This window comes from Hemitrygon akajei, chromosome 1 (assembly GCF_048418815.1).
Source record: "Hemitrygon akajei chromosome 1, sHemAka1.3, whole genome shotgun sequence".
NCBI lineage: Eukaryota > Metazoa > Chordata > Chondrichthyes > Myliobatiformes > Dasyatidae > Hemitrygon > Hemitrygon akajei.
The window spans coordinates 162,783,913-162,856,001 of record NC_133124.1 but is presented as its reverse complement, the minus strand read 5'-3'; the positions used below and the strand labels follow the sequence as shown (position 1 = coordinate 162,856,001).

At 47.3% G+C, this 72,089-nt stretch overlaps 1 protein-coding gene across 1 annotated transcript; it reads left to right on the top strand.

The window, feature by feature from the left end:
• The first annotated feature begins 16,357 nt into the window (after positions 1-16,357).
• On the top strand, positions 16,358-57,692 carry LOC140725307 (von Willebrand factor A domain-containing protein 7-like). The gene is made up of 17 exons (XM_073040653.1): positions 16,358-16,546; positions 22,785-22,878; positions 24,651-24,782; positions 25,348-25,528; positions 26,123-26,292; positions 26,976-27,088; positions 27,632-27,748; positions 28,232-28,408; positions 33,183-33,318; positions 33,760-33,912; positions 34,636-34,728; positions 39,998-40,266; positions 44,481-44,614; positions 47,341-47,507; positions 49,766-49,965; positions 52,010-52,291; positions 57,657-57,692. The coding sequence occupies exons 1-17, from the start codon at positions 16,358-16,360 to the stop codon at positions 57,690-57,692; spliced, it is 2,643 nt and encodes an 880-aa protein (XP_072896754.1).
• Positions 57,693-72,089: the final 14,397 nt, after the last annotated feature.

Below are 72,089 nucleotides of genomic sequence, written 5' to 3'. Positions count from 1 at the left end.
CAGTTGTGGTCACCCCATTACTGAAAGAGAAATGAACCACTTCACACTTATCTGGCTTGAACTCCTTCTGCCACTTGTACCAAGATACAGTGAAAAGTTTATTTTGCATATAGGACAAGAGGGGAGGCTTCCGGTGGCTGTAATGGAGTAGGTTGCAGTAGCTACGTGCTCAGAAATAATTCGCTTACTTTGCTGTTTAAACCTATCTCGGTGAGAGCACCATGAGTAGAAAACACTCTAGAAAAGAGGTTACTTTAGAGACTTTGGCTGAAATGTCTCAACAAATGTCAGAGAGACTCGAAAAATTGGATAAACTGGATGACCTGGAATCCAAGTTTGACTTGTTACAGAATTCCTTCGACCTGGTTAAATCTGAACTGAAAACGCTTAATCGGAAACTTGGAAGTATACAGCAGACTGTGAATGACCACGAAATTCGTATTAAGCTACACGAAGAATCTCTGCCGGTGTTGCAGAAGGATATCGAAGGATTCAAGAAAATTTCTAAGGAACAACTTAAAAATTACGACGCGTTACTGAAGAAACTAACAGATTTGGAGACCAGGAACCGAAGGTGCAATATCAGAATTCTTGGGCTTCCTGAAAAACCTATCGATTTTTGTGCTCAAATGCTGAAAGATTTATTCCCTGATATATTATTGGAACTACCAAAATTTGAGCGCATTCACCGAGTTACCCCGCCTAATTGGGATCCTGCCAAACCTCACTCTATTATCATTCGCTTTTACGACTATCAGATTAAAGAACAGATCCTTCGTGAATCAAGGAAAAAACGCATATTACAATTTCGTGATTAACAGTTTCGGATCGTTCAAGATTATCCACCGGAAGTTCTAAGAGCTAGGACAGGCTTTTAAAGAGCTCATAGATACATAGATAGATAGATAGATACTTTATTCATCCCCATGGGGAAATTCAACTTTTTTCCAATGTCCCATACACTTGTTGTAGCAAAACTAATTACATACAATACTTAACTCAGTAAAAAATATGATATGCATCATGTCTGATCTTTTTAAGCTTGGCTGTCGCCTTTCTCTCAGAGATCCGTGTAAACTCAAGGTTACTACTTCTGATAATAAGGTTTCTTGGTTTACGAAGCCTTAAGAAGCTAAGAAATTTTTACAAAGTCTCCATGCTTAAATTCAACTTTGAGTTGCTTTATGCTAAATGTTTTAATTTCAGGTGTTCAATCAAGTAATTGGCGCCTTGTTGATAACAAGGTCTCTTGGTTTTACGAAGTTTTAATCATTTGTTTGATTAAGTAACTGGCGCCTTGTTATCTTTCAAACTATGCAAAATATGCAGGCAGACCGCATCCAATTTCTCTTTTGCTGTTTTCCGCCTTTATTTGGGTCCTCTCATGTTACTTTCTCGCAGCTCTTTTTAAACAAAACATTATGCTCTCGGCCCGAAACGTCGACAGCGCTTCTCCCTGTAGATGCTGCCTGGCCTGCTATGTTCCACCAGCATTTTGTGTGTGTTGTTGTTTGAATTTCCAGCATCTGCAGATTTCCTCGTGTATGCTCACTCAGTGTTATTTTTATTTTTACCTTCCTTTTAGTAATTTGACTGAAAGTAATTATGTAGGGTGTACATGTAGTAATCACTGAGGAATGAAACTATAGGGTGTTTTGCTTTAAATTCATTCAGATTTTTCCTATCTTTTGATTATTTATACACTTTTCGGTCTTTTACTGTTTTTCAATAGTATACAATATTCTATTGCTGGTTTTTGATTTTTTTCATTATTTTACATTTTGTCATTTTGTTTTTTTTTCTCCCTTGAATGCCTTAAATTAGTCATGTAGGAAGTTATCTAAACCGCTTCCCTTTCTAATTATTTTCTATATGTTTCTTTACTCCTTTTTTTTGCACCCGCGAGTATATGTTGTTTTACTTATTGATTTTCCTTATCTGTCTTTCCTTTTTACCGAGACTAATACTTGTATTTTTCCATGGTTTTTTCTCGTAAATAGCGAACTAATTTACTTTGATATTTTGTTTTTGTATACATATATTTACAATCGTTTATTCAGCACAGCTATACATATATATTTTTTGGAGCCACTGGAGTTTTGGGTTGGGAACGTTAGAATTAGCCTTCAGCCTCCCTTGGCTGATATTTCTCTTTGGGGGGAGGGAGGGGGGAAATGAGTTCTTCCAGAAAGCGGATTGGAGGTTTTTACTGTTTTATTTATTCGCTATCTACATGTCTGTGATTACTTTTTATACATTATTAAGGGATATTTGATGGATTCTTTTATTAATATACTCAACTTTAATGTGAAAGGTCTAAATAACCCTGTTAAACAAAATAAGATTTTCTCTTATATCAGGAAACTTAAAACTCGTATAATCTTTCTCCAAGAAACCTATATTCGTAAAGATGATATTTCACGCTTTTTCAAAGGATGGAAGGGTATACATTTTCACTCACCCTCTCAATCTAGATCGAGAGGCGTCTCTATCCTGTTTGATCAGAATGTATCTTTTATTCAACATAATGTAATTTCTGATACAAATGGGCGCTTTGTTATTGTTTCAGGTAGTCTTGAGAATAAACTAATCGTATTTGCGAATGTATACGCTCCAAATATAGATGACCCCTTGTTCTTTGAACATCTTTTCTCTTTTCTGCCTGATTGGAATCGGTATTCCTTAGTGATGGGTGGAAATTTTAATTTTTGGCTTGACCCTATATTAGACCACTCTTCAAGTAAAATCCCTGTCACTAATAAATCAGTCCTACTTTTTAAATCTTTTCTATTTCAATGTGGTATTCTCGACGTGTGGCATTTTTTACACTCCCAAGAAAAGGAATATTCATATTTCTCTCAGGTTCATCATATGTACTCTCGGACTGATTATTTTTTATAGATAGAAACTTGCTTCCACTGGTACGATCCTGTGATTATAAGGAGACTGCTTTGTCTGATCATGCACCTGTGCTTCTGGCTTTACGATTACCTGTTTACTCTGTACCAAATAGAAGTTGACATTTTAACTTATCATTGTTATTTGATAAAAATTTTCTTAAGTTTTTGGAAAACCATATTACTTCTTTATTTAAAGAAAATTTTAAAGGAGATACTGCTGGTACTTTTAAAGCATATATTCATGGAGAAATTATCTCTTACTCTACCTATATAAAGAAAAAAGCTGACAAAGAAAGGTCTGACCTAGCAGCGATATTAAAAGATCTTGATCAAAAGTATGCCCTATCTCCAGATACAACTATATATAATAAGCATATTGAAATCCAATCCAAGTATAATCTTCTGCTGACTTACCCAATTGAACAACAGCTGTTGAGAGATAAAACTCAATTTTACATTCACGGGGATAGAACAGGTAGTTTATTAGCCAATCGCTTAAAATCTTTTACAGTTAATCATCAAATCACAGAAATTTTTAAAGATAATGGAACTAAGACATCCGACCATTCTGAAATTAACAATGTATTTAAAGACTTTTACCTTAAGTTGTATCAGTCTGACTCTTCTTCAGATGATACCTATATGAATACCTATAAGAGCCCAGGACCTGATGGCTTTCCTGGGGAGTTTTATAAAACTCTCACTACGTTACTTACACCTTATTTATCCTCTGTTTTATCAGGGTCCTTTAAATCAGGTAAACTCCCTCAATCTTTTTATGAAGCTTTTATTTCTCTTATTCTTAAAAAAAAATCCAGCTGAATGTTCTTCATACAGACCAACCTCTTTATTAAATGTTAATGCAAAACTCTTATCCAAAATCTTAGCTCGAAGACTTGAAAATATTCTACCATCTATTATATCACATGACCAGACAGGATTTATTAAAAATCGTTACTCACATTTTAATTTACGTCAGTTATTGAATGTGATATATTCACCATCCAAAAAAAATCAGACTGTATATTATCCTTAGATGCAGAAAAAGCCTTTGATAGGATTGAGTGGAATTATCTTTTAAAGACCTTAGAAAAGTTTAATTTTGGGCCCAATTTTATTCGTTGGGTTAAATTAATTTACTTGTCTCCTACCGCTCAGGTTATTACTAACTCTCAAATTACAGCGGGGAACTAGACAAGGTTGCCCTCTTAGTCCTTTACTTTTTGCTTTAGCTATAGAACCCTTAGCAACAGCATTTCGAGAATCTAAGGACATTTCTGGTATACTAAGGGAAGGTATGACTCATAAAATTTCATTATACGCTGATGATATTTTACTTTTTATCTCTAACACTGAAACTTCTTTACCTTCGGTTCTTTCTTTAATTTCCCAGTTTAGTTCTTTTTCAGGATATAAGCTGAACTTACATAAAATGGAGTTATTTCCTTTAAATGACCTAATGTCATCAAATGCCAAATTTCCGTTCCAAGTTGTTACAAGTCAATTTACATATCTAGGTGTAACAATTACTAAAAACTTCAAGAATTTATTTAAAGAAAACTTAAACCCCTTATTGAATTATGTGAAAAAGACGTTTTCTAAATGGTCTCCTCTTTCTTTATCTCTAATTGGCCGAATTAATTCAATTAAAATGAAGATTCTTCCTAAATTTTTATATCTTTTTCAGGCCTTACCTATTTTTATTCCTAAGACCTACTTTGATTCTTTAGATTCAATTTTAACATCTTATATTTGGAATAACAAGCAAGCTCGTTTAAGTAAAGTTTACCTATAAAGAAATAAAGAGATGGTTGGATTAGCCCTACCCAATTTTAGGTTTTACTATTGGGCTGCCAATATAAGGAATATTACTTTCTGGTCTTATTATATTTATCGTAAAGATTGCCCATCATGGGTGTCCTTAGAAGTTAATTGTGTAAAAAAAAAATCCTCTATTGTCTCTCTTCTTGGATCATATTCTTCTTTTTTAGCAAATAAAATAATAGATAACATAATTGTTAAGCAAACTTTAAGGATTTGGTCTCAATTTAGGAAATTTTTTAGTTTAGCAAACTTTTCATTATTATCTCCCATTCTCCTTAATTTTTTTTTATCCCTTCCGTGACTGACAAAGTCTTTAAGGATTAGGATGAACTAGGTATTAAGTGTTTTTGGGACCTGTTTATCTCAGGATCTCTTGCTTCATTTGACCAATTGTCAACTAAATTTGCACTCCCAAAAACACATTTTTACAGATACCTTCAAATTAGAGATTTCTTACTTTTACAATTAACTACTTTTCCTATAGGTCCTGATAAAAATTTACTGGACGATCTTTTAAATTTAAAACCTTCTGTTAATGGTTCTATTACTGGTATATATAACTTGTTGATTGAATCTAGACAAGACTTTTTAGATAAAATAAAAAAAAGTTGGGAGGTTGACCTAAATTGTCAGATTTCTGATGAAAGATGGAATAAAATTCTTAAACGGGTTAATAAATCATCTTTCTGTGCTCGTCATTCTCTTCTACAATTTAAAGTGGTTCATAGAGCTTACATTTCTAAACAGAAGCTGTCCAGTTTTTATCCGAATGTTTCTCCAATTTGTAATAAATGCAACTCTGCTGATGCCTCTTTAATCCATATGTTTTGGTTTTGCCCTAAAATTGAAAAGTTTTGGTGGGAAGTATTCCATACCTTCTCACAACTTTTTAGGATCCAATTTGACCCAAATCCCCTTACTATCTTGTTTGGTATTATTGCAGATGAAGATGTAACTTTAAATACTTCTAACCTACAGGTTTTAGTTTTTACCTCTCTTTTAGCAAGGAGAGTAATCTTGCTTAAATGGAAGGAGTCTATCCCTCCTACACATCTTCAATGGCTACGTGATATTATGTCTTATTTAAATTTAGAAAAGATCCACTGCTCAGTCTTAAATTCGAAACAATCTTTTTATGATATTTGGGGACCTTTCCTAAATTACTTTTCCAATTTATAAAGTTTAACAGTGCACAGACTTTTATGTATATTTTTATCTTCTCTTCTTAAGCGAATATGTTTTCTTTTCTAATTTATCTATTATCATCCATCAGCTTTTTTCTTTGGTAGTTGGTAGGGGGTTGACTTTTTTATATAAAAAAATTCTTTTATGATGTATGACCTATCTTTAAATTTTTGATTACAGAGTGGTATACCTTTATGTGTAATGCTACAACATTTTGATCAATTTTATCACAGTATATGAATGTACACAAGTTATGTGGAGATGTATCTGTGTGTTTTTTTATGTGTTATCTATCTTGTTTTTTTTCTTCTGAATAAAAATATTGTAAAAAGAAAGGACAAGGTAAAACAATAAGAGAATGCAGAATAAAGCTTATCAGCTCCAGAGGAAGTGCAGTGCAGGCAAACAAAACAGTTGTTCATTCATTCATTATGTGCCGTGTAGTATGATATAGGCAATGATGGTCTTTCCACGGCTCTGGTAGAAATGGTTAAAACTAGTACATATAGGAACCAATGACATAGGTGGGAAAAGGGAAGAGGTCCTGAAAGGAGAATATAGGGAGTTAGAAAGGGAGTTGAGAAGAAGGACCGCAAAGGTAGTAATCTCGGGATTACTGCCCGTGCCATGCAATAGTGAGAATAGGAATGGAATGAGGTGGGGGATAAATGCATGGCTGAGGGATTGGAGCAGGGGACAGGGATTAAAGTTTCTGGATCATTGGGACCTCTTCTGGGGCAGGTGTGACCTGTACAAAAAGGACGAGCTGCACTTGAATCTTAAGGGGACCAATTTTCTTTGAGGGAGATTTTCTAAGGCTACTGGGGAGACTTTAAACGAGAATGGTTGGGGGGTGGGAATCAAATTGAAGAGACTAGGAGAGAGGAGGTTAGTTCACAAATAGAGAAAGCTAGTAAACAGTGTGTGAGGGAGGATAAGCAGGTGATAGAGAAGGGCAGTGCTCAGACCGAAGATGTAGGAGAGAAGGAAGAAAAAGATAGTAAAGTTGTTTGCACCGTTAGGAATAAACAGAGAGTAAGAGGTGGAGAATTTCTTAAATGCATCTATTTTAATGCTAGGAGCATTGTAAGAAAGGTGGATGAGCTTAGAGCATGGATTGATACCTGGAAATATAATGTTGTAGCTATTAGTGAAACATGGTTGCTGGAGGGGTGTGATTGGCAACTAAATATTCCTGGATTTTGTTGCTTCACGTGTGATAGAATCGGAGGGGCAAGAGGGGGAGGTGCTGCATTGCTTGTCAGAGAAAATATTACAGCGGTGCTTTGGCAGGATAGATTAGAGGGCTCGTCTAGGGAGCCTATTTGGGTGGAATTGAGGAATGGGAAAGGTGTAGTAACACTCACAGGGGTGTATTATAGACCATCTAATGGGGAGCAAAAATTGGAGGTGCAAATTTGTAAGGAGATAGCAGATATTTGTAGTAAGCAGAAGGTTGTGATTGTGGGAGATTTTAATTTTCCACCCATAGACTGGGAAGCCCATTCTGTAAAAGGGCTGGATGGTTTGGAGTTTGTAAAATATGTGCAGGATAGTTTTTTTGCAGCAATACATAGAGATACCGACTAGAGAAGGGGCAGTGTTGGATCTCCTGTTAGGGAATGAGATAGGTCAGGTGACGGAGGTATGTGTTCAGGAGCACTTCGGGTCCAGTGATCACAATGCCATTAGTTTCAATATAATTATGGAGAAGGATCAGACTGGACCAAGGATTGAGATTTTTGATTGGAGAAGGGCTAACTTTGAGGAGATGCGAAAGGATTTAGAAGGAGTGGCTTGGGACAATTTGTTTTATGGGAAGGATGTAATAGAGAAATGGAGGTCATTTAAAGGTGAAAATTTGAGGGTACAGAATCTTTATGTTCCTGTTAGGTTGAAAGGAAAGGTTAAAAGTTTGAGAGGGCCATGGTTTTCAAGGGATATTGGAAACTTGGTTTGGAAAAAGAGAGAGATCTACAATAAATATAGGCAGCATGGAGTAAATGAGGTGCTCAAGGAATATAAAGAATGTAAAAAAAATCTTAAGAAAGAAATTAGAAAAGCTAAAAGAAGATATGAGGTTGCTTTGGCAAGTAAGGTGAAAATAAATCCAAAGGGTTTCTATAGCAAAAGGATAGTGAGGGATAAAATTGGTCCCTTAGAGAATCAGAGTGGACAGCTGTGTGTGGAGCCAAAAGAGATGGGGGAGATTTTGAACAATTTCTTTTCTTCAGTATTCACTGTGAAGGATATTGAATTGTGTAAGGTAAGGGAAACAAGTAGGGTAGTTATGGAAACTATGATGATGAAAGAAGCAGAAGTACTGGCACCTTTAAGGAATATAAAAGTGGATAAATCTCCAGATCCTGACAGGATATTCCCTAGGAACTTGAGGGAGGTTAGTGTAGAAATAGCTGGGGCTCTGACAGAAATATTTCAAATGTCATTAGAAATGGGGATGTTATCCTCTTCGATTGAAAGTCAGTTAATTAAATCAAAAACCCAATTCTATATATATGGAGATAAATCTGGTAAATTATTGGCTAACCAATTGAAAATTGTTTCGGATAAACGACAAATGACTAGGATTCGTAAACAAGATGGTACTCTGACGATCGACCACAAAGAGATAAATAAAGCCTTTCAAGATTTTTATAATTCCTTATATCAATCAGAATTTACTAAGGACTCTTCTATAATAAATGAATTTTTAAGGAAATTGAATATCCCAAAAGTAACTGTTGAGGATAGCGTATTTTTAGATACACCTATTACGGAGTCTGAAATAGAAAAGGCTATTTTTTCAATGAATTCAGGTAAAGCTTCTGGTCCAGATGGTTTTTCTGCAGAATTTTTAAAATCTTTTTCTTCTATACTTTCTCCTTGGCTTTGTAAAATTTTTAAAGATGCATTAAGTATAGGCAAATTACCACAATCTTTTTATGAAGCTTCTATTTCTTTAATTCTTAAAAAAGATAAAGACCCTACTGAATGCGCATCCTATCGGCCTATATCCTTGTTGAATACGGATTTTAAGATTTTTAGTAAAATTTTGGCTATTAGATTAGAAAATATATTACCTCGAATTATTTCTGAAGATCAGACTGGATTTATTAAAAATCGCTATTCATCTTTTAACATTAGAAAATTAATTAATATTATTTATAACTCTTCATCTAAAATACCAGAATGTGTAATTTCTTTAGATGCCGAAAAAGCATTTGATAGAGTTGAATGGCCATATTTATTTAATACAATGCAACATTTTAATTTTAGTTCAAAATTTATATCATGGATTAAATTAATATACCATAAACCCTTAGCTTCGGTTTTTACCAATAATCAAAGATCCCCTTTTTTTCAGCTATTTCGTGGTACAAGGCAAGGTTGTCCTTTAAGTCCTTTACTATTTGACATCGCTTTAGAACCTTTGGCTATAGCTATTCGTGAATCACCCAATATTCTGGGTATTAGCCGTGGGGAGACGACGTATAAGGTATCATTATATGCTGATGATTTGTTATTATATATATCTGACCGTGAAAGATCTATTCCTGCTATTTCTTCTTTGCTTGCTCAATTTAGTAACTTTTCTGGTTATAAATTGAATTTTAATAAGAGTGAACTATTTCCATTAAATATGCAAGTTCCAATTTATAAACATTTACCATATAAAATTGTTACAGATTATTTTATTTATTTAGGTATTAAAATTACTAAAAAACATAAAGATTTATTTAAAGCTATTTTTTTTACCTTTAATTGACCAAATTAAGCAACTTGCTATTAGGTGGTCTCCACTATCTTTGTCATTGGTTGGCAGAGTTAATGCTATTAAGATGATGATACTACCTAAATTTTTATATTTATTTCAAGCATTACCAATTTTTATTCCTAAATCTTTTTTTGATACTGTTGACTCTAAAATATCTTCTTATTTGTGGCAGAACAAAAATCCTAGACTAGGCAAAAAATATTTACAGAAGCCTAAGAAGGAGGGCGGCTTGGCTCTACCAAACTTAAGATTTTACTATTGGGCAGTTAATATAGGGTATTTAATATTCTGGACACAAGAATTGACTATAGCTGCTTGCCCACAATGGGTAAATTTGGAATGTAAATCTGTGCAAGATTTTTCACTGATTTCAATCTTAGGATCTTCATTTCCTTTTTCTTTATTCAAATTGAATAAACAGATAACTAATCCCATAGTCAAATATACATTACGAATTTGGTTTCAATTTCGTAAATTTTTTGGTTTGAGTAAGTTTATTTTATCATGTCCTATAATATCTAACTATTTCTTTCGGCCTTCATCTATGGATCAAGCTTTTCTTTTATGGAAAACAAAAGGTATAACATGTTTTCGTGATCTGTTTTTGGATGATAACATTATGTCCTTTGAACAGCTATCTAATAAATATAATTTACCTAAAACCCATTTTTTTAGGTATTTGCAAGTCAGAAATTTCTTGTATAATGAATTAAAGTCTTTTTTGAAAGAATGTCCATTGGACATTACAGAAAGAATTTTAGCCCTCAATCCTTGTCAAAAGGGTTTAGTAGCTATCATTTATAATATGATTATGAATTTACAGCCAGATGTATCAGAAAAAAATTAAGAAGGAATGGCAAGAAGAATTGCACTGTCCTATATCTACTGAGCAATGGGAAAAATTTTTATTATTGGTAAATTCGTCCTCTATTTGTGTTAAACATGCCCTAATACAATTTAAGGTTGTACATAGAGCTCACATGTCTAAAGATAAACTTGCTCGATTTTATTCTCATGTTAATTCAACCTGTGACAGATGTCATTCTGATGTTGCTTCATTGACTCATATGTTCGGTCTTGTCCTTGTTTACAAAATTATTGGAAAGATATTTTTAATATTATTTCAAGAGTTTTAAATATCAATTTCCAACCGCATCCTTTTACTGCAATTTTCGGTTTACCAGTGATGGAAAATAAACGTTTATCCGCTTCATCTCAACGAATGATTGCATTTGTTACATTAATGGCTAGAAGATCTATTTTACAGAATTGGAAAGAAATTAATCCTCCAACTGTATTTCAGTGGTTTTCTCAAACTATCTCTTGTTTGAGTTTAGAAAAAATTAGAAGCGTGGTTTTTGATTCTTCAGTTAAATTTGAAGAAACTTGGAGACCATTTATTCAACATTTTCATATAAGCTAAACTGACTTTTCCTGAATCTTACTTTTATTATCCTTAATTATTTGGATGGAGGTTCGGAGTTATTGGCACTACTGTATGTATTTAACATTATGCAACGGCCCATGTTGGTTAGTTTTTTTCTCTCTTTTTTTTGGTTTTTTTTTCTTTTTCTGTTTCTTTTACATAAATACTGTGAGTTTGGGAGGCCTTATATATTGATTATTATATATCTGATTGTCTATTTAAACTATTAATTATGTATTCTCAAACACTTTGTATTCTTATTTCATCTATGTTTTTCTTAAAATTAATAAAAAGATTTAAAAAGAAAAGAAATGGGGATGGTGCCAGAGGATTGGCGTATTGCTCATGTTGTTCCATTGTTAAAAAAAGGGTTCTAAGAGTAAACCTAGCAATTATAGGCCTGTCAGTTTGACGTCAGTGGTGGGTAAATTACTGGAACGTATTCTTAGAGATGGTATATATAATTATCTGGATAGACTGGGTATGATTAGGAACAGTCAACATGGATTTGTGCATGGAAGTCATGTTTGACAAATCTTAATGAATTTTTGAAGAGGTTACTGGGAAAGTCGACGAGGGTAAAGCAGTGAATGTTGTCTATATGGACTTCAGTAAAGCCTTTGACAAGGTTCCACATGGAAGGTTAGTTAGGAATGCTCAATCGTTAGGTGTTAATATTGAAGGAGTGAAATGGATTCAACAGTGGCTGGATGGGAGATGCCAGAGAGTAGTGGTGGATAACTGTTTGTCAGGTTGGAGGCCGGTGACTAGTGGTGTGCCTCAAGGATCTGTACTGAGTCCAATGGTTTTTGTTATATACATTAATGATCTGGATGATGGGGTGGTAAATTGGACTAGTAAGCATGCAGATGATACTAAGATAGGTGGTGTTGTGGATAATGAAGCAGGTTTTCAAAGCTTGCAGATAGATTTAGGCCAGTTAGAAGAGTGGGCTGAAAGATGGCCGATGGAGTTTAATGCTGATGAGTGTGAGGTGCTACATTTTGGTAGGACTAATCAAAATAGGACATACAGGGTAAATGGTAGGGCATTGAAGAATGCAGTAGAACAGAGTGATCTAGGAATAATGGTGCATAGTTCCCTGAAGGTGGAATCTCATGTGGATAGGTGGTGAAGAAAGCTTTTGGTATTGTTATGAAGGATGAACAACTCTGATGGGTAGAAGGGTGCAGAGTCGCCCATGCCCCCCCCCCTTTTTGGAGAATCACAAGTTGCTACTATTTCGATGCTGTTATCAAGGAAGTGAGAGAGACAAAGGAATGCTGCCAGGGCAGTTGTTATTGATAACAGCTCATGGAAGTTAATGAGAGAGAGACACAGCTCACAAAAGAGGAGCGGAACCATTGATTACTGCTATTGTCTTTTGGAGAAGGATTGTTTACTTGGTACTGTTCTATTCAGTGAAACCCCTCCGGGGGCAACCAGAGTGGGCTGGTTTAATGGGTTACATCATCCCAACCTGATTGACACCTGAGACCCCGTGAGTGGGGATAAAAGTGAGGTCTGGGGTAACACCCCTCAGTCGCACCAGGAGAAACGCTAATGAGCATCAGAAACCCCACGAGACAGGGTGGGAGACCGGGACCAAACGAAGGGTCGGTAAATTTTAACTCACAGTGTTTTGTAGCGAGACTGGTGGGGGCTTGTGTGTGTGTCCACCCTTGCCTGGGTGATGAGTCCACCACGGAAGAACGGTCTAGCTAAAGGACGGAGGGGTCATACATGAATGGCCACAACAACAACGCATCGATGGATCAAAATCGTAAAGGAAGGTTGGCAAGATAATAGCTGTTACTGTTCACACGTTCTCTCTCTCTCTCTCTCTCTCTCCAACAATTGCAACACATTGACAAACAACTACGGCAGCTTGCATGAACTGAACTGAACTTTATATTTCCATCTGACAATTCATTATCCCCTAGACAACGATAGAGCTTGTTTCATTAGTGATTATTATTATTATACCCACACTTTTAGGTTTAGTATTGCTAATGTATATTCTCTGTATATTCGCATTGAAATTATTTTGTATATTTTTGCTAATAAATATTGTTGAAAATAGTATCACCAGACTCCAACGGACACTTCTATCTTTGCTGGTAAGACACCCAGTTACGGGGTACGTAACAGTATACTGTCCGTTATAAATCAGAGCATTGAGTATAGGAGTTGGGATGTAATGTTAAAATTGTACAAGGCATTGGTGAGGCCAAATTTGGAGTATTGTGTACAGTTCTGGTCACCGAATTATAGGAAAGATGTCAACAAAATAGAGAGTACAGAGGGGATTTACTAGAATGTTGCCTGGGTTTCAGCACCTAAGTTACCGAGAAAGGTTGAACAAGTTAGGTCTTTATTCTTTGAAGCGTAGAAGGTTGAGGGGAGACTTGACGGGTATCTGGACAAGAAAGGAATGGAGGGTTATGGGCTGAGTGCAGGTCTGTGGGACTAGGTGAGAGTAAGCATTCGGCACGGACTAGAAGAGGCCAAGATGGCCTGTTTCCATGCTGTAATTGTTATATGGTTATATAGTGTATGATGGGATACTTGACCATTCTGGAGCAGCTGGGCTTAAGACAGCTGATGCGTGTCGAGAATAACCTTGGATGATAAGTGCAGCACCTGGAAATCCAATATATAAGACACTAGACCCCTGGAACCAGGAGGGAGGATGCGCCTGGGGGTAAATTATGAGTCCTGATAACAGGAAGCAGGAAGAACTGTTCGACACGCTGAGAGATAATTGACATGTCTTTTAAGCAATTGATCATGTACTAACCTTGGGATGCCAAACAAAGTTATGTGAAGTTGTTTGTTTTGCTGTATAAATATGAGCTCGGTTTTACCTAAAATCAGTTTTGGTGGCGGTGGAGACTGCTGCAGACTCTCCATGATGTCATGTTAATAAACACTTAAAATGAAACTCGAATTCACTCTGGGGGTTCTCAGTTAGTGTTTCCATGACAATGACCATGGTTGTTCTTGGCAAACTTTTCTCCAGGAAGTGGTTTGCCATCGCCTGCTTCTGGGCAGTGTCTTCACAAGACAGGAGAGCTCAGCCATCATTAATACGCATCAGAGAATGTGCCCAGTGTCAGTGGTCACAGAACCAGAACTTGTGATATGCCTCAGATGCTCTTACGGACATCCACCATCTCCTCTCATGGTCTCAAGTGACCCTGATCAGGGAAACCTGAGTTTGAAGGGGAGATTGGACAAATGTGTTGGTTTGGAATTTCTGAACGGGCAATAAACCCACGTACATAACCTTACCATTATTCTCCTCTCAGAGTAGCATATGGTGACATAAACATTCTTTGATAACAAATTTCCTTTGAACTTTGAATGTCAGCTACTTGAGGACAGATTGAGGTGAGAGGAATGAAAGTTTAAAGAAGGACAGGGCATTATTTTTTACACAAAGAGTGCTGGGTACCTGCAATGTGCTGCCAAAGATGGTGATGGAGGCAGAAGCAACAGACGTGATTGAGAGGCTCTGAAATGGGCAATTGAATGTGTAGATATTGTCCACATGCAGGTAGAAGGGATTTAGTTTAATTCAGCATGGTGAGCAGCACAGACATTGTGGGCTGAATGTCGATTTCCTATGATGTTTTAAATAGAATTATCTGTTTTAAAGTGAGCAGGAAACGGGCTGGAAGATGGAGATTGTCAGTCGAGAGTTGTGATGAAGCAGTGGGGTAGCACCGATGGGCTGAGTAGCCTTGTCACCATTTGTTCTGTGTTACAGGGGAGAGCTCAAGATGGTGAGATTCCTTCCGCAGGTCTTCCTGCTTCTAGTAGCTGCCAGGCACATCTGCTGCTTCATGCCAAACTTCGGAAGTGGTAGCCGAACACATTACAATATTACCAAGACGGCAGCCCTCCAAGCCATCCTCACGGTCTTCCAGCAAGTTCCCAGTCCGCGAGGAAACGTTGTGCCCCAGGGTATCTTCCAGGCTGATGTAAGTGAGGGTGCATTAATCTGTGCTCAGTTCTTCGACTGGAAGGAGGGTGGGGAGGCTGTGTAGGGGAGTGAGAGTGGATTACACAAAAGGATTCTGTATTTGCAGTCTGTTTCCCAGAATACATGTGACATGGACGTTGTTGGGAATGTCATCAATGATGGATCCATCCAAAGTGGGGATATGAGACTATTAAATCAGATGTGGTCTGACCCAGGGATACAGAGACTGAAACCGTGCACGGTGCTCCCGGTGTGGGTCTGACCCAGGGACACGGAGACTGGAACCGTGCACGGTGCTCCCGGTGTGGGTCTGACCCAGGGACACGGAGACTGGAACCGTGCACGGTGCTCCCGGTGTGAGTCTGACCCAGGGACACGGAGACTGGAACCGTGCACGGTGCTCCCGGTGTGGGTCTGACCCAGGGACATGGAGACTGGGACTGTGCACGGTGCTCCCGGTGGGGGTCTGACCCAGGGATACGGAGACTGGAACCGTGCACGGTGCTCCCGGTGTGGGTCTGACCCAGGGACACGGAGACTGGAACCGTGCACGGTGCTCCCTGTGTGGGTCTGACCCAGGGACACGGAGACTGGAACCGTGCACGGTGCTCCCGGTGTGGGTCTGACCCAGGGACACGGAGACTGGAACCGTGCACGGTGCTCCCGGTGTGGGTCTGACCCAGGGACACGGAGACTGGAACCGTGCACGGTGCTCCCGGTGTGGGTCTGACCCAGGGACACGGAGACTGGAACCGTGCACGGTGCTCCCGGTGTGGGTCTGACCCAGGGACACGGAGACTGGAACCGTGCACGGTGCTCCCGGTGTGGGTCTGACCCAGGGACACGGAGACTGGAACCGTGCACGGTGCTCCCGGTGTGGGTCTGACCCAGGGACACGGAGACTGGAACCGTGCACGGTGCTCCCGGTGTGGGTCTGACCCAGGGACACGGAGACTGGAACCGTGCACGGTGCTCCGGGTGTGGGTCTGACCCAGGGATACACAGACTGGGACTGTGCACAGTGCTCCCAGTGTGGGTCTGACTCAGGGAAACGGAGACTGGAACTGTGCACGGTGCTCCCGGTGTGGGTCTGACCCAGGGAAACGGAGACTGGAACTGTGCAGTGGTCTGGCCCAAGTGCAGAACATTAATACAAGGCTTTTCCTCCACAGGGCCGTGACCTGACAGCAGAGAGACTCTTTGCCATATACTATGGAGAGCCGGTATCTGTCCGACGGTTCAGTCAGTGCATGAAGGTGATGGGGGCGGCCAACACCTTGGTGGACGTGGCGTACGCGCTGTCCAGTGAGAGGCATTTTGATTCGGAGACAATCCTGGAGGGCAAGAAGCTGCTACTGAGGGGCAAGGCCAGTGTGGTTAGGGCTATACTGGAGAACAAACGGTTCACAGCACTGCAGTCCATGGGCTCCACTCTCCACACACTACAGGTAGGTCCAGCCCTCGGAGCGGTGGGGAGGGAGCACCGTGGGAGGGGCAGTGCGGAGGGAATTCCATGGGAGGGCATGAGGAGGGAGCACTGTGGAAAGGGTGGTAAGGTGGGAGCACTGTGGGAGGGGCAGTGAGGAAGGAATTCCATGGGAGGGGGGTGAGGAGGGAGCACCGTGGAAAGGCTGGTAACATGGGAGCACTGAGGGAGGGGTGGTGAGGAGGGAGCAGAACGGGAGGGATGGTGTGGATGGTGTGCTGTGGGAGGGGCGGTGAGGGGGAATGCTGTGGGAGGGGCAGTGAGTGGGGAATTCCCGATATGGGCGGTGAGGGGGAATGCTGTGGGAGGGGCGGTGAGTGGGGAATTCCTGATATGGGCGGTGAGGGAGTGTACAGGAAGGGTTATCAATGAGAGAGTGCTGCCGCAGGGATGGAGAGGAGGGAGAATGTCGTGTGGAGGAGGTTGACAAGGAGTGTGTGTTACAGTATTGTCATCACAATATTGTGTTGTGATATATAAATGGTATTAAAACTGCCCATGTTGACAGGGATAAAAATAATTCAATTTAATTATTGAAGGGCTGAAGAGCCTGTATACAGAATAGATACAGGCCCTTCAGCCCAAACACAATATGCTGACCCAGCTAATCCCAGTTCCCTGCGTTCCGTCCATATTCCTTCAGACCCAGAACAGTCTTAGGCACATATCTATAGTTAGGGTTCCTAAGATCTTTCCAAAGTAGTGTATTTGTCAGCGTGGAATGGAAGGTGAGTTTGTAAACCTGGATGTTGGGAATGGCCGGGGTGGAGTGCCACAGGAGGGAGTGTAGGACAGGTGGCAGAGAAGGAATGCCGGGGGCAGGGGGTGCATGGGTGCAGACATACCCAGCCCTGAGACATCAGGCAAGGTCATTTGATTCTATGGATTTGGTTTATTGATCTCTCTGGTGCTCCATCCCCTCTCCCTTCCCCTCTCCCCAACCATCATTCTCCTCTCCCTGCCCCCTTCCCACTCTCAGTCCACAACAGAGATCCATATCAGAATCAGCTTTATCATCACACACGTCATGAAATGTGTTCTTTCATGCAGCATTACAGTGCAATACATAAAGTCATTGCAGGGCTGTGCAAAAGTCTTTAACACCCTAGCTATATTTTATTATTATTATTCTTGATTGATTTTTAATGCATTTCTACAATTACTACAGCAAAAACCCAACAGCAAAATGAAGATTAATACAGTGCAAAATAAACATAACAATTATATAATTCAAAACAGTGATGAAAGAGCACCCAAAATAAAACCATATAACGTTAGTATCCTCCCCCCTCCTAATGCCTACTACCAAAGAAAGAAAAAAAAGCTGAAAGTAAGGGATTAAAAATAAAAGATTTATTCTAAAGAGGAGTTACGAAAATATTCAAGAAAAGGTCCCCACACCTTGTGAAACTTTATGTCCGAGTTGAGAAGTGAATAATGAATTTTTTCAAGGTCTAAACAGGACATAATATCATTAAACCATTGAGCATGGGTGGGTGGGGCAACATCTCTCCACCTAAGAAGAATTAAGCATCTAGCCAAAAGAGAGGCAAAAGATAATGTTCGATGTTTAGTTAGACTCAAATGTATATCTGCCTCACCCAAGGTACCAAAAAGAGCAATCAGAGGATTAGGTTCGAAGTGGCAATTAAGAATATGAGATAAGGTTAAGAAAACTTCTCTCCAAAATTTCCCTAGACAAGGACAGGCCCAGTACATATGGATAAGAGAAGCCTCACCACCTTTACACTTACCACAAACTGGATTAATGTCAGGGTAAAATTGGGACAATTTAGATTTGGACATATGAGCCCTATGTACAACCTTAAACTGTAAAAGACAGTGGTGAGCACAAAGAGAGGTTGAATTAACTGACTTGAGAATTGAGTCCCAAACTGCATCAGATAAAGAAACATTTAAATCATGCTCCTAAGCCGTTCTAATTTTATCAAAGGGGGCATGCCTTAGGGTCACTAATTTATCATGAATAAAAGATATTAAGCCTTTGCCAATGGATTAATAGAAAGAATCAGGTCTACAACGTTTTTCTCGGGCATCACAGGAAAATTGGATAATAAAGGATTGACGAAATGTCTAATTTGAAGGTATCTAAAGAAGTGGGCATTAGGTAGATTGAACGTTGCAGAAAGGTATTGGAAAGTTGCAAAACGATTATCAATGAAAAGCTTTTCAAAGTGCCTATTGCCCATTCCATAACAATCATGAAATGTTGAATCTTGCATGGTAGGTAAGAAAAGATGATTATGCAAGATAGGACTCAAGAGAGAAACCATGAAGACCATTAAATTTTCTATACTGGGCCCATATTCTCAGAGTATGTCCAATAAGAGGATTAACAATTAGTCTAGGCAGGCGACAAGGGAGTGCAGATCCAAGAAGTGGAGGAATAAAGAGATCCTTAGTGGAGTTCAACTCCATTGCCACCCATTTAGGACAATCAGACTGGTTATGAAAAAGGACCAAAAAGTAGGACAGCGAATATTAGCTGCCCAATAGGATAAACGAAAGTTAGGTAAAGCCATACCGCCTTCTTTTTTAGATTTTTGGAGGTAAATTTTATTGTCTAGAACGTTTGCCCTTCCATAGATAGGACAAAATAATATAATCTCAGGAGTCAAAAAAGCTTTAGAAATAAAAATTGGAATAGATTGAAATAAGTATAAAAATTTAGGAAGGATATACATTTTAATAACATTAACATGACCTACCAGAGACATAGATAAGGTTGCCCATTGTGATCATCTCTGTTTTGTAGAGTTCAAAAGATTAGCAAAATTTTCATGAAAAAGATCTTTGAAATTAGAGTCATAGAGCACTACAGCACAGAAACAGGCCGTTTGGCTCATCTAGTCTGTGCCTAACTGATATTTTGCCTGGTGCCATCGAAATTCCTTGTAACTGTAATGCCAAGGTAAGTAAATTGATTATTAACTACTTTAAAAGAGCGGTCACAAAATACTAATGCTTGTGCTTCTTTATTAATTGGAAATCTTGTGTAGATTGAGTTTATAGCCAGAAAGCTGGCTGAATTGATCAAGAAGTAAAAACATTGGAGGTAAGGAAATGGACAGATTTGGTAGAAAAAGTAATAAATCATCAGCATAAAGAGAAACTTTATGCTCAACGCTCCCCACCCCCACCCCAATCCCTGTCAGTTCAGGACAACTTCGAAATGCAATCGCCAGTGGCTCTATAGCCAAATCAAAAAGGAGGGGACTTAAAGGGCATCCTTGACCGGTGCCACGTTTAAGGCTAAAAGACTGGGATTGCTGAGAGTTGGTCAAAACCGAAGCGGTGGGACTTAGGTATAACAATTTAATCCAAGAAATAAAACTTTGACCGAGATCAAATTTTTCTAAAACCGCTAAAAGTTAATTCCACTGTACACAATCAAACGCTTTCTCCGCATCAAGAGAAATAACACATTCAGGAGTCCCAACTGAGGGTGAATACAAAATATTAAATAAACACCATATATAAAAAAAGGGAAGACGATTTTTAATAAAACCGGTTTGGTCATCAGAAATAATAGAAGGTATAAAATTCTTCAATCTGTGGGCCAAAACTTTGGCCAACATTTTAACATCAACATTTAACAAAGAACTCGGCCTATAGGAGGAACACTCTGTTGGATCTTTACATTTTTTAGGTAAAAGAATTTTACATGCCTCATTAAATGATAGTGGCAATTTACCATGTTTAAACGAATCAGATAGAACTAAAAGTAACTGAGATGAAAGAAGTGAGGAAAATGATTTATAAAATTCCGCAGAGAACCCATCAGGTCCAGGAGATTTGCCCGACGGCAGTGCAGAAATGGCAGAAGATACTTCTTCTAGTGATATTGACTCATTAAGTTTTGCTTTAAAGTCAGAGGAGAGCGAAGGAATATTCAAACTATTTTTTTTTTAAAAAAAACAGAAATATTATCATTTAAAGATTCAGAGGTGTAAAGTCAAGAATAAAAATTCTTGAATGAGTCACTAATTTCAGAATGATTCGATGTACTATTCCCATTCTCCATTCGAATCTTTGTAATGTGTTGCTTGGCTTTAGAGCGTCTCAATTGATTAACTAGAAACTTGCCAGACTTACCACCATGAGTATAAAAACAGCTCATGCTTTCAAGAAGTTGACATTCAACAGGTTGTGTGGAGATAAGGTCATAATTAGTTTGAAGTTCTACTAGCTTCTTGTACAATTCAGGGTTTCTAGTCTGAGCATATAGTTGGTCTAGTACTTTAATCTGACTGATCAAATCCAATCGCTCTAAATGGGTCTTTCTTTTGAGATTTGCTGTATATGAAATTATTTGATCCCTCAAATATGCTTTCATAGCATCCCAGACAACCTGGGATGAAATTTCAGATGACGTGTTGGTGTTTAAGAAAAAAGTTATCTGATCCTTCATAAATTTTACAAAGTCACCATCAGATAACAAAGTCGGATTAAAGCGCCAATGTTTATTCATTTGAGGGAGACCGGGGAAATTTAAAGACAAAGTAACTGGAGCATGATCCGAGATCAATATACTCTGATAATCACAAGAGTGAACAAATGAAATAAGCTGATTATCAATTAAAAAATAATCAATTCTAGTAAAAGTATGGTGGACATGTGAAAAAAAGGAATAATCTCTCTCAGTAGAATGAAAAAAATGCCACACATCGGAGATAACATAGTTAGAGAGGAAAGAATGAATAGCTAAAGCAGATTTAGTAGGTAACCTCGGAACAGAGGACGATCGATCCAAAGCTGGATCTAACCAACAATTAAAGTCACCACCCAGTATAAGAGAATATAAATTCAAATCAGGTAATAAAGAATAAAATGTTCAAAAAGTTCACATCATCTGAATTGAGAGCATACAAATTAGCTAATACTACCTTAGTATTATATAATTGGCCAGAAACAATAATAAAATGACCATTTGTATCAGATATATTACTGTGGAGCTCAAAAGGAGCATTTTGATTATAAGGATAGAAACCCCCCAGCTTTGGCCGGGAAGGAGCAATGGAAATGCCGATCCACCCACCTTGACATAAGACGAGAATTGTTGAAAATTCAAATATGAGTTTCTTGCAGGAAGGCAATGTCAGTTTTGAGTTGCTTAAGATGGGAAAACACCTTCCTTCTTTTAATCCCTTTACATTCCAGCTTATAAATTTCAGCCGACTAACCATTATCAATGATTAAAACATAAGTAGGCATAAACAGGATCAAACATTCAAATAACAGTTCTGGAGTAAAGGTATAAATCAATAAAATCAGGACAAAAAAGTGTCCTGAATAACACAGAATAACAAAAAAGCACTAAATAGTGTTGGCACTAACACCCTAGCTGTACAGTATATACATGCCTAAGACTTTTGCACAGTCCTGTACCTACCTGTCCTAGTGCTTCTTTGATGATACTATTCTACCTGTCTCATCCACTTCCTCTGGCAGCTCGTTCCAAATACTTGGATCAAAAATTTACCTTCGGTCCCTTTTCAACCTTTCCCCTCTCACATTACACACAGTTTTAGACTGCCCTAACCTGGGGAAAAGACTGGAACCGCCCACCTTATCTCTGCCTCTCCTCATCTTAAACATTTCTTAAGGTCACCCTCACTCTCCGATGTCTCCTCCTTCACCCTTAACCCCTGTTCTCCTGTTCTAGACCGACACACACAAAATGCTGGAGGAACTCAGCAGGCCAGGCAGCATCTATGGAAAGGAATAAACAGTCGATGTTTCGAGCCGAGACCCTTCATCAGGACTGCAAGAATAGTCAACGTTTGGGCCAAGACCCTTCATGAGGACTTGGCCCGAAACATCAACTGCTTCACCCTTTCCATAGATGCTGCCTGACCTGCTGAGTTCCTCCAGCATTTTGTGTGTGTTGCTATGGATTTCCAGCATCTGCACAATCTGGCATGTTTACCTTTAGTTCCAGTCTCACCCAAACCCAGTGCAAAAAGCCTGCTTGCATCGACCCTATCTAAATCCCTCGTAATTTTGTATAACTTTATCAAATCTCCTTTCAATATCCTGAGGTGAAGTCCTAATCTATTCAACCTCCTCCTGGAACTCAGGCCTCCGAGTCCCGGTAACGTCCTTGTAAATCGTGTTCTTTCTAGTTTAACCTCGTCCTTTTTAAACTGTCCACGTCACTCTGTGCCATTTTCCTTCAGGATTTCTACAGCCACAGCAACTGGGTGGAGCTGGGCTATAAAAGTCCGAACAGGAACCTCATCGATCCCAGTGGGACGATTGGGAATCTAGCAGGTGAGGGGGCCGCAGCCTTTCGGATTAACGCTTGCCGACGACAGTGAATGGTTTCTCACAACTAGCGCAGCAGTTTGGGACGTCCAGAGTGTTGAGTTCAATTCCAGTGCCAGATGTACGTTCTCCCCGTGACCATGTGGGATTCCTCCCGGTATTCCGGGTTCTTCCCACAGTCCAATGACACGGGTTAGTAGGTTAACTGGACATTGTAAATTGTCCTGTGATTCGGCGAGGGTTAAATCGGTGAGTAACGAGTTAGTGTGTTTCGGTGGACTGTTCCGTGCTGTATCTCTAAATGAACAGTAAAGTTAGAATGAGCAAGAGCAAATCCGTGAATGAATCAGGTTTATCATCACTGATTTATGCCGTGAAATGTGTTGTTTTGCAGGAGCAGTACAGAGCAATAAATGAAGAATCATGATAGATTACAATAAGAAATGCAAAAATAAATAAATAGGATAATAAAGGGAGCAAAATAAAACTGCTGTTTATGGGTTAATGAACCGTTCAGAAATCTGACAGCAGAGGTGAAGAAGCTGTTCCTGAAAAGTCGAGGTTGTGACCTTCTCCCTGATGGTGGCAATGGGAAGGGGGCACAGTGGGGCTCCTTGGTGATAGACACCACCCTCTGAGGAATTGCCTTTTGGAGTTGTTTTTTCTCACTGGGGAGGAGGATTGTTCCCGTGATGGAGATCGCTGAGACTCTAACCCTCTGCAGTTCCCTCCGATCCTCTGCACTGGCGCCTCCAGCTGGTGTTCAGTTTGCCACCTTAGTACAGGAAGCACAGGGAAGCTTTAGACATTCAGATAGGAGGAGGTTTACAAGGACAATACTTGGATTAGACAGCGTGTCTTATGTGAAAGGGTTGAGCGAGCTCGGGCTCTTCCCTCTGGAGTGAAGAAGGATGACAGGTGACTTGACTGAGGTGTGCAAGATGGTAAGAGGCAGAGATAGAGAGGATAGTCAGAGACGTTTTCCCAGGGTGGAAATAGTCGATTCGAGGGGGCATTCTCGTACTGGAGGAATGTACGGAGGGGGTCAGGAATGAATCTATCAGAGGTATGATTTTTACACAGGGAGCGGTGGGTGTGTGGAATGAGCTGCCAGGGAGGGTGGGAGAGGCCAATATATATTTTTACCATTTTATTTAGAGATGTAGCATGGATCAGACCATCCCAACCCATGAGATGCACCACCCCAGCAAATCAACTCATTTGAAGTTCTGGTCTCATTCTCGGGAGGATGTGGAAGCTTTGGAGAGGGTGCAGAGATTTTGCCAGCACAATGCCTGGATTAGAGAATACGGAACTGTTGAGCAAACTGGGACTTTTTTTTGGAGCAAAGGAGGATGAGAGGTGACAAGATAATGGCTAACAGCAGAGGACATCCCTTCAAAGTGAGTCGAGGAAAGTGTAGGAGGGATGTCAGAAGTACACCGAGAGTGGTGGGTGCTCAGAATGCACGGCCAGGGTGGTGGTAGAGAGGGAAACATTAGGGGTGTTCAGAAACACGTGGATAAAAGAAAAATGGAGGGTTATGTGGAAGATAAGGGTTAGATTGAACAAATTAGGGTCAGTACAAGTTTGTGGGCCAAATGGCCTGTGATGTAGTGTTCTTTGTTCTGGAGAACATTGGTGAGGTCACACTTGGGACGTTGTGGTCACTTAGGGTCTGAGCATGGGGATGAGGGGGACTTGAGGAGGATGGTGAGAAGGGGGGAAATTGGCACATTGAGGGGGCAATGGACCCAGTGTTCCTGTTCCTGCTGCAGGGAGAGGTGACAAGACCTGCCAGAAATGCTCCAGCCCAGAAAGCTGCCAGGAAAATATCCAGTCCAACATCATCAGTCGCAAACTCATCACCACCGGCTACTTCAGTCTCATACTCTCCAGCAAGCCCGAAGGTAACAGTGGAGGCAGACAGCAAAACCCCAGAGGTGGAACAATGTGGCAGGGGACAGCCGGTCATAGAAACGGGGAGAGGAGTAGGGCCTGGACAGGGTCATAGAGACAGGGAGGGATGTAGGGGCTGGGGGGCATCAAAAATATGCTGAGGGGTGTAGGGGTCAGGGGTGTCACAGAGAAAGAGGGGTGTAGGAGCCAGAGGGGGTTATAGAGATGGAGAGGGATGTAGGAGCTGGAGGAGGGTCACAGAGACATGGAAGGGTGTAGGAGCTGGTGGAGGGTCACAGAGACAGGGAAGGGTGTAGGAGCTGGAGGGGGGTCACAGAGACAGGGAAGGGTGTAGGAGCTGGAGGGGGGTCACAGAGACAGGGAAGGGTGTAGGAGCCAGTGGGGGGGGCGGTTACAGAGACGGGGAGGGATATTGGCATCAGAAGGGGGTCACAGAGATGGAGAGGGGTAAAGGAGCCGAAGGGGGTCACAGAGACAGGGAGAGCTGTGGGTGTCAGAGAGATAACTCTCAGCAGCTAAGAATGTGGTGAATTCCCAGGATTTTCCTCTTTCCAGGCAAGTGCAGTCACGGTGGGAAATGGGATCAGACTGTGCGTGGGTTCGGTGGGATTAACAAGGATACACTCTCGTCTCCTCATGGACACGAACACCTTCGGGCAGCGGCAATCGCTACACAGGCCTCCCTTGAACTCTTCCTGGATATTCGAGATGCAGTCGGTGACCTGAAATTCCTGCAGTACGGATCCCTGCCTCTTGGGAATATCGGAGCGAATCAGAATGTAGGGTCCAGAGAGATGGAAAGGGGTGTAGCATCTGGTGGGGGGTCACAGAGACAGGTTGGGGTACAGGGGCCAGAGAGAGTCCCAGGGAGGGCTGTGGGGATCAGAGAGCTGGGGAGGATTTATGGCTAAAAGGGCTACAGAGAAATCAGGAGTAGTGTAGGGGCTAGAGGGGGTCACTGGGGACAGAGAGGGGTCACAGAGATGGGGAGAAGTGTAGGGCTGGGGTGTTGTCACAGAGACAGGAGCAGTTGCTGAGGACAGAGGGAGTACAGAGATGGAGATGGTTGTAGGGGCTGGAGGGAGGGTGGTTATAGAGACAGGAATGGGTGCAGGGGACAGAGAGGGGTTACAGAGATGGAGATGGGTAGGGGCTGGAGAGAGTAACAGGTGCACGGGACAGAGAGGGGTCACAGAGATGGAGATGGGTGTAGGGTTGGAGGGCGGTCACAGAGACAGGAATGGGTGCACGGGACAGAGAGGGGTCACAGAGATGGGGAATGGTGTAGGGCTGGCTATGGACCTGGGTGAATCACCCCTGTTCTCTGCAGGTTCCTCTGCGTGGACCCTCCCTCCGGCATCTCTTTCGTCATTGACACCACAGGCAGTATGCGGAACAGCATCGAGGCAGCCAAGCAGAGGACAATCGAAATCGTGCAGAGGACCCGGAATTCCCGATTCCAGCCCTCCTCCTACATCCTGGTACCGTTCAACGATCCGGGTGAGTCCAGTGCAGTTCCACCTCTCCCTGCTCACTGAGTGTGTTACGATGACCTTCTTGCCCCATAATGCCACAAGAATGGTAGAATTAGGCCATTCGACCCATTTGCTCTCCTCCATCATTCCATCACAGCTGATTTATTTTCCGTCTCAATCCCACTCTCCTCTTCTCCCCACAAATCTTGACCAATCAAGAAACTAGCAACCTCTGCTTTAAATCTACTCAATGATGTGATTGAAGGGAGGGATGAGGAATATGCATGAGGAAGAGAGAGGGAGAGTTAAGAGTGAGTGCGAGGAGGTCAGATGATATGGTGAGGGTCAGTGAGGGAAGGGACAGGGAGGCTTCAGTGAGGGAAGTTGAATAGTAGCAAGGGGACGAGGTAATGAGGGTGGGTCCTTTGGGAAGGAGGGAGGGAAGGTGAAAGGAGGAGGGTTGATTGGAAGGTGGTGAGGGGAAAGGGGGAAGAACCAATGTGGAGGGAGTAGGGAGGAGGTGTTAAGGAGGAGGGGTGAGGAAGGAATGAGGAGGAGGGGGTGAGTAGGAGGGAGTGAGGTGGGAATGAGGAGGAGGGGTGAGGGGGACTGGATGAAGAGGGAATGGGGACAACCTCCACACTCCCATCCGCATCCCCCCACTACCCCGTCACTCTGTTCCTGTCACTGATGCTCTCTGTTCCCCAGAGTTCGGGCCAGTATTTGAGACACACGACCCCGATCAGTTCATTGTCCGTCTGCAGCAGTTAACGGCCGAGGGAGGGGGAGACGCACCGGAAATGTCCCTGTCCGCACTGCAGGTGTGTCCGTGTGTGTGTGTCTGTGAGTGACTGTGTGTGACTATGATTGTCTGTGTGTGTCTGTGAGTGACTGTAAGTGACTGTGGGTGACTGTGGGTGACTGTGGGTGTTCTGTACATTTGGGATATGTGTGTCCGTGTGTGTGTGTCTGTGTGTGTCTGTGAGTGACTGTAAGTGACTGTGGGTGACTGTGGGTGACTGTGGGTGTTCTGTACATTTGGGATATGTGTGTCCATGTGTGTGTGTCTGTGAGTGTCTGCGAGTGTCTATATTGACTGTGTGACTGTGGGTGACTGTGGGTGTTCTGTACATTTGGGATATGTGTGTCCGTGTGTGTGTGTCTGTAAGTGTCTGCGAGTGTCTATATTGACTGTGTGACTGTGAGTGACTGTAAGTGACTGTAAGTGACTGTGGGTGACTGTGGGTGTTCTGTACATTTGGGATATGTGGGTTCAGTGTGTGTGATCATCGGGTCTCTCTATGTGTGGGATCCCTTCCTGTCGTCCATGCCCTCTAAACCTTGACTTCTGCCCTCTCTTGCAGCTGGCCCTCACCCACTCGCTGCCTCTCTCCTACATCTACGTCTTCACCGACGCTCCAGCCAAAGATTTTCATCTGGCTCCCACCGTCCAGGCGCTGATTGAGCGCACCCAGTGTAAGGTAACCTTCTCTCTGCCCGAGAATGCTGTCCTGTCCTCCCAGCCAACTGCATATCGGCACTGGTCATGTGGGCCAGGCCCTGGGGTGGGGTGAAGCTTCACCCGCCGTGCTCAACATGAGGAGATGGGGCCAGGGTGGGTCGGGTGTGGATTGATGAGTTACCAAGTGCCTTTGATATGTAGTATCGTGTCCACTCTACAATATGACACTGTAGGTCAATGCCATGATGTCATACCGTGTTTCAATTGCCTGACGTGGTATCATGGGCTGTGATCCTTTTGTATGTCCATGTATGGACATGAAGTTACATATTGTATCAAGATTGAAGTTTATGTGACAGCTGTACGTAGACTGAAATGTATTCTCTGTGACATCGTGTGCAGGATGCATGATATGGAAGCGTGACCAATGTTCCAGTGATGATACCACGTGCATGTTGTGTGTTCTGACCCTCTGGGACTCACCCCTCACTTCTACCCCTAGGTTTCCTTCTTCCTGACCAACGTCCTGTCCCGCAGACGGCGCGGCACTGAGCCCAATCCCGGGATCGCACTGTACCAGGGTCTGGCCCGGGACTCGGGGGGGTTGGCGGTGCAGGTGAGCAGGGACCAGATTATGAACCTGACCGCCATCGTCGAGGGATCCATCACGGGAGAGCTGGTAACATCGAGTCCCCTCTCAGTGACTCCCTACCTCAACCTCTCCTCATTCATACATCCCTCCTCCCCCTCCTCAACCCCTACTCACCCCCTCCCTCACTCTCCTCCCTCACCCTCAGCCCTCTTCCTCAACCCCTCCTCCTTACTCCCTCCACATTTGTTCCTCTTCCACTCTTCCCTCAACCCATCATCACCTTTCACCCTCTCCTCCCTCCTCCTAATGTACACTCCTTCACCTCCTCCACACTTTCCTGTTCCCTCCTCCCCCATTTCATTTTTGAAATCTTTTAAATTAATTATTATTAAATATCAACAAAAATACATTAAAGTAATCAAATCAACTTGTCATTATGTACAATGAAGAATTAAATTAGCAAATAACTGATTAACAAAGCTGAGCAATATATCAATAATAAGAAGAAAAAATAGCATTAAGATTATTTTTTGAAAGAAAAAAAAGAACCCCTACTATCTAAGAGAAAAAAACCCTACTAACTAAACAAAACAAAAACAAAACCCCAATGGGAGCACAACCCCGGAGCAAAACATCACACAAGCTTTCATAGAAGAAAAACACCAATCCGCCAACTCAAATCCATTTAAAGAAAAATCGGAAGGAAACCACATTAATTAACTCAAATCAGATGATAGTAGCGGGCGAATGAACCCCAGCTTTTCTCAAAATCAAATCGAGGATCAAAAGTTTGACTTCTGATCTTCTCCAAACTAAGACATAGCATCACCTGAGAGAACCATTGTATCAAAGTAGGAGCAGAAGCATCTTTCCATTACAACAAAACAGCCCTTCTGGCCAATAATGCAACAAATGTAATTACATGTTGGTCTGATGGAGAAATACCTTGAATATATAGAGGGATTATACCAAACAAAACTGTCAGTTTATTAGGTTGTAAATTAATCTTTAAAAAAATAGATTTCCAAAAATGTTTCAATACAGAACATGACCAAAGCATATGTGTCAAAGTGGCTGTCTCGGTTTTACATCTGTCACACTGACTATCAACATTAGGAAACATTTTAGACAGTCTCTCCTTTGTCAAATAGTAACAATGTATAATTTTAAATGGAATTAAAGAGTGACTGGCACAGATCGAAGAAGAGTTAACCAATTTCAAAATCCACAACCAATCCTCTGTTATCAGGGTCATGTTATGCTCTCTGTCCCAATCTTGCTTAATCTTAAGTGAAGGGTAATTGTGCTGTTGTAACAATAAATTACAAATTTTCCCAATAAAACCTTTCACTAAAGGGTTCATTTTTAAAATAATATCTAACAGGTCAGAATCCTGTATATATGGAAAATTACCTGAAGATATTGCAGGAAATGTGAATACGTGAGAAAATACTTAGTCACCAATTTCTCAGAAGCCATCAATCGGCCATCCTGGAACAGATCCGTGAAGGAATAAACTCCTTTATTTCTCCAAAGAAGAAAGTTAGGATCACTTAATGAAGGTTTAAATAAATAATTTCGATAAATTAAACTAAAAAGTCTAAATTTTTTGAGATTAAAAAAGTTACAAAACTCAAACCAAGTTTGTAGTGGCTGCTTAATCACAGGGTATAAATTTAAATTAGTAATTTTGGCTAATTGTACAGGTAGAGAAGCTCCTAATAACGAGGCTAAGTGAAACTTTTTCACAGCATTCAATTCCAAATCAGCCCAAGGTGGTCGTTCATTTTTATCAGCCCAATATAACCAAAACCACATATAATGTATATTAACAGCCCAATAATATATTCTTAAATTAGGCAGAGCAAGACCTCCATCTTTTAAAAAAATGTTTGTAAATTATATTTACCAATTCTTGGTCTTTTAATATTCCAAACTAAATATGAAATCATAGAGTCAACCTGATCGAAAAATTTCTTGGTTTAAAAAAGGGATATTTTGAAATACATAGATAAAATTTGGTAAAATCATCATTTTAACTGCATGAATTTGGCCAGCTAATGAAAGTGTAAGTGGATTCCGTCTACAAAATAATTGCTTCATAAAATCTACTAAAGGAGACAAATTAACTTTATAAAGGTCTTTATGATTTTTAGTGATAATAACAGCTAAATATTTAAAAGAGTCCGTAATTCTATAAGGAATGTCATCATATATAGAAGCAGAATCATTTAGGGGAAATAATTCATTTTTATGAAGGTTTCTATATCCCAAAAACTTTCCAAATTCGTTTAATAGTTTCAATAAACTAGGAATAGATTCTTCAGGATTCAAAATATAAACTAAGAGATTGTCAGCATAAAGGGAGCTCTTATGAATAGTCCCATTTATGAGAATTCCATGGATATCTTTAGTTTCACGAAGTGCAATAACCAAGGGTTCCAGCACCAAATTAAATAACAAGGGACTTAACGGACATCCTTGTCTTGTACCCCGCAAAAGCCGATAAAAGGAGATCTGCAATTATTAGTAATAAAAGTTGCAATAGGCTTTTATATATTATTCTGATCCACTTATTAAAATTAATACCAAAGCTGAATTTCTCTAAAACATTAAATAAGTATTTCCATTCAACTCTGTCAAATGCCTTTTCAGCATTGAGAGAGACAACACATTGGGGAGTCTTAGAAAAGTATGAATATATAACATTTAACAGTCTACAAACATTAGAGAAGGAATAACAGCCCTTTACAAAACCTGTTTGGTCTTGAGAGATAATTTTAGTTATAGAATTTTCCAGCCGATTAGCCATGAATTTTGAAAGAATTTTAGCATCCACATTTAATAATGAAATCAGTCTATATGAAGCACAGTCTTCATATATAGATTTAGGGTCTTTATCTTTCTTAAGAATTAGAGAAATAGAAGCTTTATAAAATGTGGGAGGTAACTCTCCTATCAAAAATGAACCTTTAAACATTTTCAACATATGTGGAGAAAGCAATTTTTCAAATTGTTTAAATAAAATCCTACAGAATAATCATCCAGTCCAGGAGCTTTGCCAGATTGCATTGAAAAAATAGCTTTCTGAATTTCTCTCTCAGTAATAGGAGCATGAAGAGTTTGTTGATCTTCAACAGAAATTCGAGGAAAATCAATCTTTTGTAAACAGGCAATCATGTTAGAAGAATCAACTGGAAACTGAGATTTATAATGTTTAATGTAAAAGTCTTGAAAATTTTATTAATATCTTCATAATTACATGCTAAACAACCATCTCCCTTATGAATTTTGAAAGTTTGTCTTTTAGCTCTAGCTGCTTTTAATTGAGATGCTAATAGCTTATTATTTTTATCTTCAAACACATAAAATTGACTTTTCAATTTAAGCAAATTTCTTTCAATAGGATAAGTTAATAATAATATTGTGATTGGAGTTCAACTCTTTGTTTGAATAAATCAATGTTAGGAGAGATTGCAAAAATATTATCCAAGTCTTTAATTTGTTTTGAAATCTTACCTAACTCTGTTTTTGTCTGTTTCTTAAGCTTAGCTGAATAGGAGATTATCTGACCACGCAGTTATGCTTTAAATGTATCCCATATAATAAATTTCAACACATCTCCTGTATTATTAAAAAGAAAAGAATTCTTTTATCTGAGTCTCAATAAATTTGTCAAAGTTCGAACTTTGTGATAAATTTTCTGGAAAACGCCAGGGCAAATTTGCAATAACAACATCATTCGATTCAAAAACTAAGTTTAAAGGTGCATGATCTGAGGAAATGATAGCATCATATTCACATTTCTGGACTTTGGACAGAAATTGGGGATCAGCTATAAAATAATCGATTCCCGAACATTTTTTGTGAACATGTGAAAAAAAAGAATAATCTCTATCATTAGGATGTAAATGTCTTCAAATTTCAACCAGGCCAAAATCCCCCTCATCCAATCTTACTAAATCCTCCCATTCTCTTCATTCACTAACCCTCAAAACTGTCCTCCTCACCCTCACCACCACCCTTACCTCTTTCTCCCACCTCCTCACCTCATCGTTGCCCTCTTCCCTCCTTTAATCACAACCCCCTCCTATGCCTCTCAGCCTACCTCCAGCTCCCAAACACTTCAGCCCCATTCTTCCCTTCCCTCTCCTCCCACTCTCTTTCCCTCCCTGTCCCATTCCCCCTCACCCTCCTCTCTATCCTCTCCCTATACCACTCTGTCCGCTTCACAGAGTGGAGGAGAGTGAAGCTGTTGCTGAGAATCACAGGACAACAGGGAGAGATTGTCCCAGGGCACTATTAGCAGCTCTGGAGATGAGACACAGCTGTCCCATCGAGATTCTTGGGATCAGAGTCTGACACTGATCGACACTGATTTCCCAGGAATTGGGTAAACGGGAAATGCCCCCATCAGGAAATCGAGCAGAATTGGCAGGTGTCTGGGAATATGCAGCTGGAGGACACGGAGAGGCCAGAACCAAAGTTGGCAAAGTCCTGGTAGAAGGAGTTGGAAATCCCAGATTGGAATTTTGTTACTTAGCTGTGAGATTGGGAAGGGAGGCAGGGTAGCTTTGGGATTCCCTCTTGGGAAACTCATTCCAAGGTGAATAGGTGGCAGTGTTGGTAATTAATGGGTATAGCGACTTGAGGGATTTCTAGCATCAACTGAAGGGCAGAATGGCCTGGTCCTGATGGGATTGTTTCCCAGAAATGGAGTCACAGCAAAACTCTTCTTTATATTGTTCCCTACCTGAACAGATTAGATTGGTCAGTTTGAGGTGGAGTGGAGGAGAGAGGGGTAGTTGAGAGGGATTAGGTCAGAGGGCAAAGGTCAGGGGATCATGGTATCCTGTTTCAGGTCACCATCCTTCAGCGAGACGGAAACACGGATCACCTCACAAACGTCTTCCCCTTCCATGTGGATGGAGCACTGAGGAACGTCACCATCTTCCTGTCTGGTAGTCCGGCCAACTTCAACATCTCCAGTCCAAGAGGTGAGGAGAGACTCCAGTCCCTACACCCCTCCACTCCCCATCTTTGTGACCACTTTTGGCACCGACACCCCTCCCCATCTCTGTGTCCACCTTTTGCCTCTACACCCCCGTCTCTCTCTGGGTCTCCCTTCTTCAGCTCCTGCACCTCCCCATCTCTGTGACCACCTTTTGCCTCTACACCCCCGTCTCTCTCTGGGTCTCCCTTCTTCAGCTCCTGCACCTTCCCATCTCTGTGACCCCCTCCAGCCCCTACACCCCTTCCATTCACGATGACCCCCCCACCGGCTTCCATACCCCCCTACATCCCTCGACATCTCTATGACTCCTTCTGGCCCTTAAACCCTCTCCATCTCTGACCCCACCCAGGAATCATCCTGTTCCAGTTGTGAGTGACCTGTCATGCGATGACTGACCGGCCTCTCCCTCCCTCCCTCTCTGCAGGTATTCAGCAGCCTCACTCTAACTCCTCGGGGACACTGGCAACTATTGAGCGCCTGGGAGACCTCTTCATCGTGACGCTGAACGTAGCGCCTGAGCTCGGCGAATGGAGCCTCACTGTACAGTCGGGGACCCCGTACACGGTGAAAGTGACAGGTGTCTGCACTCCACCTTGTCCAATCCGGTCTGTCTCTCTTCTGAACTTCAGTGTCCTGAATTAACTCAATTTCCAGCCTCCCTCTCTCTCCTTCCCCTCACTCTCCCTGACCCTCTCTCTCACCTTTCTCCTTTCTGCCTCTCCTTCTCTCTTGTTTCTCTGCTTTTCCACATTCTATCTGATGCATCACCCCTTTCATGTCCTCTCTCTCTTCCACCCCTCTCTTTCCCATTCACTCTCAACCTCCCTCTTTCTCACTTTCACTTCTCTTTCTGTGCTCTGCTGCTCTTTATCCTGATCCTCTTTCTCCCCCTCCAGCAGGGAGTGTCCAAGGGATTACAGTGTGCAAAGGAGACTGTAATGGGTGTATAATGGACTGCCATATGACTGTAATGGGAGTGTAATGGGGAATGGGGAGTGTAATGAGGAATGTAATGTGGGTGTATAGAGGGACTCTAATAGGGAAATAACAGGTCCCGTAACAGGGATATAATGGGGGCAGTATGGGAGTGTATAAAGGAGTTATAACGTATCTGTTTCAGGACCCATAATGGGTAGTCACTGGGACAATAATAAGAGTTTAATACGTCCTGTAATTGGGATGTAAATAGGACAGTAATAGGAGTGAAACAGGGACAGTTATGAGATTACAATACCCGTTCTGACCGCCTGCTCTGAAAAAACAACAATATTTAAAATATTATACTATATTATACCCCCAGGACAGAGTGTCGTGGATTTCCTGTACGAGTTTGTGGAGGCTTTCGAGGGTCCCCACCCCGGGTTGGTCACCGTGACTGGCCGACCCTTGGCAGGTAACCAACAGCGTCATTCTGATCCCCCGCTGCTACTCCACCCCACCCACACACGCACTCCTCCCCTCCCTCACACATCCTATCGCCACACACATGAGTTCACTCCTGACATCCCGGGATGAGAGCCATCGTCATCTGTTCCCAGAGCAACTTCCCACCCTTCATCATCTCCTGAGAGGGGGAGAGAAGAAAGGGAAAGAAAGTGGAAAGGCAGGAGAGGGAGAGAGAAGGAGAGGGAGGGAGTGGTGAGTAAGTCAGAGAAAGAATGGGACTGGGAGGGTGAAAGAGAGAGAAAGGGATTAGATGGGTGGAGAGAGAGAGAGAGAGAGATGGAAGAAGAGGGGTGGGGAGAGGAAGAGAGACAGGGATGATAGAGACTCCCTGTTCTTTTAAACCAGGGGTTCTTAACCTTTTTTTTATGCCATGGAGCCATTTGCCAGTCTGCTAAAGACTATGGACCCCTTCTCAGAATTATGTATTTCAATATATAATGTAAAATACACAAGATTACAAAGAAAACAATTCTATTGAAATACAGTCATCCAAATATATAAAACTAATCTGTGATCATTTTTGTGTCTCTATTAGTACATTAAATACATAGAAACATAGAAAATAGGTGCAGCAGTAGGCCATTTGGCCCTTCGAGCCTGCACCGCCTTTCAGTATGATCATGGCTGATCATCCAACTCAGAACCCTGTACCTGCTTTCTCTCCATACCCCCTGATCCCTTTAGTCACAAGGGCCATATCTAACTCCCTTTTAAATATAGCCAATGAACCGGCCTCAACTGTTTCCTGTGGCAGAGAATTCCACAGATTCACCACACTCTGTGTGAAGAAGTTTTTTCTCATCTTGCTCCTAAAAGGCTTCCCCTTTATCCTTAAACTGTGACCCCTCGTTCTGGACTTCCTCAACATCAGAAACAATCTTCCTGCAACTAGCCTGTCCAATCCCTTTAGAATTTTATACGTTTCAGTAAAATCCCCCCTCAATCTTCTAAATTCTAGTGAGTATAAGCCTAGTCGATCCAGTCTTTCTTCATATGAAAGTCCTGCCATCTCAGGAATCAATCTGGTGAACCTTCTCTGTACTCCCTCTATGGCAAGAATGTCTTTCCTCAGATTAGGGGACCAAAACTGCACACAATACTCTAGGTGCGGTCTCACCAAGGCCTTGTACAACTGCAGTAGAACCTCTCTGCTCCTGTACTCAAATCCTCTTGCTATGAATGCCAACATACCATTTGCCTTTTTCACCGCCTGCTGTACCTGCATGCCCACCTTCAATGACTGGTGTACAATGACACCCAGGTCTCATTGCACCTCCCCTTTTCCTAATCGGCCACCATTCAGATAATAATCTGTTTTCCTGTTCTTGCAACCAAAGTGGATAACCTCACATTTATCCACATTAAATTGCATCTGCCATGAATTTGCCCACTCACCTAACCTATCCAAGTCACCCTGCATCCTCTTAGCATCCTCCTCACAGCTAACACCGCCGCCCAGCTTCGTGTCATCCGCAAACTTGGAGATGCTGCATTTAATTCCCTCGTCTAAATCATTAATGTATATTGTAAACAACTGGGGTCCCAGCACTGAGCCTTGCGGTACCCCACTAGTCACTGCCTGCCGTTCTGAAAAGGTCCCATTTACTCCCACTCTTTGCTTCCTGTCTGCCAACCAATTCTCTATCCACATCAATACCATACCCCCAATACCGTGTGCTTTAAGTTTGCACACTAATCTCCTGAGTGGGACCTTGTCAAAAGCCTTTTGAAAATCTAAATATACCACATCCACTGGCTCTCCCCTATCCACTCTACTAGTTACATCTTCAAAAATTTCTATAAGATTCGTCAGACATGATTTTCCTTTCACAAATCCATGCTGACTTTGTCCGAAGATTTCACCTCTTTCCAAATGTGCTGTTATCACATCTTTGATAACCGACTCTAGCATTTTCCCCGCCACCAATGTCAGACTCACCGGTATATAATTCCCCAGTTTTTCTCTCCCTCCTTTTTTAAAAAGTGGGGTTACAATAGCCACCCCCAATCCTTAGGAACTAATCCAGAATCTAAGGAGTTTTGAAAAATTATCACTAATGCATCCACTATTTATTGGGCTACTTCCTTAAGCACTCTGGGATGCAGAACATCTGGCCCTGGGGATTTATCTGCCTTTAATCCCTTCAATTTACCTAACACCACTTCCCTCCTAACATGTATTTCCCTCAGTTCCTCCATCTCACTAGACCCTCGGTCCCCTACTATTTCCGTAAGATTGTTTAATCCTCCTTGGTGAAGACAGAACCAAAGTAGTTATTCAATTGGTCTGCCATATCTTTGTTCCCTATGATCAATTCACCTGTTTCTGACTGTAAGGGACCTACATTTGTCTTGACCAATCTTTTTCTTTTCACATATCTATAAAAGCTTTTACAGTTAGTTTTTATGTTCCCTGTCAGCTTTCTCTCATAATCTTTTTTCCCTTTCCTAATTAAGCCCTTTGTCCTCCTCTGCTGATCTCTGAATTTCTCCCAGTCCTCAGGTGAGCTGCTTTTTTTTGCTAATTTATATTTTTCTTCTTTGGACTTGATACTATCCCTAATTTCCCTTGTCAGCCACGGGTGCACTACCTTCCCTGGTTTATTCTTTTGCCAAACTGGGATGAACAATTGTTGTAGTTCATCCATGCAATCTTTAAATACTTGCCATTGCATATCCACCGTCAACCTTTTAAGTATCATTTGCCAGTCTATCTTAGCTAATTCACGTCTCATACCTTCAAAGTTACCCTTCTTTAAATTCAGAACCTTTGTTTCTGAATTAACTATGTCATTCTCTATCTTAATGAAGAATTCCACCATATTCTGGTCACTCTTACCCAAGGGGCCTCGCACGACAAGATTGTTAACTAACCCTTCCTCATTGCTCAATACCCAATCTAGAATGGCCTGCTCTCTAGTTGGTTCCTCGACATGTTGGTTCAGAAAACCATCCCGCATACATTCCAAGAAATCCTCTTCCTCAGCACCCTTACCAATTTGCTTCACCCAATCTATATGTAGATTGAAGTCACCCATTATAACTACTGTTCCTTTATTGCACGCATTTCTAATTTCCTGTTTAATGCCATCCCCAACCTCACTACTACTGTTAGGTGGCCTGTACACAACTCCCACCAGCATTTTCTGCCCCTTAGTGTTATGCAGCTCTACCCATATCGATTCCACATCCTCCAGGCTAATGTCCTTCCTTTCTATTGTGTTAATCTCCTCTCTAACTACCAATGCTACCCCACCTCCTTTTCTTTCCTGTCTACCCCTCCTGAATATTGAATATCCCTGGATGTTGAGCTCCCATCCTTGGTCACCCTGGAGCCATGTCTCTGTGATCCCAACTATATCATATTCATTAATAACTATCTGCACATTCAATTCATCCACCTTGTTACGAATGCTCCTCGCATTGACACACAAAGCCTTCAGGCTTGTTTTTACAACACTCTTAGCCCTTATACAATTATGTTGAAAAGTGGCTCTTTTTGTTTTTTGCCCTGGATTTGCCTGCCTGCCACTTTTACTTTTCACCTTACTACTTTTTGCTTCTACCCTCATTTTACACCCCTCTGTCTCTCTGCACTTGTTCCCATCCCCCTGCCACATTAGTTTAAATCCTCCTGAACAGCAGTAGCGAACGCTCCCCCTAGGACATTGGTTCTAGTCCAGCCCAGGTGCAGACCGTCCTGTTTATACCGGTCCCACCTCCCCCAGAACTGGTTCCAATCCCCAGAAATTTGAATCCCTCCCCCTTGCACCATTTTTCAAGCCATGTATTCATCCGAAATATCTTCCTATTTCTACTCTGACTAGCACGTGGCATTGGTAGTAATCCAGAGAGTATTACCTTTGTGATCCTACTTTTTAGTTTATCTCCTAACTCCCTAAATTCACCTTGTAGGACCTCATCCCGTTTTTTACCTATATCGTTGGTACCTATGTGCACCATGACCACTGGCTGTTCACCCTCCCATTCCAGAATGTCCCGCAACTACTCAGAGACATCCTTGACCCTTGCACCAGGGAGGCAACATACCATCCCAGAGTCTCATTTGCGGCCGCAGAAACGCCTATCTATTCCCCTTACAATCGAATCCCCTATCACTATAGCTCTCCCACTCCTTTTCCTTCCCTCCAGTGCCACAGAGCCACCCATGGTGCAATGAACTCGGCTGCTGCTGCCTTCCCCTGATGAGACATCTCCCCCAACAGTATCCAAAACAGTATATCTGTTTAGGAGGGAGATGACCTCAGGGGACTCCTGCACTACCTGCCTACTGCTACGCTGTCTAGTGGCCACCCCTTCCCTTTCTGCCTGTGTAGCCTTTACCTGTGGTGTGGCCAACTCACTGAACGTGCTATTCACGACTTTCTCAGCATCGCGGATGCTCCAGTATGAATCCAATCGCAGCTCCAGATGCTCAATGCGGTCTGCCAGAAGCTGCAGTTGGACACACTTCCTGCACATATAGTCGTCAGGGACACTGGAAGTATCCCTGATTTCCCACATGCTGCAGGATGAACAAACCACGGGGCCGATCTCAGCTGACATGACCTACCGAATATTTTTCCCATCCAAGCTCATGGGCCCCCTGGAATCTGTCCATGGACCCCTGAGGGTCCATGAACCCCACATTAAGAACCCCAGCTTTAAACTCACCAGGACTCCTAATGCCATTCATGGGAAGGTTCCTGATGCCCTTGTGTAACTCCTCAACCAGCACGAACGAAAAGGAATTTGAGAAGTTCACCAGACATCCGATAAGCCAGGGTCTGTGCTGGTCCGGCATGAAACCCTGTCACCCCAGCCATGGAGATGAGGCTGGAACTCCGTGTCAGACACAGTTCCAGGGATCGAGCACTGGCTTGGACCGAGACAGAGTGTCACAGGCTCTCTGGTACTGTGTTTATGTGTGAGACCCGTCCCCCGTGATGGTCTGTGTGTGTGTAGGGGGCAGGGTGGGTGGTTAATCAGCAACTGTGAATTCCACCTGCCCCCGGAGTGTGAGGGTGAGGGGTACAGCCGAGGGGGGTGGAGTTGACAGGAAAGTGGGGGTTATGAAACACGGTTAAGCATAAATGGGCAGTTAGTGGTCAGCAGGGATTCGTTGTGCTCCAGTGTCTGTTATCGTGCAGGGCATCCAAGCTGAAGGGAATCGTTGTCAATCAGTGTTTAATTATCGTCTCTGGTCCTTGGTCCAGGTGAACCAGCCACACTCAGGGTCACAATGACGGGGTTAGAGAACTACCCATCCCACCAGCCCAAGAACATCTCCCTGCTGGACTTCCAGGGGAGGACACTCAGTAAGGAGGCCCTGACTCCGACCTCAGAGACCGGCACTTTCCTGGCAGAGTTCCTGAGTTTTCCATCGCAAGAGTTCTTGGTGCTGCTCGAAGGGATGGAGGAGGTTGGGAGGATTTTCCGGAGGCAGAGTCCATCTGTCACCTCCATCAGCAGTACCAAACTCACGGTGAGATCAAACACAGGGTGAGGTTCCCTCCTCACCGTCCCATCACACACTCCCAGGGTCAGACACAGAGTGAAACTCCCTCCACACCGTCCCATCACACACTCCCGGGGTCAGACACAGAGTGAAGCTCCCTCCACACTGTCCCATCACACACACCCGGGGTCAGACACAGAGTGAGGTTCCCTCCACACTGTCCCATCACACACTCCCAGGGTCAGACACAGAGTGAAGCTCCTCCACACCGTCCCACCACACACTCCCGGGGTCAGGCACTGAGTGAAACTCCCTCCACACCGTCCCATCACACACTCCTAGGGTCAGACACAGAGTGAGGTTCCCTCCACACTGTCCCATCACACACTCCCAGGGTCAGACACAGAGTGAAGCTCCCTCCACACCGTCCCATCACACATTCCCGGGGTCAGACACAGAGTGAAGCTCCCTCCACACCGTCCCATCACACACTCCCGGGATCAGGCACAGAGTGAAGCTCCCTCCACAACGTCCCATCACACACTCCCGGGGTCAGACACAGAGTGAAGCTCCCTCCACACCGTCCCATCACACACTCCCGGGGTCAGGCACAGAGTGAAGCTCCCTCCACACCGTCCCATCACACACTCCCGGGATCAGACACAGAGTGAAGCTCCCTCCACACCGTCCCATCACACACTCCCGGGGTCAGACACAGAGTGAAGCTCCCTCCACCCTGTCCCATCACACACTCCCGGGGTCAGACACAGAGTGAAACTCCTCCACACAGTCCCATCACGCACTCCCGGGGCCAGACACAGAGTGAAGCTCCCTCCACACTGTACCATCACACACTCCCGGGGTCAGACACAGAGTGAAACTCCTCCACACCGTCCCATCACGCACTCCCGGGGTCAGACACAGAGTGAAGCTCCCTCCACACCGTCCCATCACACACTCCCGGGGTCAGACACAGAGTGAAACTCCTCCACACCGTCCCATCACGCACACCCGGGGTCAGACACAGAGTGAAACTCCCTCCACACCGTCCCATCACACACTCCCGGGGTCAGGCACAGAGTGAAGCTCCCTCCACACCGTCCCATCACACACTCCCGGGGTCAGACACAGAGTGAAGCTCCCTCCACACCGTCCCATCACACACTCCCGGGGTCAGGCACAGAGTGAATCTCCCTCCACACTGTCCCACCACACAATCCCAGGGTCAGACACAGAGTGAAACTCCCTCCACACTGTCCCATCACACACTCACGGGGTCAGACACAGAGTGAAACTCCTCCACACCATCCCATCACGCACACCCGGGGTCAGACACAGAGTGAAACTCCCTCCACACCGTCCCATCACACACTCCCGGGGTCAGACACAGAGTGAAGCTCCCTCCACACCGTCCCATCACACACTCCCGGGGTCAGACACTGAGTGAAACTCCCTCCACACCGTCCCATCACACACTCCCAGGGTCAGACACAGAGTGAGGCTCCCTCCACACCGTCCCATCACACACTCCCAGGGTCAGACACAGAGTGAGGCTCCCTCCACCCCGTCCCATCACACACTACCGGGGTCAGACACAGAGTGAAGCTCCCTCCACACCGTCCCATCACACACTCCCAGGGTCAGACACATAGTGAGGCTCCCTCCACACCGTCCCATCGCACACTCCCAGGGTCAGACACAGAGTGAGGCTCCCTCCACCCCGTCCCATCACACACTACCGGCGTCAGACACAGAGTGAAGCTCCCTCCACACCGTCCCATCACACACTATCGGGGTCAGACACAGAGTGAAGCTCCCTCCACACCGTCCCATCACACACTCCCGGGTTCAGACACAGAGTGAAACTCCCTCCACACCGTCCCATCACACACTCCCAGTGTCAGACACAGAGTGAGGCTCCCTCCACACCGTCCCATCACACACTCCCGGGGTCAGACACAGAGTGAGGCTCCCTCCACCCCGTCCCATCACACACTACCGGGGTCAGACACAGAGTGAAGCTCCCTCCACACCGTCCCATCACACACTCCCAGGGTCAGGCACAGAGTGAATCTCCCTCCACACCATCCCATCACACACTCCCGGGGTCAGACACAGAGTGAAGCTCCTCCACACCGTCCCATCACACACTCCCGGGGTCAGACACAGAGTGAAGCTCCCTCCACCCTGTCCCATCACACACTCCCGGGGTCAGACACAGAGTGAATCTCCCTCCGCACCGTCCCATCACACACTCCCGGGGTCAGACACAGAGTGAAGCTCCCTCCACACCGTCCCATCACACACTCCCAGGGTCAGGCACAGAGTGAATCTCCCTCCACACCGTCCCATCACACACTCCCGGGGTCAGGCACAGAGTGAAGCTCCCTCCACACCGTCCCATCACACACTCCCGGGGTCAGACACAGAGTGAAGCTCCCTCCACACCGTCCCATCACACACTCCCGGGGTCAGACACAGAGTGAAGCTCCCTCCACCCTGTCCCATCTCACACTCCCGGGGTCAGACACAGAGTGAGACTCCTCCACACCGTCCCATCACACACTCCCGGGGTCAGACACAGAGTGAAGCTCCCTCCACACTGTACCATCACACACTCCCGGGGTCAGACACAGAGTGAAACTCCTCCACACCGTCCCATCACGCACTCCCGGGGTCAGACACAGAGTGAAGCTCCCTCCACACTGTCCCATCACACACTCCCGGGGTCAGACACAGAGTGAAACTCCCTCCACACCGTCCCATCACACTCCCGGGGTCAGACACAGAGTGAAGCTCCCTCCACACCGTCCCATCACACACTCCCGGGGTCAGACACAGAGTGAAACTCCCTCCACACCATCCCATCACACACTCCCGGGGTCAGACACAGAGTGAAGCTCCCTCCACACCGTCCCATCACACACTCCCGGGGTCAGACACAGAGTGAAACTCCCTCCACACCGTCCCATCACACACTCCCAGGGTCAGACACAGAGTGAGGCTCCCTCCACACCGTCCCATCACACACTCCCAGGGTCAGACACAGAGTGAGGCTCCCTCCACCCCGTCCCATCACACACTACCGGGGTCAGACACAGAGTGAAGCTCCCTCCACACCGTCCCATCACACACTCCCAGGGTCAGACACAGAGTGAGGCTCCCTCCACACCGTCCCATCACACACTCCCAGGGTCAGACACAGAGTGAGGCTCCCTCCACCCCGTCCCATCACACACTACCGGGGTCAGACACAGAGTGAGGCTCCCTCCACACCGTCCCATCACACACTCTCAGGGTCAGACACAGAGTGAGGCTCCCTCCACCCCGTCCCATCACACACTACCGGGGTCAGACACAGAGTGAAGCTCCCTCCACACCGTCCCATCACACACTACCGGGGTCAGACACAGAGTGAAACTCCCTCCACACCGTCCCATCACACACTCCCAGGGTCAGACACAGAGTGAGGCTCCCTCCACACCGTCCCATCACACACTCCCAGGGTCAGACACAGAGTGAGGCTCCCTCCACCCCGTCCCATCACACACTACCGGGGTCAGACACAGAGTGAAGCTCCCTCCACACCGTCCCATCACACACTCCCAGGGTCAGGCACAGAGTGAATCTCCCTCCACACCGTCCCATCACACACTCCCGGGGTCAGACACAGAGTGAAGCTCCTCCACACCGTCCCATCACACACTCCCGGGGTCAGACACAGAGTGAAGCTCCCTCCACCCTGTCCCATCACACACTCCCGGGGTCAGACACAGAGTGAATCTCCCTCCGCACCGTCCCATCACACACTCCTGGGGTCAGACACAGAGTGAAGCTCCCTCCACACCGTCCCATCACACACTCCCAGGGTCAGGCACAGAGTGAATCTCCCTCCACACCGTCCCATCACACACTCCCGGGGTCAGACACAGAGTGAAGCTCCTCCACACCGTCCCATCATGCACACCCAGGGTCAGACACAGAGTGAAGCTCCCTCCACACCGTCCCATCACACACTCTCGGGGTCAGATACAGAGTGAAACTCCCTCCACACCGTCCCATCACACACTCCCAGGGTCAGACACAGAGTGAAACTCCCTCCACACCATCCCATCACACACTCAGACACAAGGTGGATCCCTCTACAATGAGCTTGCTCTGATTGGTGATAGATTATTGATCTTTGATCAATGTTGGTGATTGGTTATTGATTTATGATGTTTCTTCCTCGGGTGTCTCAGGTCATGTTTGATCCCAGCTTTATCGCAGGTGAAAACATTACCATCCGCTTCAACATTTCCAATGCTGGTCCGGGATCTGTGTACGATATCTCTCTGGCTGACGATCAAAATGTCATAAGTGGAAACCCTCTGAGGTGGGAACACAAATCACCCCCATTAGCCCCACCCCCCATTTTCGCATCTGAGTGAGCGCCACACTGCATGAGGGTGGAAATCAGTGAGTGCCTTCTTTAGGAGGGAGTCCACTCTGTGGGAGGGGCACTGAGAAGGGCACATGCTGCTGTGGGGGGGGGGTGCGCGGCAAGGAGAGATCACGTTGGGTGGTGAGGACGGGGTGCCGAGTGAGTTACAGAGGAAAAGTTAGTGGGAAGGTAGAGGACTGGGAAGCATTTATATATCCACAGAAGGCAATTAAACAGCAATTTGGGAAAAACGATGGAACATGAAGGAAAGCTAGCCAAGAATATAAAAGATGAGACCAACAACACACACAAAATGCTGGTGGAACACAGCAGGCCAGCCAGCATCTATAAGGAGAAGCACTGTCAACGTTTCGGGCCAAGACCCTTCGTCAGTACTAACTGAAAGGAGAGATAGTAAGAGATTTGAATGTAGTGGGGGGAGGGGGAAATGCGAAATGATAGGAGAAGACTGGAGGGGGTGGGATGAAGCTAAGAGCTGGAAAGGTGATTGGCGAAAGTGATACAGAGCTGGAGAAGGGAAAGGATCATGGGACGGGAGGTCTCAGGAGAAAGAAAGGAGGGGGGAGGGAGCACCAGAGGGAGATGGAGAACAGGCAAACAACTAGATATGTCAGGGATGGGGTAAGAAGGGGAGGAGGGGCATTAACGGAAGTTAGAGAAGTCAATGTTCATGCCATCAGGTTGGAGGCTACCCAGCCGGTATATAAGGTGTTGTTCCTCCAACCTGAGTTTGGATTCATTTTGACAATAGAGGAGGCCATGGATAGACATATCAGAATGGGAATGGGACGTGGAATTAAAATGTGTGGCCCCTGGGAGATCCTGCTTTTTCTGGCGGACTGAGCGTAGGTGTTCAGCGAAACGGTCTCCCAGTCTGCGTCTGGTCTCACCAATATATAAAAGGCCACACCGGGAGCACCGGACGCATTATACCACACCAGCCGACTCACAGGTGAAGTGTCGCCTCACCTGGAAGGACTGTCTGGGGCCCTGAATGGTGGTGAGGGAGGAAGTGTAAGGGCAGGTGTAGCACTTGTTCCGTTTACAAGGATAAGTGCCAGGAGGGAGATCGGTGGGAAGGGATGGGAGGGATGAGTGGACAAGGGAGTCGCATAGTGAGCGATCCCTGCGAAAAGCAGAAAGAGGGGGGCATGGAAAATTGTGTTTGGTAGTGGGATCCCGTTGGAGGTGGTGGAAGTTACGGAGAATTATACGTTGGACCTGGAGGCTGGTGGGGTGGTAGGTAAGGACAAGGGGAACCCTATCCCAAGTGGGGTGGCGGGCGGATGGGGTGAGGGCAGATGTGCGGGAAATGGGAGAGATGCGTTTGAGAGCAGAGTTGATGGTGGACGAAGGGAAGCCCCTTTGTTTAAAAAAGGAAGACATCTCCTTCGTCCTGGAATGAAAAGCCTCATCCTGAGAGCAGATGTGGCGGAGACGGAGGAATTGTGAGAAGGGGATGGCATTTTTGCAAGAGACAGGGTGGGAAGAGGAATAGTCCAGGTAGCTGTGAGAGTCTGTAGGCTTATAGTAGATATCAGTAGATAGGCCGTCTCCAGAGATGGAGACAGAAAGATCAAGAAAGGGGAGGGAGGTGTCGGAAATGGACCAGGTAAATTTGAGGGCAGGGTGAAAGTTGGAGGCAAAGTTAATGAAGTCAACGAGCTCAGCATGCGTGCAGGAGGCAGCGCCAATGCAGTCGTCGATGTAGCGAAGGAAAAGAGGGGGACGGATACCCGTATAAACTTGGAACATGGACTGTTCCACAAAGCCAACAAAAAGGCAGACATAACTGGGACCCATACGGGTGCCCATGGCTACACCCTTGGTTTGGAGGAAGTGGGAGAAGCCAAAGCAGAAACTATTGAGAGTAAGAACTAATTCCGCTAGACGGAGGAGAGTGGTGGTAGAGGGGAATTGGTTAGGTCTGGAATCCAAAAAAAAGCGAAGAGCTTTGAGACCATCTCGGTGGGGAATGGAGGTATATAGGGATTGGACGTCCATGGTGAAGATAAGACAGTGGGGGCCAGGGAATTTAAAATCATTGAAAAAATTCAAAGCATGAGAAGTGTCATGAACATAGGTGGGAAGAGATTGAACAAGGGGGGATAAGACAGTGTCAAGGTATGCAGAAATGAGTTCAGTGGGGCAGGAGCAAGCTGAGACAATAGGTCTACCTGGACAGGCAGTTTTGTGGATCTTGGGTAGGAGGTAGAAACGGGAAGTGCGGGGTGTGGGAACTATGAGGTTGGTGGCAGTGGATGGGAGATCCCCAGAGCTGATAAGGTTGGTGATGGTATAGGAGACAATGGCCTGGTGCTCCTTAGTGGGGTCATGATCAAGGGGTAAATAAGAGGAGGTATCAGAGAGTTGTCGCTGTGCGTCGGCCAGGTAGAGGTCAGTACGCCAGACTACAACAGCTCCCCCCTTATCAGCGGGTTTTATATTAAGGTTGGGATTGGCGCGCAGGGAGCAGAGAGCAGATCGTTCGGAAGGAGAGAGGTCGGAATTGAAACACGGTGTGGTGAAGTCGAGACGGTTGATGTCCCGTCGGCAATTAGCAATAAAGAGATCCAGAACAGGCAGAAGACCAGAGCAGGGTGTCCATGAAGAGGAAGAGGGTTGAAGACGGGAGAAGTGGTCATCGGTGGGGGTAGGAGAGTCCTTGCTAAAGAAGTAAGCTCGAAGACGGAGCCGGCGGAAGACGAGTTCGGCATCATGGCGTACGCAGAACTCGCTGAGGTGTGGGCGAAGAGGGACATATGTGAGGCCCTTACTGAGGACAGAGCGCTCTGCCTGAGAGAGCTGAAAGTCGGAGAGGATGGTAAAGTCCCGGCATGGATGAGAGATGGGATCAGAAGGTTTAGGGAGGCTGGTGGTGTCAGTGGAGAGGGGAGGGTTGGGGTGAGAGGAAGATGGAGCCTCTGAGGGCCCAGGAGCTGACGATGGGATCTGAGGGAGAGGGGGTTGCAGAGTGGTGGTGGGGGAAGGGGAGACAGGAGACACAATCGCAGCAAGTGAAAACCCGATCTGGAGTTCAAGGCTGGAGTCGCAGTCGGTGGTTGCACAATCGCTTTGAATCTGTCCATGGTCGTTGGAAGCCGCGGTGATGGTGCTGGAGTCCGGGTTTTCAATATGCCCTGGGTCACTGGGGCAGCCGAGATGGACTACCGGGCCCGGGGACGCGATACGAAGACCATGCTCTGGGGTCTGTAGATGGAAGATCTTGAGATCCTTGCAGGACGTGATAAACTCAAAGTAACGGCGATTGTACGCATGGATCCAACGGAGGATGAAATAACGGACAGGTCCGTTGCAAATGGAGAAAAAGGTGTCCCGGAGGCGTGGAAGGGATTGTGATAGGGACGCCAGGTACCTTCTCATGGCGGAGAGTGTCGCCCTCAGAGCCCGACAGGAGAAACAACGGGAGGCAGAGTCAATTAAATGTGAGTACCTGGGATCCTCAGAAGGTCCAAATTGAGAAGCTCGAAAACGGATCCTGAAGCCAACTGGAGTCAGTTGGCGGCGGAGACACGTTCCAAGGAAGAATATGTGGCTGTAATAGCGGGTCTGGGTCAAAATATGATCGAAAAGTTGAAGGGCTGAAGGAATTATAGATGGGGAGCAGCGAGAGAGAGTTTCACTGAACTCCCGTCGAAGAGAAGATTTAAACTTCTTCAGTGTAGGCATCACTGGCAGAGACTTCGCAGTAGTGAATTTAAAGAGCAAACACGAGGAAATCTGCAGATGCTGGAAATTCAAACAACAACACACACAAAATGCTGGTGGAACACAACAGGCCAGGCAGCATCTATAGAGAGAAGCACTGTCGACGTTTCGGGCCGAGACCCTTCGTCAGGTCTAACCGAAAGGAAAGATAGTAAGAGATATGAATGTAGTGGGGGGAGGGGGAAATGCGAAATGATAGGAGAAGACCGGAGGGGGTGGGGTGAAGTTAAGAGCTGGAAAGGTGATTGGCGAAAGTGATACAGAGCTGGAGAAGGGGAAGGATCATGGGACGGGAGGCCTCAGGAGAAAGAAAGGGGGAGGGGGGAGCACCAGAGGGAGATGGAGAACAGGCAAACAACTAAATATGTCAGGGATGGGGTAAGAAGGGGAGGAGGGGCATTAACGGAAGTTAGAGAAGTCAATGTTCATGTCATCAGGTTGGAGGCTACCCAGCTGGTATATAAGGTGTTATTCCTCCAACCTGAGTTTGGATTCATTTTGACAGCAGAGGAGGCCATGGATAGACATATCAGAATGGGAATGGGACGTGGAATTAAAATGTGTGGCCACTGGGAGATCCTGCTTTCTCTGGTGGACTGAGCGTAGGTGTTCAGTGAAACGGTCTCCCAGTCTGCGTCGGGTCTCACCAATATATAAAAGGCCACACCGGGAGCAGTGAGGAGGGAAACGCTGTGGGATTAGCGGAGAGGAGGGAGACGCTGTGGGATTAGCGGTGAGGAGGGAGATGCTGTGGTATTTGCAGTGAGGAGGGAGACGCTGTGGGATTAGCGGTGAGGAGGGAGCGCTGTGGGATTAGCGGTGAGGAGGGAGCGCTTGGGAGGGCCGGTGAGGAGGGAGATGCTGTGGGATTAGCAGAGAGGAGGGAGATGCTGTGGTATTTGCAGTGAGGAGGGAGCGCTGTGAGATTAGCGGAGAGGAGGGAGATGCTGTGGTATTTGCAGTGAGGAGGGAGACGCTGTGGGATTAGTGGTGAGGAAGGAGATGCTGTGGGTTTAGCTGAGGAGGGAGATGCTGTGGGATTTGCAGTGAGGAGGGAGTGCTGTGAGATTAGCGGAGAGGAGGGAGATGCTGTGGGATTTGCATTGAGGAGGGAAACGCTGTGGGATTAGCGGTGAGGAGGGAGACGCTGTGGTATTTGCAGTGAGGAGGGAGACGCTGTGGGATTAGCGGAGAGGAGGGAGTGCTTGGGAGGGCCGGTGAGGAGGGGAGCATTGTGCTGTGAGGGGGCAGTGAGGTGGGGCACAATGCTGTGTGTGGGGTGCATGTGACTGTCCCATGAAATCTCATCCCCATGGGCTTGGGAACTGTTCTGTCCGCGGTTGCTTGGATCAGGAACTGTGGAGTACATTGAGGTGATGGAACTTCATTCCCCTGTAGACTGTACGTCGGAAAGAAACCAGTCTGCGGAGGGTAACCTGACTACCCCCACCCCCACCGACGTGGAAGCTGGAACCCTGGTCACAGTGACGCTCGAGGCTCAGTCCAACATCGACTTCACCTACGCCGTCCTCCAGCTGACGGTCACAGAGCGGGTACGTCCCAGGGTGAAGGGATTTCCACAACATCAGCACCCTCGTCCCACCAGTGGGGGGAATTGAGGGATGTAAATGAAGGTGCTGACACCAAACACACCAGGGGTCTGAGCACAGGAGGAATGTCCTCCTGACACAGGGAGCTTCCCCAGACATGGGGAGATCCCCGAGACGCAGGGACATTCCCCAAACATGAGGACATCCTCCAGACATGGGGAGATCCCCCAGACGCAGTGACATTCCCCAGACATGGGGAGATCCCCCAGACGCAGGGACATTCCCCAGACTCAGGGCCATCCTCCAGACATTGGGAGGTCCTTCAGCTGGGGGGACGGTCCCGAGACAACACCCAAAGCATCTGGGGGTTTAGGAAAGATTTCAATCAATGAATTCTCCCCGGCCCCCTCCCCATCTCTGTCTCCCATTCATTCTCCCCCTCAAAGACACACTCTCCCACTCTCCCTCTATTCTCTGTGACTCCTTCTCCCACTCTCTATCTCTCTCCCTCTCTCTTTCGTTTCTCTCCCACTCTTCGAACCCTTCTTCCTCTCACCCTCCCTCGTGTCTCACTCTTCATCTCTACCTCCTCTCTCTCCTTCTCCCCATCCCTCTCTTTCTCTGTTGCTCTCCTGTGCACTTGGTACTCCCCCTCTCCCTCATTCTCTCTCTGTCCCTCTCTCTCTCATCCACTCACTGTACCCCTGTTTATCATTTCCTCCCTCCCTCCCTCTGACACTCCCCACTCTCCCTCTATTCTCCCTGTGACTCCTTCTCCCACTCTCTATCTCTCTCGCCCCTGTCCCACTCTCTTTGTACCCCTCTTCCTCTCACCCTCCTTCCTTTCTCACTGTCACTCTCCCACTTTCTATACCCCTCTTTATCACCCTCCCTCCCTCTGATGCTCTCCCACTCTTTTTCACCCCTCTCTCTGTCCCCCACACGCTTTGTCTCCCTCTCCCTTTCATTGTCTCCGATTCTTGATATCTTTTCCCATTTTTACATTTCCTCTTTCCACCCTTTCCCTCTCTCTATTTGTCCCTCTCTCCCCTTCCTCATCCTCTCCCATTCTCTCCCTCTGCACCCTTCCTCTCTCCCTCTTTTGTCTCTCCCTCTCTCTGTGTTCCTGTTACATTCTCTCCATCACCTGCTCTCATTCCTTCTCTCACTATCATTCCATCTCTCTATCCATGTCAATCTTTCACCAGGGATGATCAGTGAGGAGGGAGCTCTACTCTCCATGGGGAGGAACATTTTGGGAGTGGGTTGGGGAGGAACATTTTGGGAGTGGGTTGGGGAGGAACATTTTGGGAGTGGCATTGGGGAGGAAGATTTTGGGAGTGGGTTGGGGAGGAACATTTCGGGAGTGGGTTGGGGAGGAACATTTCAGGAGTGGCGCTGGGTGGGAAACATTTCGGGAGTGGCGCTGGGAGGGAAACGTTTTGGGAGTGGCTTTGGGGAGGAACGTTTTGGAGTGGCGTTGGGGAGGAACGTTTTGGGAGTGGCGTTGGGGAGGAACGTTTTGGGAGTGGTGTTGGGGAGGAACGTTTTGGGAGTGGGTTGTGGAGGAACATTTCGGGAGTGGGTTGGGGAGGAACATTTCAGGAGTGGCGCTGGGTGGGATCATTTTGGGAGTGGCGTTAGGGAGGAATGTTTTGGGGAGTGGTGTTGGGGAGGAATGTTTGGGAGTGGCGTTGGGGAGGAACATTTTGGGAGTGGCGTTGGGTGGGAACATTTTGGGAGTGGCGTTGTGGAGGAACGTTTTGGGAGTGGTGTTGGGGAGGAATGTTTTGGGAGTGGCGTTGGGGAGGAACATTTTGGGGAGTGATGGTGAGGAGGGCGCACTATGGGAAGGGCAGTGACACGTGCCATGTGCCCACTGAACACACACCCCCACATTCCCTTATTAATCCTGACTCTACACCCACAGAATGTGGACACGGACCCCTCCTACCTGCCGGACCCACCACACTGACCGGCCACTGCCCTGCGAAGAAGGAGCACGAGGTGGACTGCGCCGAGCAGAACCTGGGGCCTCCATGCTGAGTTCTCCGAGCGAGGCGCTGACTGGGCCAGTGTCCGGGCTCGCCATGACAAAGGGAACCTGACCACCGAGCAGGAGCAGAAAGGGGAGTTCCGGCTGACACTGGTGGAGTACAACTCCACCTGCTGTCACCCCTCCATCACCCTGCTCGGGGTGGACGCCTCTGGCAATGTGGGCAGCTGCTTCATCGAGGCCCGGAGTCGGGCCGGGCCCTCCACCCGCTTCCGGTGGGGCCGCTACTCTCCTCAGCCTCTCTATCATTGCCACTTCTCTGCTGCTCTGAATGTAGGATCTGCCCAACCTGCTCCCTGGGCACTCTGTCTGGACACCCCTCCCCCACCAGACGCATCCCTCAATCAAAAACTCAGGGAGAAATTCCCTCTCCCACACCTTCCAGAGGTCACAGTTGTTGAGCTGGGTAAGGCAGAGGGACTCAATGGGCTGAATGGCCTAATACTGCTCCCGATTCTTAAGGAAACAGATGCCGCGCATTTGGTCCCATATCCCTTTACACTTCCGATCTGTGCATCTGTCCAATTTCATAGAGCCCTACACAACAGAAACAGGCCTTTGGCCCATCTGGTCCATGCTGACTGAGATTCTCATCTGTCTAGTCCCATTTGCCATGTTTGGCTCTTACCCCCCTAAATCTCTCCTATCCGTGTACCGGTCCAAGTGCCATGGAGTCACAAAGCCTGGAGACAGACATGTTGGCCCATCTGATCCACGCTGACCGAGATTTGCATCTAAGCCAGCCCCATCCCTCCAGACCCTTTCCTTTCCACGTACCTGTCCAAGCTTCTTCTAAATATTGTTAATGCTCCTGTCTCAACCCCTACGTCTGGGAGCTTGTTCAATGCACCCCACATTCTCTGCATGGAAATATTTGCACATCTCTGCAGCTTCTTACTGACCTGAGCATTCGAATTGCCGTACCAGGACCGTGATGTCACCAGTCAGAACACTTTCAAGAGTACATCAGAAGAGGTTTGTTAGTGTTTGGTGACTAGTTTGTAACCTTGTAGGGAGCTGCCGGGAGATGTCATGGCCCAGATGGTGGGGATCTTTGATTTTCTTTCACTATGCTGTACACTGTCTGATGTCGAACACAAAACTCCCAAAATTAAAATTCCTGTTTTCCAAATCAAATCTTGAATTTGCTGTTTGATTTTCCTGGACGATTATTCCAATCTGGGAGATCTTCCACTATTTTTGTTTTTTTTTTTGTCATGCTCACCTTTTGCTTTGACATTGTTAAGCTAGTTAAAGGCACATGATGTGGGCAAAGTCAAACAATACAATGATACAGCAATAGATATTCATTCACAGATACAAATCATTCACAGAATGGTGGAGGAACTGTTCAGTTCCTATGGACAGTTCCAGACAGCATCTATGGAAAAAAGTACAGTCAACGTTTTGGGCCGAGTCCCATTGGCAGGGCTGGAGAAAAAAAGATGAGGAGTAGACTTAAAAGGGTGGGGGGAGGGGAGAGAGAAATGCCAGGCGACAGGTGAAACCTGGAGAGGGAGGGCTGAAGTAAAGAGCTGAGAAGTTGATTGGTGAAACAGATACCGGGCTGGAGAAGGGGGCGCCTGATTGGAGAGGACAGAAAGCCACGAAGAAAAAAATAGTGGTGGGGGGAGCACCAGAGGGAGGCGATGGGCAGGCAAGGAGATGAGGTGAGAGAGGGAAGAGGGAAAAGGGAATGGTGAAGGAGTAGGATTATTACCGGGTTAGAGAAAATCAGTGTTTCATGCCATCAGGTTGGAGGCTACCCAGATGGAATATAAGGTGGTGTTCCTCCAACCTGAGTGTGGCCTCATCACAACCGCAGAGGAGGCCAGGGATTGAAATATTGGGATGGGAATGGGAGGTGGAATTAAAATTGGTGGCAACTGGAAAATCCTGCTTCTTCTGGTGGACGGAGCATAGATGCTCGGTGGAGTGGTCTCCCAACCTACACTGGGTGTCACCGATCTACAGGAGGCCACACCGGGAGCACCGGACACGGTATATGATCCCAGCAGACTCACAGGTGAAGTGTCGCCTCACCCGGAAGGACTGTTTGGGGCCCTGAATGGTAGGGAGGAGCAGCAGTGACAGGTGTAGCATTTGTTCTGCTTCCAAGGATAAGTGCCAGGAGGGAGATCGGTAGGGAGCGATGAATGGACAAGGGTGTCATATAGGGTGCCATCCTTGCAGAAAGCAAAGTGGGGGGAGGGGAGTAGGGAAAAATGTGCTTGGTGGTGGGATCCCGTTGGAGACAGCAGAAGTTGCAGACAATTAGGTGTTGGATGTGGTAGGTGAGGACAAGAGGAACCATATCCCTGCTAGGGTGGCGGGATGATGGGGTAGGAGAAGACGTGCATGAAATGGAAGAGATGCGGTTGAGGGCGGTGTTGATGTTGGAGGAAGGGAAGCCCCTTTCTTTGAATAAAGAAAGATGCTCCTGGTGTAGCCTCTTGCAAAACGGTGAGAGCTGACGGTGATTGTGAGACCGTTTCACCAAGCACCCTACACTTTTGTCCATCAAAAGAATGGGATTTCCCATTGGCCACCCATATTAATTCCACTTCCCATTTCCCATTACGATATGTCAGTCCATGGCCTTCTGCATCGGACTCCCCTTCTCCCTGCCCTGTATCTCTTTCACCAATCAACTTCTCAGCTCTCTACTTCATCCCCCACCTCCCCGTTTCACCTTCTCACCCTGTGTTTCTCTTTCCCCTCCCTCACCTTTTTAAATCTACTCTTTATTTTCCCCCCAGTCCCGCCAAAGGGTCTCAGCCTGAAACGTCATCTGTAATTTTTTTTCCATAGATGCTGCCTGGCCCTGCTGTGTTCTTCCAGCATTTTGTGTGTTTTCCTTGGATTTCCAGCATCTGCAGATTTTCTTTTGTTTCTAATCAATTCATCTTATTTTGATTCCCACAAATCATATTATATATACCACATTAATGCTGTAGCATCTAGAACATAGAAAACATAGAAAACCTACAACACAATATTTGCTCTTCAGCCCACAAAGTTGTGGCCCAATGTGTCTCTACCTCAGAAATTACTAGGCTTACCTATAACCCTCTATTTTTCTAAGCTCCATGTACCTATCCAAAAGTCTCTTAAAAGACCCTATCGTATCCGCCTCCACCACCGTTGCCAGCAGCCCATTCCACGCACTCACCACTCTGCGTAAACAACTTACCCCTGATATGTCCTCTGTACCTACTCCCCAAAACCTTAAAACCTGTGTACTCTTGTGGCAACCCATTTCAGCCCTGGGAAAAAGCCTCTGACTATCCACACAATCAACACCTCTCATCATCTTATACACCTCTATCAGGTCACCTCTCATCCTCCATCACTCCAAGGAGAAAAGGCCAAGTTCACTCAACCTATTCTCATAAGGCATGCTCCCCAATCCAGGCAAATCCCTGTAAATCTCCTCTGCACCCCTTTCTATGACTTCCACATCCTTCCTGTAGTGAGGTGACCAGAACTGAGCACAGTACTCTAAGTGGGGTCTGACCAGGGTCCCTATATAGCTGCAACATTACCTCTTGGCTCCTAAATTTAAATCCACGATTGATCAAGGCCAATGCACCGTACGCCTTCTTAACCAGAGTCAACATGCGCAGCTGCTTTGAGCGTCCTATGGACTTGAACCCAAGATCCCTCTGATCCTCCACCACTGCCAAGAGTCTTACCATTAATACTATATTCTGCCATCATATTTGACCTACTCAGCCCCAGTTTTGCATCCTATCAATGTCCCGCTGTAACCTCTGACAGCCCTCCACACTATCCACAACACCTCCAACCTTTGTGTCATCAGCAAACTTACTCACCTTACTCCTCCACTTTCTCATTCAGGTCATTTATAAAATTCCACGAAGAGTAAGGGTCCAGGACAGATCCCTGAGGCATTCCACTAGTGATCGACCTCCATGCAGAATATGGCCCGTCTACAACCCACTCTTTTCCTTCTGTGGTCAAGCCAGTTCTCGATTCACAAAGCAATGTCCCCCTTGGATCCCATGCCTCCTTACTTTCTCTACAAGCTTTGCATGGGGGTACTTTATCAAATGCCCTTGCTGAAATCCATATTCACTATTTCTGCTGCTCTTCCTTCATCAATGTATTTAGTCACATCCTCAAAAAATTCAATCAGGCTCGTAAGGCACAACCTGCATTTGACAAAACCATCCTGACTACTCCTAATCATATTACGCCTCTCCAAATGTTCATAACTCCTGCCTCTCAGGATCTTCCTCCATCAACTTACCAACCACTGAAGTAAGACTCACTGGTCTATAATTTCAAGACAGGAGGAGGTTTCAAGACAGGTTGGAAATAGTGGGATCATTAGAGTTGGAGCAACAGAAGATTGCTGCTACTGCATCAGCAATCTCTACATTCTGTCAATATGTTTTCAGAATCAAAGTCCGGTTTATTATCACTGACTAATGTAAAGTTTGTGCTGCAGCAGCAGTACTGTGCAAAGACAAAATTTGTACAATTACAAATTAGACAGTGCAAAAAAGGAATACTGAGATAATGCTCATGGGACAGTTCAGAAATCTGATGGCGGAGAGGAAGCTGTTCCTGCATTGTTGAGTGTGGGTCTTCAGGCTCCTGTACCTCCTCCCTGATGGTTAGTAATGAGAAGGTGGTGTTGGTTGTCCGTCCTATCTGATGAAGCCTGTGCAGGAGAGGTTTTCAAGAGGAAAAGCCATTACTCTGGGGCAGTTCCATTTTAACACTGGAAACCAGGGTCCAGTGAGACAAGCAGTGATCACAGACTGGGGTCTTCCTACTTGCAATGGATGGACCATGACCCCTTCTGCACCTTGTCATGCCTGTTTGCTCTCTCTGAAACACTGCAGAACTGCCATCCTCGCTGTCAGATCTCACCGTTGATCTCATCGGCCCAGTCCACCAGAGCTGACTTCACCTGCAAGGACAGGTATACACCAGGGTGTATCGGCTGCACAGGGAGGGGCTTGTTGAGTCCATTCTGGGGCAGTTCCCCTCGCCTTTGGCCCCCACCAGGCACTCAGCTCTCAGCTGTGGCTGAGTAGCTGTTTGCATGTGATGGCGGTCACCACCCGGTGCACCCCTACGACAGGCAGGCTAAACCCAGGTGAGGGTCGCTGGCAGGCTTCATAATCTGGTGAGGTTACGCACACTTCACGTGTAAATACACACTTACACATTCACACGCAGCACAGTATGTCTCACACACAACCAGTGCATTTCCACACACACACAAACATGTGCAGGGCTCCAGGACTACTCACAAACCAATACAAACACACAACTGTAAGTTAGCACGACACTATTACAGACCGGGGCGCCAGGGTTTTCCGCCTGAATAACCTCAGCATACCAGCCGTCGGACCGTTTAAGCCCTCTACAGTCTGTTTTGTTTCAATACTATCTGAGTACTGCAATTCACCCAGTAACTGAGATGTCTACCCAGCCCAAGCCTCATTCTTCTTCCCCATCAGGTGCCAGCCTTAGTCAAGAGAACATTCGCAAGCCTACGATAACTTTGGGCTCTCCACAGTTATATTTCTACATTTATCAGCGCTCAGAATTTAAATCAACACTTTAAACCTTCCACATCAACTTTTCCCTTGCTTTGCAGAAACGAGAACAACTTGCTAAAAAGAAATACCTATAGCATAGCAGTAGAAGTCTTTCTGGTGGCTCTCTGTAGAAGCTCAAATGTAGATGACATCAGTGGGAGAAGATAACAATTCTTAATGGTAATTTTATTGAGATCTCAATAGCTAATATAGGGATGAAGGCCAATGTCTATCTTGGAAATAAGGAAGAAACCAGCACTGGCTGGTGAGGTGGAAGGGCGAATGAAGCTAATCTTCGAGCTTTCCTCTAGAGGAAACAGTCACAGGGAGAAGTTCAAAGGCACTGAGTGTAAACTCAGTAGCTCACTCTTCACCAAACACCTCTCTCCAATCATGATATTCAGGGGTCACACACTCAAGGTCCAATGAGGGAGTCAACATTGGTTGTGGGTCTCACCCCATCAACTGCTGCAGCAGTTTCTTGGTGCCTCACAGACACTGGGGACGTAGGAGAGGTGCAGGACTCCAACGAGGAAGAGATCCAGTGTGAACTCGTGGGGTCACAAAGCCACAGCCAGGGATAGCCAATGATCAGAGGGCCTTGGGAGGACTCGAGGAGATACAGAGAAATTGTTTCATGGTGGTTTGCCCTTTGGTCAAACGAAGTGGCTTTGTTGGGTATTTGATTACTCCAGAGCCGATGATCTTCCCATTTAACGATTGAACCTTTCAGGGCAGGGGACAGGCCTCAAAGGGAATGCACAGCTCCTGAGCCGATTCGATGTCGAGAAAGTTATCAGCTGCACCAGAGTGCAAACTGCGCTGAGCACAATCGTCTTCTCGTTGGGTTTGTTCCAAATGGGAGGGTGGCTGGTAGTAGCAAGCTTTGACTTTTATTGCTAGCTCTGGGCAGGAGACACAGGTGGCCAATAGCTACACAGTAAAGGCAAAGCTCCTGTCTCATGTGTCCTCTCCCTCTCCTCGGGTATCAGTTAAGTGCATTGGGTGATTTCTGGCTTTTGAGTAGAATGGACAAGCTCAGGAGCTGGTGATCTCAGTGACTGACTTGGAGTGGCATGAGGAATACAGCATTCCCTCCTCCTTGCACAAGCAGTTGTCAATCCAGTTAGCCATGGTAATGAGCTCCTCCAGGCTGCACCCCCCTCTCCCTACTGGCAAGTTCATCCTTCACTTCTTTAGAGAAGCCACAGTGAAAGGTTATGAGGGAATGCTTCTGAATCCCAGTTGCTTTCAGAGGGCAGAGCCCAGAACTCTATTGCAAAGGTTATAATAGATCGGACCCTCCCCTGGCCGCCCAGTCACTGACTGGGTGATCAGAAACCTGTTCAAGGGTGGCCGCGAACATCTTTAGATCACAGCAAATTGGAGATTGCTGGAACATAGGGCAGTTGCCCAGTCTAGTGCACAATCTGACGACACAGATATAGACAATCTTGGATTTCTCAGACTGAAGGACCGAGGGCTGGAGCCACACCTCAATGAGGTCTCCCCCACATTCTAACCCACCTTCTCCCCCCACACTCTGACCCACCTTCTCCCCCACACTCTGACCCCCCTTCTCCCCCACACTCTGACCCCCTTCTCCCCCACACTCCGACCCACCCTCTCCCCCACACTCTGACCCCCCTTCTCCCCCACACTCTGACCCCCCTTCTCCCCCACACTCCGACCCACCCTCCCCCACACTCCGACCCACCCTCTCCCCCACACTCCGACCCACCTTCTCCCCCACACTCTGACCCACCCTCTCCCCCACACTCTGACCCACCCTCTCCCCACATTCTAACCCACCCCTCTCCCCCACACTCTTGTTACATAAACCCCCGTAACCAGGTAACTTACCAGCAAAGACAGATGGATCAGCTGAGTCGGATGCTACTATTTTCAAGCGTTTTATCAATAAGGGCACAAACGTATGGGTTAATACAAAACATTCAGATCATATACATCGTCAAAACTCAATCTAAAACACCGGTGTAACCATAATCAATCAGAAATAAGTCTCTACAGTTGTCTAGGGGTTAATACTGAGTCCAACGGAAATATAAAGTGTCACTCAGAAGTTTGCAGGCTTTTCCTTTTTGGGAACCACTGGGGTTTTCATGTTGTAGAGAGAAAGAGGTGATTTAGAAAAGATAAACACTTGCCCGTCGTCTTGGGCAGAGCAAATCCTTGGAATCAGGGGAGCAGACTTCCCCGTTGTTATTTAAAAGCAGTCTTTCGTTGGTTTTAAACCACAGATTCAAATTCGGAATCTAACGCACGTGGCTTCCCTTCAACATGACGTCCCGCTCCCACGGGAATCGATATCGTGTTTCCTTGGTGTCTGCTGGGTGCGTCTGAGGGTTTCCCCCCCCTCAGACCCGCCTTTATACTTCTTCACGGGATCGCAGGTGTCAATCAAGTTGCAGGTAATGCGATCTCTCTCTCAACCAGCCCACTTTGCCCGAGGGCTTTTCACGTGGTCTCCATGAGACAATAGTCAAGGTCACCTTCATTCTGCTTCTTGGGAGAACATGGTCTCTCTCTCTTTTTGGGTCAGTTGACCCCCCTTAACTAGGGTTCTTGCGATTTTCACAAAGGAGGGGGCCTACGGCATAACACCTCCCCCCATAATGGGTTTTTAACCAGCGGTTAAAAACAGGTTGACACAGGATTTTTTTTTGAATCTACATACTACACAAGCTTTTCTCTTCACAGAGTACTACTGTTATACATTCAAGTCAGTATCTAAACAGGTAACAAGTACAGTGCCCTTTTTCTTTAATACCTTAACCTCACGTGCCATGCTAACGCCTGGTAGCATCAAACTTCAGCTCAATAACCCCCTTATTTATTTGCTTTCTTCAGCAACATAACTACGGAGGTGTGATCTTAGCTTACATACATCTACAAAGGTTCATGCAAAAGACAAATTTTTATGTTACTTTCAAACTTAACAGTCAAGCTTCCATGGGTGTTGTCTTTATTATTCACATACTTTGTCAAAATCCCTTAAAACCGGCTTCTGCTATTTTTAAAAATCGCGTCCCCATTAACCCTTGCCTCTTTTCCGGTTAATTCCTCGTGACGATCTTAGGCACCCTGGCGAAATAGGCTTTCGCCCGCTCCTTTCATAGGAGTTATTTTATCAGCGTGTTCCAAACTTAGACCCACCCCAATTCCTTAATTTTAGGCCATTTGTCGTTTTTCTCTTCAGGACCCGTCATGCTATTAATTTCCAATTTAAGATCCGCAAGCGATCCCGCTTTGTTCAGACACGCATTTCAAATTCTGCCTTTTCACACCACACTCTGGAATAACAATAGCGTGTGGGGCCCCTTTACCTTCCAACACAACCTGTAATTGATTCACAGGCTTTGTGGTACCAAGCCATTGTCTCTGTAGCCTGGTTGTTGCTTTGATATCAGTCCAGCCTTTAAATTTTCTTCATTCAATTTGGGAACTACACATTCCCCTTTCCCTTGAGTTCCGTGACTAGGTTCAGCACCACGTGCATCCCCATCTTGGACACACTCAAACGGGACATTGGCCTCTTCCAGGCTTTCAACACCCGTACCTTTTTCAAATTCAAACGTCCCCCCCTCCTTCCAGTAACTCTCCAGGCAGCCCCCTGTTGGGGAAGGCGCAACCCTGCGAGCTGAAAACAACCTCCTCGCGCCATGTCAGCTGACTTCTCCACAGCAAGGATACCCTTCTCCTCTAAGACTGCCCTCATTTCACTCTCGGGACCATCGAGAATATCTTTAGAACTCTCAACTTCTCCAAACAATTCTGCCAAACCAGACAGATCAACCATGTCCAAACTCTGGACGTTTTAACAGCTTTATCCGTTACTCATCTTTATTTCCTACCTCTAGGACCTTTCTCTTCACTAAGGGGGGAGCTATCTCCTCGCCCTTACCCCCTTTTACTTTACTACCTTCTGTTTTACCACCCTCTGAACCCTCGTGGTGTAGGGTCGGTAAAAACGTCTGGGCCAATTTCAAACTGCGCGCTGTCCCAGCCGCCGCTCTCGACAGGCTGCGAGTGACCGCGCATGCGCGATAGCTCGGGGACTCCATGGGCGGGGCCTCAACTATCATGGCGGTTCCCATCTTCCCACCCGCGAGGTCATTACCCAACAGGAGGTCCACGCCCTCCCCCGGTAACTCCGGCAGGACTCCTAGCTCCACAGGGCCCGACACCAACTCGCAATCGAGAAAGACCCTATGCAAAGGCACGACCTCGGTCTGGTTCCCGATACCTCTCAGGGCAACCTCCCCCGTCCGAGGGCCGAATTTTAACACATTACGGCTAATTAACGATAGTTCCGCCCCCCGTGTCTCTCCAAATTCGTACGGGGATGGGGGGTCCCCCTTCCCTCAAAGACACGGTTCCTTCGGAACTAAATGTCTCCCGCCCCTCCGGTACTCCATCTACCTGGGGACCCTCTTGTCCATTTTCTGATTACCACTGCACACCCAATAGGGATCGCTGCTCTCTCCCTCTCTGGCTCCTTTCTCGGAGCAAAGCAGTTTGATGCGATATGACCCACCCTGCCACAATTAAAACAGGTTAAACAGGAGATCTCCAGGTTTCCTGTCTGTTATCCTCACTTTTTCTGCTAGCTCCCGGCGGGATCTCCGCCTCAGCCGGCGGACTTTCCCTACCATTCCGACGGTCTCTCGGGTAACTTTTTGGCGAGGAAAACTTTGTCTTGTGGGTTAGGGGCATATTCATCTGCGACCCTAGCCATCTCTGAGACGGACTGATTCGTCCTCTCATTTAAATACATTCGGATCTCTTCCGGAACGCAACCTTTAAATTCCTCAATCAAAATTAACTCCCTGAGACGCCCATAGTTCTCGGCCACCTTTTCAGCTGTGCTCCAACGGTCCAAGAGCACACCCTTCTCATGGGCTAGCTCGGTATATGCTTGATTCCACCCTCTTCTTAAATTTCGGAACCTTTGTCTATACGCCTCAGGTACTAACTCGTAACCTCGGAGAATGGCCTCCTTTACTTGAGCATAATTTCCGTCCCTTTCTGGGGGCAGCGCGGCATATACCCGCTGTGCCTTCCCTCGTAACACACTTTGTAACAACGCCACCCCACTGCTCTCTGGGCCACTTTTGATTCCTTGCCACCTTCTCAAAAGTCAAGAAATAACTATCAACATCCGTCTCCTCGAACGGGGGGACCAACCTCAACGCCTGGCTAACATCAAACCCCTCCTGTCTCTCTTCCCCTTGATCTCTTCGCTCTGCTTTCGCCTGTTCAGCTCCAATTCATGGCTCCTTTGTTTCTCTTTTTCTTCTGCTTCTACTTCTAGCTGCTTAGCTGGAGTTCACGATCCCGTTCTATCTCTAATTCCTTTAGTTTGAACACATGCTCTCTTTCCACAGCCCTTTCCTTTGCGGCTCTCTCTTTTTCCCTCTCAGCTCTCTCGGCTTCTTTTTCCCTCTCAGCTCTCTCCGCATCTTTTTCCCTCTCAGCTCTCTCGGCATCTTTTTCCCTCTCAGCTCTCTCCGCATCTTTTTCCCAACGTAATGCTGGTGTATGACCCTTCGCACTTCCTGCTTTTTCATTGCTGGCTTCACCGCTGTGAGGTCTAACGCCTGCGCCAAATTTACCAAGTCTGATTTGTAGCCTTCCCTAGCGCCTCTACCGTCGGGTTTCTCATAAATTCACCCACATCCATCTTTGCTGGTTTCCCGTCTGGCTACCTGCGTAACCAGATTTAAGTTTGGACTTACAGCCCGATTCACTGACCCTCCCGTTTGGTTTCAAATCCCGGACGAGCCCCCACTTGTTACGTAAACCCCGTAACCAGGTAACTAACCAGCAAAGATAGATGGATCAGCTGAGTCGGATGCTACTATTTTCAAGCGTTTTATTCAATAAGGGCACAAACGTATGGTTAATACAAAACATTCAGATCGTCAAAACTCAATCTAAAACACCGGTGTAACCATAATCAATCAGAAATAAGCTCTACAGTTGTCTAGGGGTTAATACTGAGTCCAACGGAAATATAAAGAGTCACTCAGAAGTTTGCAGGCTTTTCCTTTTGGGAACCGCTGGGGTTTTCACGTTGTAGAGAGAAAGAGGTGATTTAGAAAAGATAAACACTTGCCCGTCGTCTTAGCAGAGCAAATCCTTGGAATCAGGGGAGCAGACTTCCCCGTTGTTATTTAAAAGCAGTCTTTCGTTGGTTTTAACCACAGATTCAAATTCGGGAATCTAACGCACGTGGCTTCCTTCAAAATGGGCGTCACGCTCCCACGGGAATCGATATCGTGTTTCCTTGGTGTCTGCTGGGTGCGTCTGAGGGTTTCCCCCCCTCAGACCCGCCTTTATACTTCTTCACGGGATCGCAGGTGTCAATCAAGATGCAGGTAATGCGATCTCTCTCACATCCAGCCCACTTTGCCCGAGGGCTTTTCACGTGGTCTCCATGAGACAATAGTCAAGGTCACCTTCATTCTGCTTCTTGGGAGAACATGGTCTCTCTCTCTTTTGGGTCAGTTGACCCCCCCTTAACTAGGGTTCTTGCGATTTTCACAAAGGAGGGGGCCTACGGCATAACACCCCCCCTCTGCCCCCACACTCTAACCCACCCTCTCCCCCACACTCTAACCCACCTCTCCCCCACACTCTAACCCACCTTCTCCCCCACACTCTGACCCACCCTCTCCCCCCACACTTTAACCCACCTGATCCCCCACACTCTAACCCACCCTCTCCCCCACACTCTAACCCACCTCCCCCACCTCTAACCCACCCTCTCCCCCACACTCTAACCCACCTTCCACCCCCACACTCTGACCCACCCTCTCCCCCACACTGTAACCCACCCCTCTCCCCTACACTAACTCACCTTCTCCCCCACACTCTAACCCACCCTCTCCCCCACACTCTGACCCACATTCTCCCCCACATTCTGACCCACACTCTAACCCACCCTCTCCGCCACAATCTGACCCCCCTTCTCCCCCCACACTCTAACCACCCTCTCCCCCCCACACTCTAACCCACCCTCTCCCCCACACTCTAACCCACCTTCTCCCCCACATTCTAACCCACCCTCTCCCCCACACTCTAACCCACCCTCTCCCCCACACTCTAACCCACCTGCTCCCCCACACTCTGACCCAACCTCTCCCCCACACTCTAAACCACCTGATCCCCCACACTCTAACCCCACCCTCTCCCCCACACTCTAACCCACCTTCTCCCCACACTCTAATCCCACCCTCTCCCCACACTCTAACCCAACCTTCACCCCCACACTAACTCAACTTCTCCCCCACACTCTAACCCACCCTCTCCTCCACACCCTAACCCACCCTCTCCCCCACACTCTAACCCACCTTCTCCCCCCCACTCTGACCCACACTCTCCCCCACACTTTAACCCACCTGATACCCCACACACGCTAACCCACCTTCTCCCCCACATTCTAACCCACCCTCTCGCCCACCACACTCTAACCCACCTTCTCCCCCACACTCTGACCTCACACTCTCCCCCACACTTTAAACCACCTGATACCCCACACGCTAACCCACCTTCTCCCCCACACTCTAACCCACCCTCTCCTCCACACTCTAACCCACCCTCTCGCCCACACTCTAACCCTCCCTCTCCCCCACACTCTACCACCCACCCACCTTCTCCCCCACATTCTAACCCACCTCTCCCCCACACTCTATCCCACCTTCTCCCCCACACTCTAACCCACCCTCTCCCCCACACTCTGACCCACCTCTCCCCCACACTCTAACCCACCCTCTCCTCCACACTCTAACCCACCCTCTCCCCCACACTCTAACCCACCTTCTCCCCCACACTCTAACCCACCCTCTCCCCCAAACTCTGACCCACCTTCTCCCCCACATTCTAACCCACCCTCTCCCCCACACTCTAACCCACCCTCTCCCCCACACTCTGACCCACCCTCTCCCCCACACTCTCTAACCCACCCTCTCCCCCACTCCTCTAACCCACCCTCTCCCCCACACTCTAACCCACCCTCTCCCCCACACTCTGACCCACCCTCTCCCCCACACTCTAACCCACCCACTCCCCCACACTCTGACCCACCCTCTCCCCCACACTCTAACCCACCCTCTCCCCCACCACTCTAACCCACCTTCTCCCCCACACTCTAACCCACCCTCTCCCCACACTCTGACCCACCTTCTCCCCCCACACTCTAACCCACCTTCTCCCCCACACTCTAACCCACCCTCTCCCCCACACTCTGACCCACCCTCTCCCCCACACTCTGACCCCACCTTCTCCCCCACACTCTAACCCACCTTCTCGCTCACACTCTAACCCACCATCTCCCCCCACACTCTGACCCACCCTCCTCCCCCACACTCTGACCCACCTTCTCTCCCACACTCTAACCCACCCTCTCCCCCACACTCTGACCCACCTTCTCCCCCACACTCTGACCCACCCTCTCCCCCACACTCTAACCCACCCTCTCCCCCACACTCTGACCCACCTTCTCCCCCACACTCTGACCCACCCTCTCCCCCACACTCTAACCCACCTTCTCCCCGACACTCTAACCCACCCTCTCCCACCACACTCTAACCCACCATCTCCCCCACACTCTGACCCACCTTCTCCCCCACACTTTAACCCACCTGATCCCCCACACTCTAACCCACCCTCTCCCCCACACTTTAACCCACCTGATCCCCACAACTCTGACCCACCTTCTCCCCCACACTTTAACCCACCTGATCCCCACACTCTAACCCACCCTCTCCCCACGCTCTAACCCACCTTCACCCCCACACTCTGACCCACCCTCTCCCCCACACTGTAACCCACCCTCTCCCCCACACTAAATCACCTTCTCCCCCACACTCTAACCCACCCTCTCCCCCACACTCTAACCCACCTTCTCCCCCACCACTCCTGACCAACCCTCTCACCCACACTCTAAACCCACCCTCTCCCCCACACTCTATCCCACCTTCTCCCCCACACTCTGACCCCACCTGTCCCCCACACTCTGACCCACCCTCTCCCCCACACTCAAACCCACCCTCTCCCCCACACTCTAACCCACCTTCTCCCCCACACTCTGACCAACCCTCTCACCCACACTCTAACCCACCCTCTCCCCCACACTCTATCCCACCTTCTCCCCACCACTCTGACCCACCCTGTCCCCCACACTCTGACCCACCCTCTCCCCCACACTCTAACCCACCCCTCTCCTTCCAACACTCTAACCCACCCTCTCCCCCACACTCTGACCCACCTTCTCCCCCACACTCTAACCCACCCTCTCCTCCACACTCTAACCCACCCTCTCCCCACACACTCTAACCCACCTTCTCCCCCACATTCTAACCCACCCTCTCCCCCACACTCTATACCACCTTCTCCCCCACACTCTAACCCACCACACTCTAACCCACCCTCTCCCCCACCTCTAACCCACCTTCTCCCCCCACATTCTAACCCACCCTCTCCCCCACACTCTATCCCACCTTCCTCCCTCACCCCACACTCTAACCCACACCCTCCCCCCCACACTCTTAACCCACCCCTCTCCCCCACACTCTGACCCACCTCTCCCCCACACTCTAAACCCACCCTCTCCCCCACACTCTAACCCACCCTCTCCCCCCACACTCTGTCCCACCCTCTCCCCCCACACACTGACAACTCTCGACCCACCTCTCCCCCACACTCTAAACCCACCCTCTCCCCCACACTCTAACCCAACCTCTCCCCCACACTCTAACCCACCCTCTCCCCCACACTCTGACCCACCCTCTCCCCCACATTCTACCCACCCTCTCCCCCACACTCTAACCCACGCCCTCTCCCCCACACTCTAACCCACCCTCTCCCCCACACTCTGTCCCACCCTCTCCCCCACACTGTAACCCACCCTCTCCCCCACACTCTAACCCACCTCTCCCCCACACTCTGACCCACCCTCCTCCCCCACACTCTAACCCACCCTCTCCCCCACACTCTGACCCACCCTCTACCCCACACTCTAACCCACCCTCTCCCCCACACTCTAACCCACCTTCTCCCCCACACTCTAACCCACCCTATCCCCAACACTCTGACCCACCTTCTCCCCCACACTCTAACCCACCTTCTCGCTCACACTCTGACCCCACCCTCTCCCCCACACTCTAACCCACCCTCTCCCCGCCACACTCTGACCACCCCTAACCCCTTCTCCCCCACACTCTGACCCACCTTCTCTCCCACACTCTGACACACACTCTCCCCCACACTCTAACCCACCTTCTCGCTCACACTCTGACCCACCCTCCTCCCCCACACTCTAACCCACCCTCTCCCCCACACTATGACCCACCCTCTATCCCACCTTCTCCCCCCACACTCTGACCCACCCTCTCCCCACACTCTGACCCACCTCTCCCCACACTCTAACCCACCCTCTCCTCCTCACACTCTAACCCACCTCTCCCCCACACTCTGACCCACCCTGTCCCCCACACTCTGACCCACCCTCTCCCACCACTCTACCACAACCTCTCCATCCACCCACACTAGACCCACCCCCTCTCCCCACACTCTGACCCACCTTCTCCCCCACACTCTAACCCACCCTCTCCTCCACACTCTATCCCCCACACTCTGACCCACCTTCTCCCCCACACTCTAACCCACCCTCTCCTCCACACTCTAACCCACCCTCTCCCCCACACTCTAACCCACCTTCTCCCCCACATTCTAAGCCACCCTCTCCCCCACACTCTATCCCACCTTCTCCCCCACACTCTAACCCACCCTCTCCCCCACACTCTGACCCACCTTCTCCCCCACATTCTAACCCACCGTCTCCCCCACACTCTAACCCACCCTCTCCCCCACACTCTGACCCACCCTCTCCCCCACACTCTAACCCACCCTCTCCCCCACTCCTCTAACCCACCCTCTCCCCCACACTCTGACCCACCCTCTCCCCCACACTCTAACCCACCCTCTCCCCCACACTCTGACCCACCCTCTACCCCACACTCTAACCCACCCTCTCCCCCACACTCTAACCCACCTTCTCCCCCACACTCTAACCCACCCTATCCCCAACACTCTGACCCACCTTCTCCCCACACTCTAACACACCTTCTCGCTCACACTCTAACCCACCATCTCCCCCACACTCTGACCCACCCTCTCCCCCACACTCTGACCCACCCTCTCCCCCACACTCTGACCCACCTTCTCCCCCACACTCTGACCCACCCTCTCCCCCACACTCTAACCCACCCTCTCCCCCACACTCTGACCCACCTTCTCCCCCACACTCTGACCCACCCCTCTCCCCCACACTCTAACCCACCTTCTCCCCGACACTCTAACCCACCCTCTCCCCCACACTCTAACCCACCTTCTCCCCCACACTCTGACCCACCCTCTGCCCCACACTCTAACCCACCCTCTCCCCCACACTCTGACCCACCTTCTACCCCACACTCTAACCCACCCTCTCCCCCCACACTCTGACCCACCTTCTCCCCCACACTTTAACCCACCTGATCCCCCACACTCAACCCACCCTCTCCCCAACGCTCTAACCCACCTTCACCCCCACACTCTGACCCACCCTCTCCCCCACACTGTAACCCACCCTCTCCCCCACACTAAATCACCTTCTCCCCCACACTCTAACCCACCCTCTCCCCCCACACTCTAACCCACCTTCTCCCCAACACTCTGACCAACCCTCTCACCCACACTCTAACCCACCCTCTCCCCCACACTCTATCCCACCTTCTCCCCCACACTCTAACCCACCCTCTCCTCCACACTCTAACCCACCCTCTCCCCCACACTCTAACCCACCTTCTCCCCCCACATTCTAACCCACCCTCTCCCCCACACTCTATCCCACCTTCTCCCCCACACTCTAACCCACCACACTCTAACCCACCCTCTCCCACACACTCTAACCCACCTTCTCCCCCACATTCTAACCCACCCTCTCCCCCACATTCTATCCCACCTTCTCCCCCACACTCTAACCCCACCCTCTCCCCACACTCTGACCCACCTTCTCCCCCACATTCTAACCCACCGTCTCCCCCACACTCTAACCCACCCTCTCCCCCACACTCTGACCCACCTTCTCCCCCACACTCTAACCCACCCTATCCCCAACACTCTGACCCACCTTCTCCCCCACACTCTAACCCACCTTCTCGCTCACACTCTAACCCACCATCTCCCCCACACTCTGACCCACCCTCTCCCCCACACTCTGACCCACCTTCTCTCCCACACTCTAACCCACCCTCTCCCCCACACTCTGACCCACCTTCTCCCCCACACTCTGACCCACCCTCTCCCCCACACTCTAACCCACCCTCTCCCCCACACTCTGACCCACCTTCTCCCCCACACTCTGACCCACCCTCTCCCCCCACACTCTAACCCACCTTCTCCCCGACACTCTAACCCACCCTCTCCCCCACACTCTAACCCACCTTCTCCCCCACACTCTGACCCACCCTCTGCCCCCACACTCTAACCCACCCTCTCCCCCACACTCTGACCCACCTTCTACCCCACACTCTAACCCACCCTCTCCCCCACACTCTGACCCACCTTCTCCCCCACACTTTAACCCACCTGATCCCCCACACTCTAACCCACCCTCTCCCCCACGCTCTAACCCACCTTCACCCCCACACTCTGACCCACCCTCTCCCCCACACTGTAACCCCACCCCTCTCCCCCACACTAAATCACATTCTCCCCCCACACTCTAACCCACCCCTCTCCCCCACACTCTAACCCACCTTCTCCCCCACACTCTAACCCACCCTCTCCCCCACACTCTGACTTCTCCCCCACATTCTAACCCACCCTCTCCCCCACACTCTAACCCACCCTCTCCCCCACACTCTGTCCCACCCTCCCCCACACTGTAACCCACCCTCTCCCCCACACTCTGACCCACCTTCTCCCCCACACTCTAACCCACCCTCTCCCCCACACTCTGACCCACCCTCTCCCCCACACTCTAACCCACCCTCTCCCCCACTCCTCTAACCCACCCTCTCCCCCACACTCTGACCCACCCTCTCCCCCACACTCTAACCCACCCTATCCCCAACACTCAGACCCACCTTCTCCCCCATACTCTAACCCACCTTCTCGCTCACACTCTGACCCACCCTCTCCCCCACACTCTAACCCACCCTCTGCCCCACACTATGACCCACCCTCTAACCCACCTTCTCCCCCAACACTCTGACCCCCACCTTCTCTCCCACACTCTGACACACCCTCTCCCCACACTCTAACCCACCTTCTCGCTCACACTGACCCTGACCCACCCTCTCCCCCACACTCTAACCCACCCTCTCCCCCACACTATGACCCACCCTCTAACCCACCTTCTCCCCCACACTCTGACCCACCATCTCCCCCACACTCTGACCCACCCTCTCCCCCACACTCTGACCCACCTTCTCTCCCACACTCTAACCCACCCTCTCCCCCACACTCTATCCCACCTTCTCCCCCACACTCTGACCCACCTGTCCCCCACACTCTGACCCACCCTCTCCCCCACACTCTAACCCACCCTCTCCTCCACACTCTAACCCACCCTCTCCCCCACACTCTGACCCACCTTCTCCCCCACACTCTAACCCACCCTCTCCTCCACACTCTAACCCACCCTCTCCCCCACACTCTAACCCACCTTCTCCCCCACATTCTAACCCACCCTCTCCCCCACACTCTATCCCACCTTCTCCCCCACACTCTAACCCACCCTCTCCCCCACACTCTGACCCACCTTCTCCCCACATTCTAACCCACCCGTCTCCCCCACTCTCTAACCCACCCTCTCCCCCACACTCTGACCCACCTTCTCCCCCCACACTCTAACCCACCCTCTCCCCACCACACTCTGACCCACCCTCTCCCCCACACTCTAACCCACCCTCTCCCCCACTCCTCTAACCCACCCTCTCCCCCACACTCTGACCCACCCCTCTCCCCCACACTCTAACCCACCCTCTCCCCCACACTCTGACCCACCCTCTACCCCACACTCTAACCCACCATCTCCCCCACACTCTAACCCACCTTCTCCCCCACACTCTAACCCACCCTATCCCCAACACTCTGACCCACCTTCTCCCCCACACTCTAACCCACCTTCTCGCTCACACTCTAACCCACCATCTCCCCCACACTCTGACCCACCCTCTCCCCCACACTCTGACCCACCTTCTCTCCCACACTCTAACCCACCCTCTCCCCCACACTCTGACCCACCCTTCTCCCCCCACACTCTGACCCACCCTCTCCCCCCCACACTCTAACCCACCCTCTCCCCCACACTCTGACCCACCTTCTCCCCCACACTCTGACCCACCCTCTCCCCCACACTCTAACCCACCTTCTCCCGACACTCTAACCCACCCTCTCCCCCACACTCTAACCCACCTTCT

Bases quoted from the DNA above. Each gene is read 5' to 3' on its own strand.
- LOC140725307 (XM_073040653.1), top strand. From the start codon at position 16,358: ATGGGGGCGGCCAACACCTTGGTGGACGTGGCGTACGCGCTGTCCAGT. The intron at 34,729-39,997 runs GTAACCAACAGC...TCCTTGGTCCAG, and splicing joins GACTGGCCGACCCTTGGCAG to GTGAACCAGCCACACTCAGG. The intron at 49,966-52,009 runs GTACGTCCCAGG...CTCCATGCTGAG, and splicing joins AGCTGACGGTCACAGAGCGG to TTCTCCGAGCGAGGCGCTGA.